General features: G+C 44.9%; 2 protein-coding genes across 2 annotated transcripts; one reads left to right on the forward strand and one right to left on the reverse strand.

The window, feature by feature from the left end:
* The first annotated feature begins 676 nt into the window (after positions 1-676).
* Positions 677-3,783, forward strand: LOC311508044 (proteinase-activated receptor 3). The gene is made up of 2 exons (XM_084572661.1): positions 677-845; positions 1,820-3,783. Exons 1-2 carry the CDS (start codon positions 779-781, stop codon positions 2,875-2,877), a joined length of 1,125 nt encoding a protein of 374 aa, XP_084428787.1. The 5' UTR covers positions 677-778; the 3' UTR covers positions 2,878-3,783.
* A 5,988-nt stretch (positions 3,784-9,771) lies between these two features.
* Positions 9,772-38,463, reverse strand: LOC311507707 (synaptic vesicle glycoprotein 2C-like). Its single transcript, XM_084572157.1, has 12 exons — positions 37,791-38,463; positions 27,926-28,106; positions 24,821-24,972; positions 19,019-19,152; positions 16,485-16,574; positions 16,281-16,391; positions 16,099-16,187; positions 14,913-15,077; positions 12,825-12,958; positions 10,731-10,934; positions 10,406-10,565; positions 9,772-10,225 (listed from the first exon to the last, which is right to left on the reverse strand). The coding sequence occupies exons 1-12, from the start codon at positions 38,395-38,397 to the stop codon at positions 10,042-10,044; spliced, it is 2,211 nt and encodes a 736-aa protein (XP_084428283.1). The 5' UTR covers positions 38,398-38,463; the 3' UTR covers positions 9,772-10,041.
* Positions 38,464-71,850: the final 33,387 nt, after the last annotated feature.

Here is a 71,850-nt window from a genome sequence, read left to right on the forward strand (position 1 = left end):
AAGATGTAAACAAGGTCAGGCAGGTCACGGTCTTATAACTTAAAGTGAAGGCAGCTAAAAAAATATGGAAAGAGCACTTTAACATTTGTGACACAACTGAAGATTAAAGTTTCCTGTGGGCGCCAAACTTTAAAACTTTCTGAGTTGGACACTGGACCACTGAACCTAGAGGGTTTATGGGCTTTGATAAAACACCACAGTGTTAAAAATGAGATGAAAAAGAAGGGGAAGTAAAGACTAAACAAAACTTCCCCATGCTCCGACACGCTTATCATCCTCAGACAGGCATTTCCTACATTAACCACGGGTCCTTTTTCCATGCATTACATCACACCATACATCATATTCCACTGGGGGTTAAAGATAAAAACTCAGAAGGAGGGTGCGGGGGTTTTTCGGGACGGTTCTGTCAAGACCAATCACAGAGCCAGAAACAGATTAAAAAGAGTTATTTTAATAAAACGCCATCTTTTCAGAGCGGTTTGGTAGGTTGTTAAAATAAACAAGTGTGAGACGTGGTCTTGACGCTGCATGTTAAAACAGAAACCGCCACCACACCGCATTCCTGTTCTGCTGTGAGCAGATGTCATGGTTTTTCAACTCTCTCTTCTCGGGGAGGTGTTTCCAGTTTTGAAGACACCCACAGAAGTGAAGTGACACCCCCAGCAGCAGCAGCAGGCAGTCAGACAGTGGTGACACCAGGCAGCAGTGACATGTGAAGCTGGACGGGACCACGGAGACTAGAAGGTTCGATAAGAGATCTGACATTTAAGAAGAAATGGGGAAGGCTCTCCTCCTTTCTCTCGCCCTGGTTCTCCTCGCCAGCGCGACGCTTCAAGATGACAGTAAGAGTTTAAAGTCGTTTAAAGTCGTTTAAAGTGTGGGTTTCGTGTTACTTTAAAGGTCTTGTGAAACATCTGTGGTGATTTACAGCCATGATAAACTGTGGGAAAATGTAAGAAGAGAGGATTTTAAAACTATGTGACACTGAATATACTTGGTGGAAATAGTTTTTTAACAGATGTGAATATATTCTTCTTTTATGGCTATTTGCCTTTAACTCCAAGTGCCTATAGACGCCAGTGAAAATGAGTTAACAAAGGTTTTAATTGCTTAAAATTATTATGAAGTCATTAAGAACTTTAAAAATACTAAATTATACAAAAGTTGCCTTTTTAGCTAAAAAAAACTATAAACTATTAATATATTTCTATTTTTTTTTTTATGTTGTTATATCATATTTGGGATATCTATCTATCTATAGACTCCACGAGGGAAATACAGTTCAGATTCAGAAAACTATATTTGTCCCCGGGGGGCAATTTTGACTTGCAGTAAACAACATTGACCATCTTGAGACGATTCAGTGTTCTGCTGGGAAACTTTTGGACCTGGCATTCATTATGTGGATGTTACTTAGACATGTAGCACCCACCTAGACCAGACCAGGCACCCCCACCCCATAGCAATGACACTTCTCGATCCCCAGCAGGATGCAGCCTGACACAGACACACACACAAAAACACTTTAGGAACAACTAAAAAACACATGAAGAACAGCACAAGGTGTTGACCTGGCCTCCAAATTCACTCGATCCCAAACTGATCAAGTATCTGTGGGATGATCCACAGAGGCCCCTCCCCTCAAAGGCCCCCCCACTAACAACATTCTTGTTGCCAGACACCCCAGGACACCCTCAGAAGGCCCATGTCCATTCTCTGATGAGTCACCAATATTAGAAAGGTGGTCATAATGTTATGCCTGATCGGTGTATTTTGTATTTTGGCTAACTTTTGAATTTTCTTGTTTTTGTTTTAGAGAAAAACAACAACACCGCAAATGACGCTTTCAATCGTCCACATCTCAGAACATTTGTTGGGAGCATATACTCTCTGGATGAGCCTTTGCCAAATGGGACCCAGGCTCCCTTTAATACTTCTCCCTCTCCAGCCCTGAAGTCACTGAGCAACAGCACTGTGGCGTACCTCCAGGGAACCCTGAGCACCCGGGTTATCCCCATTACTTACATGGTGATTGTTACTTTCGGGATTCCCGCCAACGTTGCCATCCTGTGCCTCCTGGCCACCAAAATACGAAAGGTGTCCTCGGCCATCCTCTACTGCAGCCTGGCCGTCTCCGACCTCCTCCTCCTCCTCTCCCTCTTCTTCAAGGCTCACTACCATCTCCATGGAAACAACTGGGTCCTCGGCGAGGCCGCCTGCAGAGTGGTCACGGCCTGTTTCTACGGCAACCTCTACTGCTCGGCCCTGACGCTGGCCTGCATCAGCATGAAGCGCTGCTTCGCCGTCACGTACCCGTTCGCGTACAAGGCCTTCCCCAAGAGGGCGTGCACCGCCTGGGTCAGCCTGGCCGTGTGGGGGCTGTTCGGGGCCGCCATAGTCCCCGAGCTCCTCGTCCAGCAGAGCTACTGGCTCCCTCAGCTGAACCGCACCACCTGCCACGACGTGCTGCCCCTGCTCGGCGACTCCCACAGCTTCCTGCTCTACTACAACGTGATGATCACTATCCTCGGGCTCCTGGTGCCACTGGTGGTCACGGTCGTGTGCTTCGCCCGGATCATCTGCGAGCTCAACCAATCCCACCAAGACTGGACGATGTACATCAGGACCAGCTCTCTGGTGTTTGGCATGTTCGTGGTGTGTTTCACCCCCGCCGGGGTCCTGCACTTGATCCACTACATGCAGCTGTTCGTAGACGGGACAGAAAGCCTGTACATATACTTCAACGTGGCCGTGTGCTTGTGCTGCCTCCACGCCTGTCTGGACCCCTTCCTCTTCTTCCTCATGTCCAGGTCTGCAGGCTCCAAGCTCTACCTCACGATCTCCAAGGGGAAGAGCCTGAGCATTTCCATCTGAAAGGGACCGACCTGTTACCAAAACCTGGTTCTGGATCTAATTTTTGTAGCTGACGAGGAAGGAAAGGGTTAGGGTTTTTGTTTGTTTTTTTTGGGGCTGGAATCCAAAAATTTTACTTTGTGTGTACTTAAAGAAGAACTACTGTTTTTTAGAACCGGGACCTTATTTCTGGCTTAACATACGACCGTTTACTCACCCATATAACTTTGGTGTCATTTTTTGTCATTCGTCAGATATTTAAATCCGCGTATCCATATAGTGGGAGTGATTGGGGCACCGAAAATGCAGCCTCTTAATAATGCACAGCTAACTCCGGACTTAACGGGGATAGCACTAGCGTACGATAACAAAATATTGGTGAAATGAACGAGTTTCACGGCAGATAACACGTTATTTAGAGAGGATGGGTTTCGGTGCCCCATTCACTCCCACTATATGGATATAAATAAATCTAAATATCGTCCGAATGACTCCAAATGACACCAAAGTTATATGGGTGAGTAACTGATCGTATTTTACGCCAGAAATAAGATCCAGGTCTTTAATGTTTTTAACGTAGCATTTATTTTGTATTTTTGAAAGCATATGTTTTAATATTTAGATTTTGAGTTTTTTTAGAAACAGTTATACAACAAATAATAATATAAATCTAACTCCATATACTTGATAATATATATAATGTGAAGTAGACTCGTGTATATAGAGCTGTACGCTGCCTGCTGATTAAACTTAAATCCGTCTTGCCTATTTTATTCTTCACGTCTGCGTCTGTACTCACAACATACAATAACTGAAATCTATTCTGCTCATTTCCGAATTCAGAGCTTCCTGTCTTCACTTCCCATAGAAACAAAGCCTTTCCCCTATTAAGAGGCTTTTTTTTTGGTGCCCCATTCACTCGCACTATATGGATATAAATAAATCTAAATATCGTCCGAACGACTCCAAATGACACCAAAGTTATAAGGGTGAGTAAATGTCGTATTTTATGCCAGAAATAAGGTCCAGGATGTAAAAAACAGTAGCTCCCCTTTAATGTTTTTAATTACTTCTGCGTCTACACTCACAACATACAGTAATTTAAATCTATTCTGCTCATTTCCGAATTCAGAGCTTCCTGTCTTCACTTCACAAAACAAAGCCTTTCCCCTCCTCTCACCCTCTGCATACACCCCGTCAGGGAGTTGGCATTTCCTGCCACCCGTCCTGTGAGAGGATGTACAGTGATGCGCACCACACCCCAGCATGACACCAGATTATTTAGATTACACATGGGGACAAAAAAGAAAAAGCACCCAATAAGTTCTTCATTCTTCAAGCTTAAAATCTAAAGGGGAAGTTTGTTATAGGAAATGAGCATTTTCTATAATGTTTAAAAAATAAACCTGGTTTTATCTTTGCCAAGAATCATCTGACCTTAAAGGGGAACTCCGGCGCAAAATGAACCTGGGGTTAATAACACATGTACCGAGCTCCACCGTTCTCTGGTATTTGTTTTCATGCATTTGTTTTGTTAGTCAAATGTGACCAGTTTTCTTGCAAACCGCTATTTAGCGTATAACGCTAGCCTTCGGGGCACACCGACACATAAAAAGAAATCGCTATTTCTATACCACTAACAAGGCTCACAATATCACCACACTTACACGGTAGCATAACTAGGGTCTCTACATGTAAACCGAAGCACTGAGAACTTTGCAAGTATACAGGCAGTTTATTAAAAAAGGAATACAGTACCGTTCGCGTCCGGCTCGCATATCCAGGCGGGCGCCATCTTGGGGAAACTGAACTGTCTGTTGCCGGAAGAAAGCACTGAGAGCACTGAACGAAGAGAGTTCAGTTTCCCCAAGATGGCGCCCGCCTGGATATGCGAGCCGGACGCGAACGGTACTGTATTCCTTTTTTAATAAACTGCCTGTATATATATATAAATAGCGGTTTGTAAGAAAACTGGTCATTTGACTAACAAAACAAATGCATGAAAACAAATACCAGAGAACGGTCGAACTCGGTACACATGTGTTATTAACCCCAGGTTCATTTTGCGCCGGAGTTCCCCTTTAAAGTGACTTCTGTTCTATTTATAGGTGCGCTTGCGTACAGCAGGTGTCACTTCCTTTCGAATGTTTAGAGCCAAGTGTGAGAACAATACAACACATGTATGCCCTGCGCGCTGAACTTTCCTCCGTTTTTTATACACCCACTCAAGTTTGTGTTTGCTGCGGCTCGGCCGGCTCTGGCTTCTCCTGGAGCTGACGCTAACGCTAGCAGACGCATTGTTTCATCCTGCAGGTGTGACGCGCTGCAGCCGCAGGTCGGTGAAGGCTGCGGAAAACTTCCCCAGTGACCAGTTTAGCATTAGTGTAAAAGTAGAAAGAAAGTGAAATGCTCGACTCGACGCCACTTTTGAAGCGTTTGCGTTTTACATTGTCACTGAACCCAGGTGGTTCAATCTTTAATCATCCAGGAATTTCGTCCCCACGTTCAGTTTCATCACTTTTGAGCAAGTTGGTGCAATTCTCTTTTTCCAGTTAAGTTGAGTAACATCAGTGCTTGTGCCTGCAGGCGTGTTCTGGTTCACACGACATGCATCACAGTTGCCCGGCAGGATCTGAATCAGAAACTTAAGAAAAACATTTCATCAATAATCTGGTGTCCTCTCTGACAGCTCCAGTTGTGACTCATTGGAGAATGGACGTGAGGCTTCTGAGGGTGTCCTGTGGTGTCTGGGAACACAATGTTAGTGTTGGGGGCCAGGTCAACACCTTGTGCTGTTCTTCATGTTTTTTTTTAGTTTTTCCTAAAGCGTTTTTGTGGCTGCATCCTGCTGGGGATGGCTGCTGCCATCAAGGAGTGTCATTGCTATGGGGTGGGGGTGCCTGGTCTGGTCTAGGTGGGTGCTACATGTCTCAGTAACATCCACACCAATGAATGCCAGGTCCAGAAGTTTCCCATCAGAAAGTTGAATTGTCACAAGATGGTCGATGTTATTCACTTCTCCTGTCGGTGGTCATAATGTTGCGGCTGCTGTTCTTCTGTAATTTCTTTCCCTACACCAGCACATATGTATAATTGGCGCCCTCTGCTGGTAGAAGTGAACACAGACACATTTAAACCAAACCATCACAGCTGTTCAAATGAAACTCTTTATTCATCAGTATGTAGACACCAGCATTCACTTGAGCCTTTTCTTATCAAAATAAATCATATCAAGGGCAGGTAATTGTTTTTTTGTTAGTTTTTTTCTTTAAACACACGTATAATCTGACAGCAGAGGTTTTCAAATCTGCGATGATTAATCGAGCTGGAGCCTCCTCCCACCGGCGGCGGCAGAGTTGACCACCTCTGCTGCTGGGTAACACCTTACAGTACATACAGTCATCTCAACCACTAGCATGCCCTTTCACAATGACCCGGGAGTCAACGCGGTATAACGAACACCTGTCCACAACAAATCTGACGACATGTGAGAATGGTACATTCACCTTTTTGACCCGGGGATCACATCCGTTAGCCCTCCCCACCACCCGCGGGGCCAACAGCGAAGACATGGGAAGAAGCACACACACGAAACAGAGAGAGGGACTTCACCGACAAACATGCAGGATTTCATTTTGGAAACAGTGATGTTTGCAGAGGAGCCGACGGACAGAGACAGAGCACCAAACACAGGAAAGCGGATCAGTCGTAAAAAAAATTCTTTGAAAGGAGAACGCCCCACGCAGGAGGTCATATCACATCAAAATAAGAGATGCACGAGAAGCGGAAACGTCACAGGGTCATCAAAGCTGACCAGAAGAATGATTAAAAGGACTTTTCCTATCATATCAGACTGCAGTTTGTTAACAACTTGATGCATTTTTGCAGCAGCAGCAATACAATTTGTTAAGAGGTTTAGAGGAGTCTGTTTACCCAAGTCACACACAAAAAAAAAAAAAAAACGGTTTATTTTTTTTGGCTTATCTAATAATGTAGACGGTTTTGGTTTTATATCTGCGTAAATATCTGCGTATGAATGTGCATTGTTTCTGGGTAATGCACAGGATCTTAGTACAGCGGTAGAAGCCTTTAGGCGTCAGTAGCACTGATAACTCACTCAGCGGGCCCCTAAACGTGCCTACTCGTCGACTTGTGGTCAGGACGTGGGAAATAGCTCGCTAATCTCTTAGATGCAGACAGTTGCATAACAGGGGTCCTCTCACGACTAAACTGCAGCGAGCTAACGATCAGATGACTAATTTCCTTTTTCCTCTGACATCTGTGAAGGTTCTCAGTCGTCCAGATCATGGTAGACCCTAAAGAGAGGCAACTGGACTTCTTTCATCCGAGACTTGCTTGACGTTGTTAAACGACCAGAACTCAAAGGTTTCTGGTCGTTAACAGACACAAGTCGAGAGACGTTCCTGTTTAAACCTCAACTCCTCATCAGCCCTTTAGAACTGAAGAAGATAATTGAATAAATTGATAAAAGAAACTTAGTCCTGCTGTAGAAAAACTCATCTTTCAGTGACAGATAACTCCATCGTATTCATTCTTATATTTATATTTATTTCTGTCTGTATTTCTTGTACATTTGTACGTATGCAAATCTTGTCAATTTTAATTTAATTTAATTTATTTTTATTTTTTATTTTATTTTTTAAATTTATTTTATTTTATTTTTTATTTTATTTATTTGATTGTATTTTATTTTTGTTTTAATTTAATTTAATTTAATTTATTTTATTTTTATTTTTTTATTTTATTTTTCATTTTATTTTTTAAATTTATTTTATTTTTTATTTAATTTAATTGATTTTATTGTATTTTATTTTTTTGTTTTAATTTAATTTGATTTAATTTAATTTAATTTTGTGCAATTGAGCTACTGGGACCAAGCAATTTCCCTTGTGGATCAATAAGATCTATCCAAGTCTACTCTAAGTCCAGTTGCCTTTATTTATAACGTTCTTTTATTTTCCTCTGACATTTTATAAAACTGAAAACTGAGTTCCAATAGATTTAGCTAGAATACGCTAACATGCTGTATTCGTTAAGCTAATGTAGTGGTTTAAAGTGTCCGGTCGTAGATGTTGCCTCTCAGCTTCAACTCCACCTTCCACCTAGGATGTAAAGTTACTAACTGGACTGAAAGCAATGACTTGGGGAGAGATATTATTCTTTGCCTGGATATTTGTTGTAATTATTTGGACGGTATAATTGCTGGCTACACTAAAAGGCATTAAAAATTGGACGTTGCCCCCAGTAACAATGACCAACATCATGAAATGACAGCAGATGGGTTCCCAGATTGGAGATGTTTTAGCTGGTGACTGAAACCAGTCTCTGCTTTACTTTCATGTGTTTTGCTAAATTAGCACGTTTTCATGCTAAACTAAAATAGCATTAGGCTAATGCTATCATAGCTGGGCTAGGCTCCAGCCCTACCCCCTGCTCCGCGACCCTTCACAGGATAAGCAGATACAGAAGATGAATGAATGAATGAATAATGCTGTCATTGCGTCATGTTAGCATATTAGCATATTAGCTGTTAGCAACATGTCTGCATTGAGGCCTGAAATCGTTTTAAACCAAAACTCTCCATATGGCTAGGAGAAACGTTTCCTGGGACTTGGGTGAACAGACCCTTTACACATGGCTTTTAATTTCAATTTATTACATGAATCCAAACCTATTTTAACGTTATTTCCTTGGTATCGCACTAAAACATGAAACAAAAATGGTTTCCTGTAAGAGAAACACACACGCACACACTCATACATACATACGCTGCAGTATCAAGAGATAAGGGACCAACAAAATAAATAAACAGCAATACAGAGCAGCAAAGCTTCCAGCAAGGTTTGGAAGAAGAGATGGAGAGAGAAAGAGAGAGAGAGAGAGAGAGAGAGAGAGAGAGGCACGACATTTCAGAAAGGCCTTTGAGTTTTTGGAGGGAACAGCAGCAGCAGCAAGGCAGGAGGAGATAAACGGGACAAGACAAGCAGGACAATGAGACGGATAAAAGGGGAGAAAACAAAAAAGGAGGGGAAAAAGCATATTCGGATACCATCAGAAGTTTCCTGCAGTATAAATTCTTCTCGACAGATCAAGTTGCAACGGAGAGCAAAGCCCTTCACTAGACGAATACAGACACGAGAGAAGAAGAGGAAGAGGAGGAGGAGGGAGGGACGGAGGAAGCATTCAGACAAAAAAAGGATTCCAATCCCAAAAGTCTCTTACTGTAAAAAGCAGAAAATGTAAACTTCTTTTCACGTTAGAAATGTAGCTGCTGAAGTTTTGACTAAACTACTGTATCGTTATCGATTCTTTATTTTATTTTTTTCCCCTATGGCCTCGTCATTTTTGCAAATTGCGGCAAAAGGCTTAAATATCGTCAACCTTTAGTGGAATAGTGACGGAAGGGTTTAGACCGGTGCAGCTGCAAATGAATTAATAAATAATAAAAATACACATATTAGCTTTTTCTTTCTGAGCAAGGCGTCTTAACCATAGCCTAAATACGAAGCAGCGGTAAAGCTAGCTGTTTAGCTTAGCTTAGCTTAGCATAGCATAGATGGTCACATTCTTGCACAAACCTAAGTATAAAAACAACATGATGTGGGTTTAAGGACATTACTTACTGCTTGATCCCTTTCAGGAGCTAGCAAAGCTGGCTACATCCGCATTTATGCTAAGCTAACTGGTGGTAGCTTCAAATAAGCGTAGCTCCTAAAACATTAAAAACTATTTCCTTTTAATCTGAGCTTAGACAGAGGACGGGATTCGAAAAAAAAAGGTTGTTGGAAGTCCAAGCCTTTTGCAGCTTTGCTCGTGCATTAGTGAGTTGCATGTGTGAAACAGCCCATGGTATTAAACGAGCTGTTGATTTACAGAGAGTTTCGGTCGCCGCTCGTAATCCCCTGGCACGTTTGTAGCGTCTGATATTCCAAATTAGCCTCCTCTGTACATCCACAGCTCAGTAAAACTGCATTTCGCTGTAATTTACAAGGTATTTGACTCAGAAGTATCAGAATAGTCGTTGTCTGCCGTGTGTTTGTTTGCTCGTTTGGTCAATAATTCATCAAATAATAAATTTCCAGCGACATCCTAATAAATCCTACTCCATAAACGAGTCGTTTGTCAGTGCACTGAGTAAATACCTGGTAAACAACACACTGAGGTTTACATGAGGACATTGGCTCGCGTGTCTGGCAGTCGGAGCCCCACCAGCCCGCCGCCAACCAACACGGCCGACGCCAGCAGGATGGGAATGGCCTTGGTGATGCCAACCAGCGAGCCAAAGATCAGGTTGCCCAGCACGGCCGCCAGCTTACACATGGCGTTACAGAAGCCAAATCCTGTGCCCCTGAGGAAAAAGGAAGACGCGGAGGTGTCAGAAATGTACAGAGGATAATTTGCATTCACTATATGACACTTTCACTAACGAAGAGCGTGATTTTATGTTTCAGTTTTGGTCCTCAGGCTATTGCCAGACTAGTTGCACCCCTATTTGATGCATCCGTCTCCAGCTGAGTGCAGCCCTCACCTCCTGTCCGTCGGGTACAGCTCAGCGGTGACCACGTCCAGTGAGTTCCAGGCAGAGATGCTGAGGCCGTTGTAGAGACAGAGCATGAAGATCATCATCGATTCGCTGGTGCCAAACCACAGGAAGAAGCAGCTGATGCCCGACAGCACCATGGAGCCTCCTGCAGGACACAAAATTTACGTCTCAGGTACGTCAGCGGAGGTTGCCAAAGACGCAAAGGCCAACCTCACAAGACACCGAGACATTTTGCAAAAGGAGGAAGGGCTGCTATTAATATCCCAAAACAAAAGAAAAAGAAAAAGTCAGAGGGGACGCGACGTCATACCTAACATGCTGAGGCGCCCTATTTTGTCCATGAGGAGGGCAGACACGATGTTGCCGGGCAGCACGGCCAGCGTTCCCAGGAAGTTGACAAAGTAGACCCAGTAGGCGCTGTAGTCGTCGTCGAACGTCATCTGACAGCCCGTCTTGTTGTGGTGGAAGGAGCTGTTGATGATCCTGGAGTTTGTTAGCTTGGTGTCGTCAATATCTGGAGACAAGGACAAGAGACCAGAGACAAGAGGGAAGGTTTCAATTAGGATTACAATCAAAACGTCGTACTGCGTCTACCGGCTGCTGACTGTCTGGGACACATTACAACTGTACCTTCAACACCTTGAACCTTAGAGGTATTTATTTATTTATATGATTTTTATTGGTAGTTGTTTTTTATGTGAGGATACAGAAAACACATGCACATCTTTATTAAAGTCAAACAGTGTATGGTTGTTTTAATTTATACTTCCAATCCAGTAGAATATGACATTTGAGTCAAATAAAACCCAACGGAAAGACGATTTGGGCTCAAAATCGTAACATTATGACCATCTTCCTAATATTGTGTAGGTCTCCCTTGTGGTGACTAATCAGAGAATGGACATGGGCCTTCTGAGGGTGTCCTGTGGTGTTGTTGTTAGTGAGGGGGGGCTTTGAGGGGAGGGGCCTCTGTGGATCATCCCACAGATACTTGATCAGTTTGGGATCTAGTGAATTTGGCCAGGTCAACTGTATTTCATGTTTTTTGAGTTGTTCCTAAACCTTTTTTGTGGTTGCATCCTGCTGGGATGGCTGCTGCCATCAAGGTGTGTCATTGCTATGGGGTGGAGGTGCCTGGTCTGGTCTAGGTGGGTGCTACATGTCTAAGTAACATCCACACTGAATGAATGAATGCCAGGTCCAAAAGTTTCCCAGCAGAACATTGAACCGTCACAAGATGGTCAATGTTACTTACTTCTCCTGTCGGTGGTCATAATCTTGTGGCTGATCAGTGTGTATATATACATATATAGCCACTGGACCTAAACATGTAATTTTAACGCTTTAGTCTTTGTATAAACTGAACAATCAAGAAATTAGCTGATTCCACTTGTGTCCCGTCTTTATGCTAAGCTAAGCTAACTAGCTCCTAGCTCTGATCACTCTCTACATCCAGCTACCTGCAAGAAAACAAGTGCATTTCCTTAAACGTTTAATTTCCATGACACTTTCTAACCCTACTCGACTCTAGGATACTGACATACTTGCATGTCCAACTACCCTGTAACGTTCTCTAAATGCCGTATTAATAAACTGAGCTGTCTTCCCCTCCCTCCCTGTCTCTCCTAGTTTCTCTTCCTCCCCCGCTCTCTAGAGACACATTGCCGGGGGCAAAGAGACTTCATTTCCCACGGGGCGTCGCCAGCAAACCTGACGTGCCCTTACAGTCTCTGTGTTCAGCGTTTTCCCGCGTGCAGGAAGGGAACCGTTCTTTCCAGAACCCCGCGCTCCCGCATTCCCACAAGGTCTGATTCAGCTCCTGTTCGCCTGAAAACGCCTCTGCTGCTTTTTTCTTCCTTTCTCTTTCTGCTCGCGCCTTTGTCTGACGCAAAACGACTGGATTGCAGTTTTTGTAACACAGGCAGGATACAATTTGATACGGATGCAGGTTTAAATTTCTTTATTGCAACTAAATATTCTGCAATTGAAAAAGACAACTCTTACTTTGAGACGTTAAAATAAAACTCAGAGAATCATGCACACAGAAAAGCATCACTCCAGGAGCCTTTGTGTGTTTGGTAAACTGCTCTGCAGCTGATCATGCATCACATTTTTTTGTTAAATCCAACCACTGATAGTTGAGAAAAGCAATCTGTGCTGGGGCGGAGGGGCTAAGCAGTAATTCAGTGACACAAAGCAAAGCCATAAATGCTCAGAGTCATTGTTCCTCCTCAGAGCCAGAGGCCTGGGCCAAAATGAAACTGTCAGGCAGAGAGACAGAGCCAAGACGTATGTTTGAGGCACCTACAGTGTAATAGGATTTTTCTCCTGGGCTGGAAGGAAGGAAGGAAACCCCTCAGATCAGTTCCTGAATGTGAATGTGAGCGAACGTCCTCAGACTCACCCGTGTTGAAGAAGAAGGAGTCTACAAAGGTGCAGTTTTTGAAGGAGGATCCCACCGAGGAGACGTCCTCGAAGTAGCAGTTGAGGAAGGATGAGTCGATGAACGTGACGGCCTTGATCTTCATGCTGATGAACCTGGGGAGAGATGGAGGGAGGGAGGGAAGGTTACTGGAAGAAGGATTAACTGATTTCTGAATGCTTAAGGTTCTTTTAGGATACTGCGGGACATAGACACCGCAACCTACGTACGTAGCCTACGTTGGTGCGCTCGTCAGTCTGTGTTTTTGTTTCTACTTCCTGCTTCACTTTCAACAATGGCCACTAAAACTTTTGCAGAAATTTCGCCAAAGACGAATCGTAGCCTTTCCTCCGTGTGTTCCATCTTTTTTGATCCAAAACAATCGATTTGAACATTTTTTGGAGATGGAGAAGCAGCCGGAAATACTAAAGCGGAAACAAGCTACTACCAAGCGGACCAATCACAGCTCTAGCGGTCTGCATTGCTGCAGCGCGTAGCTACATTTCTGGGGAGGCGGACGTCGGGCTACGTCGTCGGGGTCTGAGATGTCGCCGTAGCTTTGCCGTCAGATTGATGCAGAAGCCTAAACCGCCTAGAAGTCGCCATTTTATCAGGATGCACAGCAAAGGAAAGGAAAGTTCTGCACGAAACCTCACGGTGCAAAATAAATTTAGATCTCCAGAGCTGAGCTGGTTAAATTTAATCTTACTGTAAGCGTCGTGGGTATAGAGTGTACTCTTTAGGAAAAACAGACACAGGAGCTCTTTCTCATAACTTTTTAGTGCCGACCGTTTTCATCCCAAACCAACCACACCAACAAAAAAAACCCTTCTCCTTCCGGTTTCCGCCCCAAAACAAAAAAAAAACGGAAGTCACTCTTCTTCTCTGATCTTTAGCCACATACGTGTACATAACGCATGAGCACGAAATAAAACAAAATATATTAACCAATTATCTCCAAATTACACAACTGAACTGTCGTTAAATAATGTCTTACATTACTCCAGCGTTTCCGCCGAAAAACCTTGAGCCTGAAACCCCCAGAGAAAGAACTGAGGCGACAGTTTCAAGAGAAAATCTGGAAGAAATGCAGCATGTCTACCGGGACAAGGCTCGTCAGTTGGGTGATCTGTTGCACGTCGCCGTGCACAGCGTCTTGATTTCATCTGTTAAAAAACGCCGCCTGGTCTGCAGCGAGAACAAGGAGAAGAAGGAAAGCAGCGTATCAGTGCGTCCTTTGTGAAAGTGAGAGAAAACCAGACGAGTGTATGGGTGAAAGAGAGAGAGAGAGAGAGAGAGAGAGAGAGAGAGAGAGAGAGAGAGAGAGAGAGAGAGAGAGAGAGACAGAAAGAGAGATAAAGGTTCTAATTTCCTGGTGGTGGTTGGAGATAAAGGTGGCAGGATTAATATCACCTGCAGTGGTGTGTTGTTTACGGGGATGACGAATAGCAGCGCTGTCCCACAACGGGACAAGCGGCTTTAACCACGGAACTCAGATCACAGTGAGTCACACCACGGCTGGTTTGAATCATCATCTTCAGCTTTAATTCACGTGACTGTGATGGCCATAGAGTAACTGAGAAATAGTTACAGTTTGGGGTTTTGAGTGTTTCCTGTTTCTAATTTGTAACCTCCTTCCTTGGTGTTCCTTGTCCTGCTTTACTTCTTGCGTTGCCCCCCCCCTTGTGTGCTCCACCCTTACTAGTACCCCTCCGCCCAGGGGTATACACACTGATCAGCCATAATATTATGACCACTGACTGGAGAAGTAAATAACATCGACCATCCTGGGACGATTCAGTGTTCTTCTGGACCTGGCATTCATTTGTGTGGATTTTACTTAGACTGGATTTTACCCCCCCCACACACACACACACCCCCCGCCTTTCCTGTCCGTTATATTTCCCCCTGTGCTGTTACCCCTGTTGTTGTTTCCCATCATTTCAAGTCAGCGTTTTTTGTTCACCAGTTTTTGTTTTGTCTCCGTGTTTTTGTCCCTGCAGCGCCTTTTGTTCTTGTGTTTTTTAATAAGTTGTCTCTGAATTCTCTCTCCGTCGCTTCACAACGTACCTGTCATTGAGAAACATCCCGTTCCTGTGGATCTGGTTCTCCAGGGTGAAGTTGAAGGTGAAGTCCTCGATGCGCTCGTTGTTGTGGATCTTCACTCTGGAGGCGTACTCGTCGGCCTGGAGGTGCTTGATGACGTCCGGGAACCACACCGAGAGCCCGTAGTACCTGCACACGACAGCGGCGTCAGTGGTGGATAGCGTTACACGTGTTGCACCGATGGAGGGGGCCCGTTGCAGGTAACACGACGAGGGCACAGTATCCTGAACCAGGACGGACGATGGAGGACGCAGCGTTTCCAAAAGGGATCTTGAGCTGTGTTGTATTTGTTGGTGTTTTTCTCTCTTACCTTGTTGCAAACTCCTAGATTATAGTCCTGCACAAATATATAAATAATCTGAAGTTTTTTAATGGTATTCATGTGATTTACAAACGGATTTTCAAAGTTTCAAACTGCTGGAGAATAAACTGCTGCACAAAACAGTTTAGACGTTACACAGACGGCCGATTGTACAAATAACTCTAAAGAAATGTGTGAACTAAGATATATCAGCCCCAAGACTGGGTTTTACACCAATTCACAAATCTAAAAGGAATCATATTTGTAGCTACTGCAGGAATAAAGATCATATTTCTTCAAAGGCCAGAGCCAGGACGCTTTCATGATGCTTTCTCCACATTTAAACGATCTGTAATTGGGCTCCCAACTGTGCAGATGCTCGTCGGATCATTACAGCGCAAAGTCTGAAGTGAGAGTGTCTGCAGAGTCTCTGTAAATGTCCGTATATATAAAATCAAACTCAGGAGTGCACGGGTCAGAGAAATGACACATCTGCTCACGGTGTAATTGGCTGTGAAAAGACTTAGGATGGCGTCAGAGGAGAGTCGGCTTAAAAAGAAAAGACTCTTGGGTGCCTTTCTGCGGGCACAAGCAATAAGAGATAAGATAAAGAAATTAGTGCTGAAAATTAAGATGCGGTGATAAAAGATAAACGGAGGCATTAAAGACACGACTTGGCACGAAACTCGATCTAATCTGACCTCATCAGGAGATCACCCACCTCACCGCTAAGAACTTTACAGCAAAGTGGTGACTCAGGTATCCCAGATATCACCCGGGGCAACACGCAGCATCATTTAACGTGACTGAGTCGTGCAAGAATAACACAGGGAAGAGTGGACGTCTCACCCGAAAGACAGAGTGAACCAGACTGCAGCCAGTTTTATGGTGTTGTCTCTCACTGGGTAGTTGAAGCATCTCATAAACGTCAACCAGATCTATTAGAAAAGATTAAAGAGATGAATTTAGATCATAGCAAGTTTGAAACGAACTGCGGCGAGACTAACAAAAAAATAAAAGCTGCGTCTCACTCCTCTGAGCTCATTCTTGATCTTGAAGAGGACCTTGAGCACCGGGTTGGCCGACTCGTTCTGCATCTCCACCAGCTCGTCCAGCTGTTTGGGGATTTTGATGCGGTTCACCTGCAGTGGGGGGGGAGACACCGGGCCGTCACAGACCTGCAGCAGAGAACTAAAAGGGACCGGGGCGAGGCGCGGAGGCCCGAGCGTACTCACCGTGAAGACTCTCTCGGGCTCCCCGCGGGCGCGCATGTTGGTGTCGTGGATGTGTTTGAGCACCATCCAGGCCTCGTCGTGTTTGCCCATCTAGGAGACAGTTCAGTTCGACAGGTCATCGTCACGGCTACAGTCATCCTGGTCCTATTTAAGGGCCCTCTATCTATGCTTCCCATTTGACCCCAGTTTGAGAATTACAACACTGTGAGTTAGCTGTGTGCCGTTTTAGCCTCGATGTATTTGCATTGGAGATAATTAGCACAATTAAATATATGCAGAATTAGCTACAAGCTGTTTGCAGTGCACTCATGGATGCACAGATAATAGTCATCTGAACAGAACTTAAAAACAGGATTATTAGAAAGTTCTGCTTTTCACAAGCTTTTTATTTATTTTTTTTAATTATTAGCAGATTTATATTGTTCATTTATTGGTAATGGATGCCAAAGACAATTATACCTTAAAAGTGAAAGTTTCATTAGAATTTACGAACAGTTAATGGCGACTAGAGCGTTTGTTGAGAAGCATATGTCGTATAAACTGTTATAAACTGTCTGATTGGTTGGAGGACTATGATAGGTGTCCTGTTAACTGTATATTCTTTACACGAGTTCCTGGTACAACTGGAACCAGACTGGCATTAAAAAAACAACAACAAAGGTAGTGAATAAAGGAGATTGGTGATTTTCTTTGTTATAAAACTGTTGTCTCTGATCTGTGTCCCTGTTTCTCCCTAATTAAGCAGAGTTTATGCCTCTGCAGGACATACGTAACCTACGTACGTAGCCTACGTTGGTGCGAGTAGTTTATACTTGTGCCCTCGTCAGTCTGGCTCACTCTGCAACAACTCCACCCAAACACTAGTTGGCGCTGTGTCTTTTTTGCCATCTGGGTTAATTTTTGTTTCTACTTCCTGCTTCACTTTCAACAATGGCGAATGAAACTTCCGCTGAAATTTTGCCGAAGATTAGTCGTACAAATGTTTGTGTCTCCGAACCTCCTCAGTTAACCTTTTCCTCAATATGTTCCATCTTTATTGAATCAAAACACTAAATTAGAAAATTGCGGAGATGGAGAAGCAGCTGGAAATACTAAAGTGGAAGCACGTTGCTACCAAGCGGACCAATCACCGTGGCACGTAGTTACATTTCTGGGGAGGTGTGTGTCAGGCTACGGCGCTAGGGTATGTGTAGGCTCTGCGTAGGTGTCTGCGTTGTCACCGTAGCCTCTGCATCAACTTAACGCAGAAGTATAAACCGCCTGGTGGCTGTCCGACTGCAGACGCACCTGATCCCCACGCCCTCATCTGAATCACTTCAAATACTGGAGTTACTTGGCAACTATCAAGCTGTCGCACTGCTTCCCCGCCTCATGGACTTTCTCCTTTGGAGCATTTCTAGATACCTGCTTTTTGGGTTTATCCAGTTTTCTGTTGTTTGGATCTGAGGGTTAAGGCTCATTTAGAGTACTGCAGGACATAGACGGTGTAACCTACGTACGTAGCCTACGTTGGTGCGAGTCATTTCTACTCGTCAGTCTGGCTCTCTCTGTAACAACTCCACCCAAACACTAGTCGGCGCTGTGTCTTTTTTGCCAGTCTGGTTAATTTTTGTTTCTACTTCCTGCTTCACTTTCAACAATGGCGACTGAAACTTTTGCCGAAATTTCGCCAAAAATGAGTCGTACAAATGTTTGTATCTCCGAACCTCCTCAGTTAACCTTTCCTCGATGTGTTCCATCTTTATTCTTCCAAAGCTATCAGTTAGAAAATGTGTTTTTAATTGTTTTTTATTGTTAGCATTGTATATAAGAGACAACAGTATTGTCAGAAAGTTTGTTAAATTATTTTCTTACTTAAAACAAGAAAACAAATGTTCAGTGATGCATTTATCACCGTCATACAGCACTACCAAAAACGCACTTGCATCAGAAATATATTTCACAAATTAAAAGGATAAGGTTGGTGATTTTCTATAAGAGGTTTCTTTCTTTCTAATGAAGAAACGTGTTGTAGGCGTCAATGTTGCCGCTCACTGATGTGTTTTTAATAGTTTGATTAGTAGATATTCATTAGTGGTGTACATAAGAGATGATAGCATGGTCAGAAAGTGTAAATAACATGTTCCTGAAATTATTTTCTCACCTAAAACAAGAAAATATATGTTTGGTGATGCATCTGTCGTCTTTAAATAGCAATACTACAAATGCACTTGCATCAGAAAATATATTTCCCAAAGGGTCTGACTTTCTCTTGTCATTAAAGGACAAGTTTTGTGATTATCTATAAGAGGCTTCCTTCTTCTTAATGAATAAACATGTTATCCATATGAATGTTGCGGCTCACTGATGTGTTTTTAATAGCGTGTGAACAGCAGATTTATGGCTCAGACATGGATGCACAGACTATTCATTAGCATGAATCACTGTTTCCCTCTTTTCGTGAGATTAGTTTAGAATTAGAAACGTCCAACTGCCTCTGTCCTCCGAGACATGAGACGGTATCACAGCTCACTCGGTCTCTCTCTCTTTTTTACCTCCAGGAAGAATCGGGGGCTCTCGGGCATAAAAGTGAGAGCCACCACCGCGGAGACGCACGGCAGCGCGCACACCACCACGAACACCCGCCAGCTGTGGAACTGGTAGGCCGATCCCATGCTGAAACTCCAGCCTGCGCAGAGAAGCAGTCGCACAGAACCGTCACAAATCACAGAAAGACATTAAAAAAAAAAGTCATTTCCATCTGTTTCATTTACTTTTCTTTCACTCAAGTCTGTAGGTTTTATCCGTCAGTTTCTTGTACTCATGCATGTTGAGTTTCTCTGCAACAATCTGAAGAAAATAATTAACCTACAGGTCGACTGCACGCTCTTTGCATGTGTAGAAACACAGTGTTAAAAGCCTTTCTCACATTTTCCTCCTATACATTTCTCACCTTTTATTAATAGCAGCCAGAATTAGATCATTTTTCTTTAAGCGAGAGGTGTTGTTGAGTAAACATGAACTTTTTTACAGGAGGCGTTGTTGTTGATGGTTATTTATAAAGGCGTTGCTGCAGGTGACTCCTGAAGTGTCGTTAGATTTATTTATCCACATTCACGTAGCTGTCTGGGTGTCACTAGGCTGCTTCGTGCACAGTTTGAAAGATTATTATAGAACTGTAAATCTAAATCTAAATGTTAGAGAAACTCCAAGATGGGATGCATTATGAATGAGAAGATAAAGGACGATGTTGCAGTGAAATGTTTTAGTTGCAGCTTTTGCACAAAAGTCAAGCAAACATCATTTTTAGATTTATATAGACTGTATATAAATATGGACTACGCGTCACCACTTCCTTGCATTGGTCCAAACTGATGCCATTTTCCCAGGGGTACAGGCGGTGCCATCTTCGATTTTGGAGCCAGAGTCTGATCAGTATAGTTCAAGAGTTGAGCCGTTCGGAGCCGTGATATCGATGCTCCGCCCACACTTCCTCCAGATACACTCGTGTTTTTGTTTAATTAATACTACGCTCTGCTGTACCTCCACCAGCTACAAGGAAATGTTGGCTGTTATTTATTTATTTTAATTTTTTAAAGCTTTCACGGTGCACGGGATATCTTTACGGAGCAGTTGGCATGGCAACTTGTAGTCAACATTATGTCACATCCTGTTTCCATAGCGTCAAATAACTCACTAAAACGAAACTTATACAAAAAAATGTACATTTGAACATGCATCAACATTATATTAACTACCTAAAATGACACAAACCATCCTTGAAAAAAAATATATATTTGACATGTATCTTAGTGTTTTAGTTTGGCCCAAGACCCATCCACTAACAAGGAGGGGGCGGAGCTTATGACCCATACTGCATCCAGCCACCAGGGGGAGCTCTACTTGCTTTGGCTTCACTTTTGAGAAGCAGTTCCGCTGTCCATCTTTATACAGTCTATGCTCTGAACTCTACTTGAGTCACACCAAATAAAAAGCTCAACAGGAATAATGAAATCTCACAGAAACTTCTGTGTTTAATTCATTTCCAGAGCTGGATGCATTTAAAACCACTGATCATAACAGATTATTTATACGTCAGCAGAAATATATGCAGAAATGTGCACGGATATATTAAAAATAAGCATTCCACACTGCATACCAGTTTTCCAACATCTCTCACAAAAGTTGTTTACACCAATTTATCACTCGGATTTAAGCATTAAAGGAAATTTAAGGTGACGTCTTTGGTATAGAATTGAATTCTTTGCTTTACAAGCTGGCGGGATGAGCCTCAACGCCTCATTAGTTTTGTTCCCGTGAGGCATGTTTGTTAGATTTGGGGAGGAGGTGGAGTCTCTGGCCTCCAGGTCTGCTGGAGGACGTGACCCACATTTAAATTTTTCATTAAATTTAGCGATGCACTTGAACCAAAAAGCACATGAAGAACAGTAGAACAGCCTGACGCAGGCACAAGAACGCTTTAGGAACAACTCAAAAAAACATGAAGAACAGCACAAGGTGTTGACCTGGCCTCCAAATTCACTAGATCCTAAACTGATCAAGTATCTGTGGGATGATCCACAGAGGCCCCTCCCCTCAAAGACCCCCCCACTAATAACATTCTGTTGCCAGACACCACAGGACACCCTCAGAAGGCCCATGTCCATTCTCTGATGAGACACCACAAGGGAGACCTGCACAATATTAGGAAGGTGGTCATAATGTTACGTCCGATTGGTGTATGTTGCCTGATTTTTGTCCAAGTTTGTATCAATGAATCAGTATCAGGGAAGTGTGTGAGCATCGGTGTGTGTGTGTGTGTGTGTGCGGCCTGTGGGGCTCCTCCAGCCTGCACCAGTACAAACCTCATTAGGGGGGATTATAGCTATAATGGACTGGAGGGAATGGCTGACTGATTCAGATACTCAGCAAGATTTATGTCCCTACTCTACAGTAAGTGAGCACTGCTAACACACACACATACACAAACACACACACACACACACTGTCCTTGGCCATTGTTCAGTGCTATGACACATATTTCAAAGCAGGGGTATGTGCATGTACACACATACAGAAAAGATACTAAAAAAAAAAACCTGCACGAACTATAACGTACTGTACACACGTATATATCTGGTCATTGCTGGCTGCAGGGATCGGTTGTTTTATAAATGTACTGTATCACATACTTAACACCTTAAAAAAGGACAAAAATAAGACACACACACACACACACACACACACCAGGCTTTCTGGCCTTTGTCCACCAGTCGATGCAAAGAGCACTGCGGCGGAACCAATTACCCACACACCACTGCATCTTGGAGAAAAAAAACGTGTTAAAACACTGGCATCTAATCAATTGACCTCGATTATGAGCCTCTGCCGGGACTCACGCGTTCACTCACGCAAATAAAGTTTGCGACGACCGCTGCAGAGCTTGGAGATGGACGGAAGGGCGCAGTTAACACTTATCTACCTGGGAGCTTCTGCACACATTTGAATTTTAATGTTGATGCTTATGCAGTAGTCAAGACAGGTATAAGAAGTTAAATAAAATTAAATTATTAAGTTTTTTAAATTAAAAAAATATTTTTAATTAAATTAATAAAAAAAATAAAAAAAAACTGAATATTCTAATATCAATCAAAGAAGACATTTATGCCGTCATATTTAGCAGTAAACCCCTCGGCCTTTGTTTTAAAGCATGGCGACCCTTTAAAGGGTCTAGAACCACAGCTTGGGAACCACGTTAAAGTAGTTTAAAGTAGCTTGAACCTTGACGATTCATAATTAACCTAACAATATTATAATATTGATTACATACGATTTTTTTCTGGTTGTATTTAGCAGTAAACCCCCCGGCCTTTGTTTTAAAACCTGGCGACCATTTAAAAGGGGCTGGAACCACAGTTCAAGTAGTTTAAACTATCTTGAACCTTAATGAATCACAGTTAATCTAATAATATTATAATATCAATCAAAGAAGACATTTATCTGGTCATTATTAGCAGTAAACCACTCGGCCTTTGTTTTAAAACCTGGTGACCCTTTAAAGGGTCTAGAACCACAGTTTGGGAACCACATGAAAGTAGTTTAAAGTAGCTTGAACCTTGATAATTAATAATTAATGAACTAATAGTATATTATTAAATTAAATAAAATATTATAAGCATGTAGTTTCCTTTTAATGTTGTAGACAAGTTGTTGTTGTGACTTCCTTCTAGAAATGAACTCCTCTTGGTATCGCTGCTTAATCGACACATTATAGAGTCACACTCCGTCCTGGAGAACACGGTGTAAGAGCAAACTTCATTAGCTGGTGGTGAGAATGGAAAACAAAGCCCATCTTCATGAATCTTTGCTCCTTTAAAGCCTTTTCTTTGTTTCCTCTCTCTCTCTTACTGTATCCCTTCACCTTTCCATTATCCCCGACACAGGCCACATAAATCAAGTGCACTCTCCACCTCTTCCACCCTCCCTTGTCCTCCTAATCTCCGTCTCTGCTCCTCTTTTCTTGTCCCCAGACCCTCTGCACCAGATTGATTTCATTTCGCTCGTTTCGTCCTTATCCTCCGACACACACCTCCTCCTCTTCCTCCTCCTCTTCCGTTATCCCCCTTCTCTCTCCCTCGCTGAGATTTGTTATATATGAGCCAACCTTTTATGGCTTTACTGAGGTCATGTGAGGTTATAGCTTAAAATAAATTTAAAAAAAAACAATGCTTTTAGATAAACATTCACCTCTTTGTGTCTGATTCTGCAGTGAGTTTAAAATCGTAGGCTGACATATGCTTCGTCTGCTGCCGCTGCTGCTGTCGGAGCCTCCACCTACACCGCCACCTGCCATGTGTTTGTGTGCGCCCCTGCAGGGACTTCATCTCTAAATTAAGCCCCACGTATGGGGAATTATTTGCAACGCTCCCAGCGTGTTATGCATCATGTTGCGATGCTTTCTCGATGGCGCGGGAGGTGAGGGGGGGCAGGACTGAGAGCAGAACGCTGCAGCCGAGTCAAACTTCGGTGCCGTTTCCTATTTACAGTAGCGTTCAAACATTCGTGATGAGAGTGACAGCTGGAAACTTCCTTCACTTTGGAGCCTGTATGCACCGTCGGAGCTGAAAGCAGACGCGGCTCTTTTACTTTACACAATGCAATTTAGCTTTCTGTCTGTATTTATACAACCATGACAAAAAACAAACAAAAAAAAGCATCTGTCATTTCTTGCATTTGGATCATCTGCTGAGCTGCTCTTTCTGGACTGTGGGATCCACGGTGCAATTTCTGATGAATACTTGACTCTGGTATTGTGCAATATATGCCAAAAAAATAAAACATCCCACACTCTAATATTTCGTTGGACCGCCTTTAAGCTTCTGCAATGTCACCAGATTTATTTCCATCCAGTGTTGCATTAATTTTTCACCCAGATCTTGTATTGATGATGGGAGAGTCTGACCACTGCACAAAGCCTCCTCCGGCACATCCCAAAGATTCTCAGTGGGGTTAAGGTCACCCCACCTGACGTTTCACATGAGACATTTTTATTCTGATCGTTAGCTACAGCTGCTGGTGCAGCGTTGCTTCATTCAGCCGAGGCTTGTAACCGGGCCGCTCCTCTCGTTGGCTGATCCGGAGGTCATCCGTGCTTTTATCTCCTCCACACCTGATTGTCGTAACGCACTTTATTTTGGTGTCAGCAGGGGAGCAAAACGTGCTTTTACAGGGGTACTCCAGTGATTTAGGATTACATAATGCATGCAGCAGAGTGGCTTAGCTGCTGGTATCTGGCTCGTAAATAAACTGGGATTAGTCAGGACGATAAAACTCGTCTTTGATGCTTTTCCCCCTTCGTGTGTCGATCTAGTGCTTTTAACATTGTCGGAGTTGTTTTCTTAGACTTTCTATAACTCCACCAGATCTGCAGATGACGTTAGTCTCTGATCTGATGCTGCTTTGAATATGCTGTGAGAGGCGATATAGTCTGAGCCACTTTAGGACGGTGCAACCTCTGCTTCTATGCATGACTGAGATCCTCTGGGTCTTATTTCTCTTCTCAACAGTTGTAAAAATGATTAGGCATCTGCTGTTCTGGCCTCTGTGGATGTCCTCTTTTAAATCTGTCCCTAAAAGTAATTGTTATTCAATGAGCTTTTACACTATAGACTTTTAGTCGTCGGTCTTAATAAAGCACTTTCTAAATTTGCTCTATATACGTTTAAGGTACCTTAATTCAAGGACTGAGTCTCCAGAATTCAAAACCAGATCACTGTCACACTCTAAACACTGATAACTCAAATGACTGTTTGGCTGTGGCATTGGAAGTGTTGCTGTTGCTCTGGGCTCTCACTCACCATAGTGTGGGATGATGGCCCAGGCCATGGCCGAGGCGTAAATTCCTCCGATCATCCAGAACATGCACAGCCAGCTCAGATGCTCTCCCCTCTTCTCTCGAGCCAGCACCTCCGCAAAGTACGAGAACACTATCGGCACCGCTCCGCCGATCCTGCAAATACAGTTTTGCCGTAATTAGCCGCGTGCGCCTCCTCGGCGTTTGTCTGACATTAACGCGTGTGGTGATAAAGTGATAAACACCTGTGAATGTGCAAAAGCAGATTTGAAAGGTTACAGAAACTCATTTGTGAGGAAATAAAGCAGTTCCAGAGAAACCATACCACTGTCCAAAGAAAATGAAATGATGCCACGTTGAAGCTCACAGGATGAGAGTTTTTGATTCGTCTTCTGTCTTTTCCCTCTTCTTACATTCTTACACAGAATCAGAAGCCGAGTTTAAGGCTTTTAAATAAGTTGTTTCATTACACTGATAATGCCTCACATTACTCAGGCCCAGTGTTTATGTGATGGTTAGTTGCTGCGCTGGGTTGAGCCATCAGTGAGGTGTCAACAGAGTCAGCAGGAGCCCATCTGTGACGGTTTGTTTTTCAAGACGTATTATAAGAAATAAACAAAAAGCAAATTACAGTTTTTGTATGTTTCCTGCTCATGCTCCATGGCTTATTTTCAAGAACTAAGAAACACATTTGACATTTTCAAAATACATTCACTTGCATCTCAAAGTTTAGACTCCTCTCTGACAAATGTCAGCCAGCACCTGGTTATCTTTCCAGAAAGCTTGGTAGCAGACGGGATTTAGTCAGAGTCATTCTGCAAAATTACTTCGGACTCAAAAGGATGGACGTGCAACCAATCAGAGCGACAAAGACCATGTTGGTAGCCATCTTGGTTGTTTGTAAGAAACACTCATCACTGTTGTCACTGTTGGGATTGTCCTTGCAGGGTCAAGACCAGGCGGGATTGCATTTGAAGGGAAGGGGCCAGACATTATCTTGCCATTGACCGTATACTGCATAAATATGGACAAACCATCCATGACGTCACCCATAGACTTCCCCTGAAGAACGGTGAAGCCTGGCTCCTCCCCGCCAAAGAGGTGGAGCGTGAGCGGGGTTGGATGGGCCCGTTTCATGGCTGTAAACATGTTTATTTCTTCTGTAAAGTTGGACATTTTAACAGGACATGAACTCGCAGTTGGAGCCAGCCCCTAGTGGTCATTTGAGGAACTGCAATGTATGGCTTGAACCTACATTACTGCTTGATTCTGCCTCTGCAAATGAAATGAGATGCCAGATTTGACTGTTTCTCCTGCTAGAAGGCTGCTACCTCGACCAAACTGGAAAAATAGAATAATAATTCAGCCAGCGGACCCTCTTGAGCTCACTAGCTAATCGCAAATGTTCCACCTGATCAGATCTGTGCCGTATAACAAATTATTAAACCTCAGCTCACTGTGACATTTTGGTTTCTACCTCCATCCATGCACTGAGAGCTAATTCAGGTAAGCATGGCGGACAGGGAAGGAGTCGGCACAAGCTCACTCTTCCTGTTTCTTAACAAAGATGCCAATATTACACAGTCCAACACACCTCAGTGAGGAACGCCTGAAGAAACCATTGATAGACCTGGTTATAGAACTGGTTTTAGATGGCCTGTTGTTTCTGATGTATCAGACTAGAAGTATTTTTCTTTGCTTCACGATGAAATCTCTTTAATTTCTTCTCTTATTTTAGCATAAGTTGCGAAGAGGTTCACTGAAGCACAGTCTGTGTGATTTAATAAAAAAAGCAAATTTCCCTTTTACTCCTATTCCTGTTCGTTGTGGCAGCTTATGGTTGCAAAGTTAATGAGGTAAGAAAAAGCTTAATGACACAAGCAGCATCTAGAGAAACCGGCGAGACGCCTGGTCGTATTTCTCTTCTTAAAACTCAGCGTTCACTTAAAAATCAGATCTGCTGCTTCAGGCCACATTTCCACTGAAGTGTTACTTATTCCCAGCTGCACACAGTACCAATGCATACAGACTGACGACTGAACAATGGAATAAAAGCTTAAAAGACTAATTAGAAATTTAGAGCATTAAGGTAGAAGCTATTTTTCAAACTGAGCTACAATCACAGGCTTCTGGTTTGTAATGGATTATACTATACGGGGATATTACAAATAATAATAATAAAAAAAATCTCCGCTTTAAAACCACAATGGCCTGTTTGAGGATATAAAATTTAAGTTCATTCTGGTAGGCATTTTGTTTTCTGAGGTTACAGGGAGGACCTTTTAACCCCAAAATCCTGAAATTTGAAGAAATTCCCTAAACGGGTTCCTGAGACATTTCACTCGCAAGAACTGATTGGACGAACACACAGCCCTAAAACGTAGCACGGAGATGCTGCTGCTTCTGGATTACTTTTTCCTACAGCCTCAAATCAGTGCAAGAAATCAGTGGCGGACTTTGAAAACCTCTGGTGCTAGAATGAGCAAACGCTGCTTGAATTATAGAGGCACTAGAAGTGAACCCTGTGGAACTCCGCATGTAATTGTGTCACCAGTGTTTACCAGTATGCATTTTCTTCTTTTTCTTAATTCAAGGATGCATGAGGAGGTAGATTTTGTGGACGGGGAACATTTTAAGGGCATCATTAAGTACGATGCTGTTCCTATTCCAGAATAACCGTCCTCTGTCCCCCTGTCCTCCAGAGTCCGTACTTCAGAATTGAACTCGTCATATCTGAACTACCAAGTATGCAAGTCCGAAGTACGACTTTATGATGCACAATCAGTAACTGTTTGCAGTTTACTTGGACTTGATCCACAGTTGAGGCTAGGAAAAGAAGTAAATATCTTCCCATACAATAGTTTGAACTACGAACTCATGTACTTTATGAGCGGGATGTCAGATCACCGAGAAGCAAGGACCTGTAATTAATCAAGGATCTGTGTAGCCAAGCAGACTATGTTAGTGTTAAAGTGCACAGATGTTCATTCACTGCAATCGTTTTTCTTTTTCCCCAACACTCAGGGGACGAGGATGGGCTGATGCCAGGCAGTAACAATCACCTCTTGTCATGTGCACGAGAAGAGAAGAGGAGGTTAAGAGAACTCACCCGAAGCCAGACACCATGCGGCACAAAAGGAACATACTGTAGCCTTGGACGAAGGAGGAAAGGAAGGCGAAGAAGCCGTTGACAGACATGGATATCAGGAGGCACTGCTTACGGCCCAGCTTATCCGACAGACCGCCCCAAAAAAAGGCTCCGAACATCATCCCCAGGTACACGATGCTACCTAGAGAGAGAGAGAGAGAGATGGAAATGATCACGACCATCTGGAGTCAAGTGTTTGTTGGTGAAACTGCTGAGTGAATGAAACACTTTTCACATGAGAGGAAATCAGTTTGTACTCATTCATGCATTCCTTCGTCACGCAGTGTAACATTAAAATCCAGTTCCACTCATCTCATCTCATAATAAATCATCCAAAATACACTTTTAAGTTTGATACGAGCAATTCAGACACACACGGATGAACACAATGTGAATCAAGCTTGAGGACTGGGCTAGAATTCCTCCAAGCTGCTGTAGACGACTGTTCAGCAGTTACCGGAAATGTTTAATTGCTGTTTTTGCTGCACAAGGAGGTCACAGCCGATACTGGAAACAATGGTCCACTTACTTTTGCAACTCACAGATATGAACTAAAGAAGTATGGTATTTTCTTTTAAATGGGTTCTCTTTGTCTACTTTTAGGACTTGAAATGTAGAAAACTTTGATCCAAGCAAAAACTTTTAAGCAGCACTGCAAGTATACATCAATACCTTCATAAAGAATGTGCCACAATCACCAGTATACAATCAAACAACGCTAACACTCTTCAGTCTGTGTGATTCAGAGAATATTCCCCCATTTTAACAAGCAATAATATATCATAACCAAATTCTATCTAAACACGTTTGCACTGGCGGCTCTTTGAAATAACACCTGGTCCAGTCAAACAATCAACAAAGAAAAAGACAAGATTGCAAGTTGATTTTTGCAATTCTGATTATACAGATGCATGCTTATACATACTCATGGTTACTTAATGTGCAAAAAGTTGCTGCAGTTGCTGAAATAGTTGCAGAAATAAACATTTGAGAATCTTTATCCAACTCATGCATGCATAATTAAGGGTGTGGGCCCTTTGGCTGACATGCAGGTAAAAAGTCAGCCTTCTAGGTATCATCCATTGACACTCGAGATCTTTTCCCACTTTTTCCAATTAGAATCCATCACTGCCGAGGTGGAAACACTTAAAGATACCACAAAACACTTATGGAAACTATGGGTAATCTCCCAGAGAGTTCATTAATTTTCTTATACAGTCCATGGATGACTTCTGAGCAGGGTGGGTTTTTTTTTTTTTAGCCACAGAATAATATCTGGTTGATGGTCCGCTTTCTTCAGCAGCAGAGTTTATGATATTTATTGCTGGGCTTATTTGGAAAGAGCTGGTGAAGCTAGCGTAGGAGAGCCGTGAGGTACAACCAGGATCGTGTAGAGTTAAAAAGATCTGCGAAAAGATGACGGAGAAACCAAAGTGCCTGGCATCAATTCGCTGATCAATTCGTTGTTCTATTTAGAAATCAGCTCACGCCTTAAGTGGTGCGTCCGGTGGAGTGGCTGGTTCTGTTATTTCCAGTTTATCGACGGAGCACTGAGAGGCCACATAAAATCTACATCCGTATAAATAGAACGACAGGGATCGATCGGTTGGACTTGGCGCGGGAGCGCTTGCAACACTACGGGCCGAGGGTCCAGTCCACTTCACTGTAGATCAACGCTATGTTTTGGCTGCGTCGAAGGTTTAGGATTCAGTTCCCTCTAATTATAATCAATACGTCTGGGCTTAGATAGACTCCACGGCCCACGGCAGGCAGGATCAGCATCAGATAACAAACACTGCGTTGCCACATTACATGATAAAGCGGATTAAGTTGCAGCAGCTGCTGTCAGACTGCTCACTGTGCACATGCAACAATGAGGCTTCAGTTTGCATTGCTGATTGCATTTAATTCATCTGTTGTCACCGCTCTGAAGCACATACTTGTAATTTTCTGAGTATAGACTAGATAGTCTGGTAAGGGATGTTTCTTGAAGTGACATTGAGGAAAACGGAACAGTAGTTGACCTCGCAGCCCCGCTTTTAAATCCGGCCATTCGTCTTTTACTGCTGCTTATCCGCAGAAAGTCGGGATCATTTCTCTTCCTATTTCAAGGAACGTGCAGCATAAAAGGAAGGGGTAGCGGCGAGGAGGGGTGAGGGGGAAGGGGGTTGTCAGGCCAGTAAATAATCCACTTCGCTTTCTATGTGCTAATAAAAATGCTAATGCACGTGGAAAGGCGAGACGCGTCCGCTTGAGCAACAGAAAAGAACGCTGGCAGAGGAAAGGGAGCCTTGTTTGTGGCGATGGGACAGATACGCCGAAAGTGGAGGGGTCTTATCGAGCTGCGCAGACATGACGCTGAGAGCTGGTGATTCATTACAGGTGACAGCCACGGGATCCAGGCGCGGCTGCCGTAAGAGAAAGCTCTCCCACAGGCGTCAGGATATGAAGCCGAGCCACGGCGCGCTCACGAGTATCAAACCGAATATCAGAAACTGCTGCGTCCTGCACAAAGTGGCGACATCTCCTGATTTGTGTAGCCGAATCTGAACGCGTGTAGCGAAGAAGGAGATGCTATCTGGAAACAGCAGCTCATTTGTTTTATGGCTCCCCTCACACTGGGTTTGTATCTGTAATAAAGGGGGAGGGCGCCGGTGGTGTTGATGGGGCAGCTGAGACGCTGAATGAATATTTCCCCGAGATTGGATTTGCGATTTCCTGCTGGGTTCAAACTCAGGTCAGACCTTAAGGGCTTTTATGGAAATTAGCAAGTGGTCAGACGAAAGCAGTGTCTCCCTCATGCAGGAAACCGGACAAACAACTAATGTCCAACCAAAGAATTTAAAAATAATATGTCCAAAGATGTGGAATACAGGTGCAGGAAACACGTATCCAGATTCTTTTTCACATGCACATGTAGTGTGAACCGTCACAAATTTCTGCTGCATGCTCATCCTGGACGACCACGCAGATCTTTGCAGATTACAGAATTTACAGCATCAACAACTGCATCTTAAAACCTCGGACTAGAGGGCATCCCTAACAACAGTGTCTACGTAGGCTTTGCTGCACAGCAGTAACTTCAATCCTCCATCAGTGTCTGCAGGGCAGACATCCAGACTGCTGTCTCGGCATCGCTCAGAACATCACGCACCATCACCACCGTATTATTGCGCTAAGAAAAAAATAATGCACGAAGAGCAAAACTGAAAAATGCAACATCAAGACGCCGCACAGGTAGACAGCTTGAGGACCGCCTGAGGAACGAGACGTCTCCACAGAAGCAGAGAGGACTGGTGAGGGACTGCAAGACTGCGGCAACTCATGAAGAAAGCCTCATCTGCGCTCGAGGAGCCCCATCTCAAGGCTCGGGACGAGGTCGGCCGGACAGAAGAAGCTCGGATAATCGACCGAGAAGACGTGTGACGAAAGGTCAGAGGTCGCCCGCCATTAACAGTAATGGAGGTTACGACCCGACTTCTGTGCGGCGACTGGAACTGAGCGGATCACGCTGAAGGTTGGAGATAATGCTTTTAATGAAATCACTGCAACAAGGAAGATAGAGAAGATGTCTTGAGGGGAGGAGGAGGAGGAGGAGGAGGAGGATGGAGACATGCATTTTGGACCAAATCACAACCTCAACGTGAAGCTACACTTCTGGGGAGGTGGACGTCCGGCTGTGGTAAGGGGTTATATGTTTGCAAGAAAGGGTAAGGACTCAAATGAAGGACATGTGCAAGCAGAGGAAAACACAAGGGGCAAGGATCTTTTCAAGATCGACGACCCAAACTGAATAAAAGTCCAAAACTGAAACTCCAAGACAGAACAATCGTGACTGTAGGGTTTGAGTAAATCTTGATTAAACTCTACTGTAGTCCAACTAAACAGAAGTGTGTTAATCTATTTCTTAAGCAAAGAGCAGACAGTGTGTATGCTCTTTTTTATTTTTATTTTTAACGGTCCACAGTGCAGCTCTTCTCTGCACCCACAGGGATCGTTTCAGCCAACTCTTCAGTTGTCTTCAGCCGTCTCCGCGCGCGCCGCTCATCCTCTGTAGTAATTAGCTCTTATGTGTAAGTGTAATTCTCTCTTGACACCTTTCTGCTCCGTTTTCTCTCCTCGCCTCCGAGCTGCCTCCTGGCATGGATGAGAGCGCAGGCAGCCAGGCAGCCAGGCTGGTTGGCTGGCTGCAGCAGAATCCAGCGTTAATTTCCTCAGTGACAACATTCAGGACGTTAAGTAAGAGCTTCAACGGATAGATAGATCCCGGAGGACCGAGCGTGATTGACAGGTAGGCTGCAGCAGGGAGGGAGGCAGACAATGGTTGGAGGAGAGGAAGGTGGGCGGAGAAGACCCCCGGGAGAGAAGCACGTTGCTCGTGCATTAATTACATCAACACCTGCTGAGTCGCTTTGCAAAGGTGGAGTTTGCTCCAAATGCTCAGCTTGTCTCACCTCATCTGCTTTACATATCCTCAACGTTTATTAGAAATAACGGTTACTTAAAATACTAATGCAAATAGACAGTTTGACTCTGATTAGATCAGGATCCGTTTTCAAGAGGTTTTCACGGTCAGTCAGGAATTTTGTGTTCTACTTCGGAGTAACGGCTGAGAGCAATTTAAACTTTGGAAACTTTTGGATCTAGTGAATTTGGAGGCCAGGTCAACACCTTGTGCTGTTGGTTAGTGGATGGGACTTGGGCCGAACTAAAACACTAAGATACACATCAAGGATAGTTTCTGTCATTTTAGGTAGTTAATATAATGTTGATGCATGTTCAAGTGTCAATATTTTTGGATAAGTTTCACTTTAGTTATTTATTTGACGCTATAGAAACAGGATGTGACATAATGGCGACTACCAGTTGCCATGCAAACTGCTCCGTAAAGCGGTCCCTGTAGGACCATGAGAGTTTTAAGTACAGTGTATAATCCAACATTCCTTGTCACTGGTGGAAGTAGAGCAGAGCGCAGTATTAATTAAACGAAAACACGAGCGAGTCTGGAGGAAGTAAAGTGTGGGCGGGGCATCGATATCGCGGGTTCCGCTTGGCTCCACTCTCGGATCATACTGCACAGACTCTGGCTCCAAAGTCACAAGATGGCGTCGCCCATATCCTCTGGAAAATAGTGTTAGTTTGGCTAATGCGAGGAAGTGGGGATGTGTTGTCCATATTTATATACAGTCTATGCAGTAGATAACTGGTCAACTTATTTAATTTCCTACTCGCTGCGCCACCTGGAACTATTTACACATGACACTGATTGTCTACGCTCCTCTGATCATATAATCTGTCTCCTGTGAGCCATCGTTTTATGTATGCATCATCATCAGCAAACAGACAGGAAGTCTGTAGCAGAGGATTTCTGCTCCCTTTGTAACCGTGTCCAATCGATACTCCACGCTACGGCTCAATCTTTCATGTCTTAGAGTAAATCTGCATCTGTGACCTTTTTACCTGCACGGTAAACGGGTGAATAGATGGTCCAGAGGAGCTCGGTCGTGGAGCAGAGCTGGTATCAAATGTTGTTGTCCCCGGATTTTTTAATTAGCCAAACCTCAAGCTGCAGCAGAGAGCGTTCATCACTGCTCTGTTGATTAACTTCAGCTGTCGGAGGCGTTCGTGACGGTGCAAAACTGCGTGAAAATACTAGCATCACTTCAACGCAGCTCCTCCAGGCTGATTCAGATGCAACCCAGACACCTGCAGCATGGCTTCTTCAGATCAGAGCAAGCTTGCTTTAAAATGCTCGCTGTGGTGCAGGAAAACACCACACGGACAAATTAAAGCCATATGGGGGGGGAAGGAGGAGGAGGCGTTGATAGGAAGTATATAAAAGCAGCGCTCCCCGTCTCCCTCCCTTTCTCTGGGGAGGTACGTGAGCCAGTCTACCATGGCTAAACTGCAGTGAAGCACAATGCTGCAGAGATTAACTCGAGCCCATATCTCCAGATCGCCGCCGCCGTTGCCGCCGCCGCCGCCGCCGCCACGGTTATGAGACACAGAGAGGCTGAGAGCGAGTGTAAGAGAGGGATTACAGCAGGAGGGTAACAGAGAGGACAGGCGAGAGCAGGGAGGGAAAAAAAAAAAAAACTGGAGCATCCCGTATCTGGATAGCATTTCACCTTTTATATTATAGTGAAGAGAATAGACAGGAAAACAGAGAGACTGGAGTAGAAATACTAGTAATGCATGGGAATGAATGAATGGATTTTAATTATAGCAATGCTTATTTAACCCATTATTCAACCTTTACTTATCTTCAGTTCAGTTAGAAAGTCAAAGCCCAATTTCAAACATCACTACCACCATGTTTCATGCTTTGACAGCGTTTAAAGACGACCCCCCACGGTGATAGTCGACCGTACGTTTCCTGAAGGTTTTGAAGCTCAAAGCAGCGGCAGTGGCGGTCGCCATCTTTGCAGCACCTGACTAAACTAATTCACAGATGGCCAAGTAGGTGGAGCATGCAGACGATCCCGAACCAGGCACCTGTGAGGACGCCCACCCTTAATGCTGCATACCTTTGAGCTTTGATATCATTTAAACTTGTGAGTTGTACAAAATAGTCGTCATGGATGTAGAAGACAGCTACAAAAGGCCAGATCTTTGTTGTTGTACCAGGCTGTAAATACATTTATTTCTGCTGTAAAGTTGAATATTTGAACGTGGATGGTCTATGGGGGTTGACTCACACTTGAAGCCAGCCTCTAGTGGACATTAGAGGAACTGCTTTGTTGCATGTTGGTGCAATTCGTTTACAAAAGTGGGCGTGCTCGCCGAACTAATTTCGTCTTTGGCACCGACAAGCAACTGAATAGTTTACTAGCCTGTTAGCTACTTATTTGTTTCCTTTCAAACTATTACCGCAAATTTTAGTCACAAATACACACAGATCTATGTGGCAATGAGACACAGGAGGATGTGCTGGAACAAAGCGTCAAGGATAAGACTTCTACCTGAGAGACACACTTTACAACAATGCTAGAAAAGAAAAAGGTCAAGGATTGCACCTGTATCCTATACCAAAGGTTTGCAGTGGGAAAAAAACGGCACATACGCATTACAAGGACGTTAATAAATCCCTTAATGCTCAACACAAGCAACCAGATTTAACTATGCATGATTATCTTCATCATATTCTCTCCGCTACTGATTCCTTTCAGCAAAACGTCCACAGAAGACACCCTCACTGACCCCTCGGAGGTCACGGACCTTTGCAGACAACCTGCGCTAAAAAAACCACCACTCAGCTCCGCTGTGCAACGTTTATTCTTTTAAGTGAATCCAGAAGCGAGCGTCCTTTTTTTGCACGGCGTGCAAGCACGTTGGTAAAATGACTCATTCTTTCTATTCTTTCCCTGCCTCCCTTCCCACAGAGGGATGAGTCAGAATACGGGAGAAACCTGGGTGAATAATAAACCGAACTGCTCGCCCAGACAAACGAGGACAGCGTTCACACAGTCGCAATAAGACAACTGAAAAAAAGACTTCTTGCATCTGAGGGTTTGTGATCAAAACCTTCGTTTGACACTATTTTTGATATCAGTGGAGGAGATATAAAGGTATATCGCACATTTAAATAAACAGAGACACAACTTTTCTGTGGTGTGGGAAGAGACCCATCCAGCTTAACACACCTCCTACTCGTGTATCCAAATACCTGGTGCCATGACAACCCGCTGGCAGCTCCTGAAGGGATGAGATTATGGCTGATTATGCTCACCCACCACTACTCTCCGTGCACAACACTGCATGTCATCGACAACACAAATCACCAGCAGGCTCACGGCAGTAAACTGACTCCATCAGCAGATAGATTTCTGCCAATCTGCATATGGGTCATTCTTTTACTTCTATCCCGAGTTGCTCTCTGCGACTTTCAGATGAATTCTGGAAGAAGTGGAGGATGAATTTCAAACGTCTCGCTGTATTTTTGCTTCTCTCAAGACTCTCAGTGTCACTTCCCCCATTAGATATTCACTGTGTAGCAGTCAAACTATTCTTAGCAGGGAATCCACACGTCAGACTCAGAACAGATCAGACGAGCCGAAGCGCTTCAAGCTTCAGTATAGAAACACAAAAGATGCTGTGTTTGGTCGTCGTTCTCCCTCCTCTGCTGCTGTAATCCTATTAATCTTTGTGTTATCATGTTAATTTGAGGCTTTCAGAACAGACGCGCTTGTTAAAGCCCCTAAAAGTGGACATGGTAAACTTTACGCTTGCACTGGCTTATTAATATTGTCATTTGTGCATATCAGGATGCTGATGTTAGCATTAGCAAAGGCATCACCGCGCAAAAAACTTCACGTAGCCATCACGCAGCATGGCCGGAGACTTTTACTGGAGGAGAAAATACAACAATAAAGAAGTGCAAGCTAACCCTCATCTTGCTACTCATAGTTCAGGGCCAATGTAAGCAGCATGATGTGCAAGAACAAGATACTTTTACGGAACAAAAAAATAAAACTGAACACAGTATATACAAAAGCCTATGCCTGAAATGTTATGCATAGACAAAAAATATACTTTAAATGCATTTAACAATTCGTTTGCATTTGCCTCACGTACTGTATCCTGTATCTGGAATGTCTGTCGTGTTGTTTGTACAAATCATCGGAAATTAATGTAGCGTTAATTTCTGCAGTTTCTGTGTGCAGGTTGCAATATGAGCATGAACAGTAGGGGCGGTGTAGAGGCACTATCGTGACGAGAACATCGAGAAAGTAGGGGATGTCCCGATCGGTATTGGGAGATCGGTAACAAGGCCAATTCATGCATTTTTTTAAAAAAAATATTGGATTGGAAAGGTGGCACAGTGGTGTGGTGGTTAGCACTGATGCCTCACAGGAAGAAGGTTCTGGGTTTGAATCCATCAACCGACTGGTTCCTTTCTGTGTGGAGTTTGCATGTTCTCCCTGTGTCTGTGTGGGTTCTCTCCAGGTACTCCAGCTTCCTCCCACCGTCCAAAGACATGCTGGTTGGGTTCATTGGTGATTCTAAATTGGCTGTAGGTGTGAGTGGGAATGGTTGTCTGTCTCTCTGTGTTAGCCCTGAGATAGACTGGAGACCTGTCCAGGGTGGACCCCGCCTCTCGCCCAATGACAGCTGGGATAGGCTCCAGCCTGGATGATGGGACTGGATTGATATCGTGCTTCAGCCAAGTCTGATCTTTTGTAGTCATTTGTTTTAGGTCTGCCATAAACCAAAAGAACTTGGTCAAAACTTCTTCTTCCACTTCTGTTTTAACGGTGGTTGACGAGCACCAAAAACTAAAGGAAGAAGACAGAAGACAGCTTTCTTTTTCTGTTTTAGTGATGCATCAAAGCTGGCAAACATCGAAGAAGATGATGATGACCAGAAAATCTTGTGCCTAAACAAGTCTGCTGTGTGGAAGAACTTTACTCTGGAAATTTAAGTCAGTCAGACATAAATGTGTAAATTATGCGACGTAGGACGTTTGGTGAGGTGGTAGTAACATTCATTCAATAATTTTCTGGACCCTATCCCAGCCGTCATAGAGGCGAGAGGCGGGGTACACCCTGGACAGGCCTCCAGTCTATGGCAACCATTCACAATCACACCTACGGCCAATTTAGAATCACCAATGAACCTAGCGAGCGGTGGAAGGTGGAAGGTGGACAGTGGACGGCGGGAGGAAGGCGGAGACACAGGGGGAACATGCAAACTCCACACACTCCCAGTCGGCCAATGGATTCGAACCCAGAACCTTCTTGCTGTGAGGCATCAGCGCTATCGACAAAACAAATGAAAAGATTTTGGTGTACTACGCGATATCATTTAGGAAGAGGGGTTTCCTTACCGAGCCATCCAGCGCCAGAGTTGGGGACACACATGTCTGTCTCTGCGCTGGGCAGGACGAAGCCCACCACGAACACCTCCACGCCATCCGACATGAGCGCCAGCCCGAGCACAAAGAACAGCTGCCACTGGAATCTCCCGTGGCCGCACTCCTGCATGATCAGCTCGTACTGCTGCGCCAGCTCCTCCTCGTCGGCCTGTCTCTCATTTTCCAGCTCCTTGTGGCTCTTCAGGCTGTCGGAGACCGGCTGGCCCAGGGCCACCTGACCGTCCCGCGGCTTCCCATCGTTGCTGGCGGGCACGCCTTGGTACTCCCCCTCGTAGATCTCGTCTTCGTCGTCGTGGCCCTCCGTGGCGTCGCTGGAGGCCCCGTCCTCGTCGTTGGCCGCGTTGTCGCCATAGTGGCCGTCCTGCTGGGTGTAACTGTTGAAGTTGTTCTCGTCCTCATCCTCGTTCTGGAAGCGGTTGTAGCTGCGATGGGTCGAGTATTCATCCGAGGCACGATCGGCAGCTTTGCTGAAGTTTTTGGCAGCGTGCCTCTTGGCTTCTTTAGCGATGTCCTTGGCTCCTTTGACCAAGGAAGTCCTGTTGTTGTGCGTTTCATCCATCTTGGCACAGGAATAACTGGCACTAAATGTCTTTTAATTCACCTTCTAGAGTGCTTTTATGCCACTTAGTGCAACAAATGTCAGCTACCTATTTATTTATGTTTCTTCTATTCCTCGACAGAGCAAGATATAAGGTGGTTTAATAGCGCTGGAGAAAAGAGCTGCCAAGAAACTGATGCTTACGTAATAATGTCTAATTCCATCTGATGGAAGCGCTGAAAAGGAGACAGTTGATCTCAAAACGTAAAGATCCTCAGTCCTTTCAGAGCTCAGCGCAGGAAACCATCAGCCTGTGGAGACAAGAAGAGAAAAGCAAGTTTAGTTTGATTAAAAGTTGTCTGTCGCACGTACCTGCCTGCAGTATTTTCTTCCATCACTGAAAAGAAAGGACATTTTAATGCTGCGACAGCCCAACTTCGCCGTGAAGCAGAGAGAGCCTGCAGTCTGCAAGAGAAGTCTGGATGTCTGTTGAGTTATCATTTCAGGCTTTTTTAACAATACTCTAAGAAGCACGGTCTCGTCACGCCTGGTGAAAAAAATACATGTCTTGTTTTTTTATTGCAAATGAAGTTGCAAATACCAAACAATTCAGCACAAGCTATGTATCGAGTCTGCACATTTTTGACTCATTTTGGCAAAAAAGTATAGCGAGTGTGATCAACTCCACAGAGTAAAGTTTGATTGCAGGACTCTTACTGTTTACATCAATCAGCCACAACATTATGACCACTGACAAGTGAAGTGAATAACATTGACCATTTTGTGACAATCCAATGTTCTGCTGGGAAACTTCTGGACCTGACATTCATTGGTGTGGATGTTACTTAGACATGTAGCACCCACCTAGACCAGACCGGGCACCCCCACCCCATAGCAATGACACTCTTGATGGCAGCAGCCATCCCCAGCAGGATGCAGCCACAAAAACACTTTAGGAACAACTAAAAAAAAACATGAAGAACAGCACAAGGTGTTGACCTGGCCTCCAAATTCACTAGATCCAAAACTGATCAAGTATCTGTGGGATGATCCACAGAGGCCCCTCCCCTCAAAGGCCCCCCACTAACAACATTCTGTTGCCAGACACCACAGGACACCCTCAGAAGGCCCATGTCCATTCTCTGATGAGTCACCACAAGGGAGACCTACACAATATTAGAAGGTGGTCATAATGTTATGGCTCATTGGTGTATGATCACATGCTATTAGTTCGGTTACGGCATGAGAGCAACAGGTGTTGGATTTGGCTAAGACTGATTTTCAGGACCAGTGCTGAGTCAGCAGCTTCACACCTCAATGTCTTTGTATTGAGTTGGAAAAACGTCAGCGCTCAGAATAAAGTCACGGTGACCTCTTTAAATTTTTTTGGACCTCACCGTCTCCGACTGCAGTGGCTTGTTAAAAAGTGCTGCATCACAAGCTCCTCTTCACTCTCACCCATAAAGGAACAGCTAACAAATTATTGAAGCAGGAAGCTTGTGTCATCGTCAGGAACAGCTCTGGGCAAGGACTACTAAACAGAATGCCAGGTCCAAACGTTTCCCAGCAGAACACTGGATTGTCACGAGATGGTCAATGTCATTCACTTCTGTCAGTGGTCATAATGTTATGCCTGATCGGTATATCTTTGGCACTAGAAATAATCATTGGACATATTTGTACGCGTGATGCTGCGATTTGATTTGTTGAACTCATACTACAGATCTAACTACAGTATATATTTAGTAATATTTATTATTGCAGCTTTTTATGCCTCATTGCACTGTTTTTTATTGTGTCAGCCTCACATTGTGTCTTTTACATACAGTCCACATACGTCAAGTCACATGAAACTGGATTAAGTTGAGTCACAGCCAATTATGCATTTAGAAAATATTGCAATCTTGGAAAACTAGCTTGTGGGGCTATGTCTTCTGTTTGGGCTGAGCGGCTTTCGCTTCATGTTTCCAGTCTGGGAATACATGTCAGTCTGCATGACAGACCCCCGCTTAGGGGCTCTCTCTGTCATGACAGTGGCATGGCCTCTCAGAAGACCTGTCAGCACACCCAGAACTGAGCTGTCTGAGCCACCAGCAGACACCGTGTCCAAACTCTGCTGCAGGAGAAACACTGGCCAAGCTCTGGGCCTTCACATTCTCCTTTAAAGCCCTGCAGCAACGCTAGAATGTTGACAGGACAATTACCAAGTTCAGACTGAACAAATGTATTGTACTCAGAGGCTGCATTTCATGTTTTTGAGCTAATGTTAAAAAAATAATGACAATTTAAAGTACTGTTTAGCTTCAGTGTAGAACACAAAAAACACCAGGCAACCTTAAGGAATAATATAGTATCATCTGCATAATGATTTATATACAGAAAGCTAACATGGTCAGCTTAGTTCTAAGCAGATTAATTACAAATATCCCAATAACAGGCATTGAAATATTATGTTGTCATGTTTATGTAGCAAGGGAAGGAGGACTCAAGGGCAAGAAACATAGTCCAGAGAGGCAGGCTGACTGAAGGACACTTACGAATACAGGAACAAAAATCGCTGCAGTTGTGAAGCAGTTAAAATCCAAAAGTAAGACAAGAACCCAGGAACTTGAAGAACTGAACAGGAACTTGAGTGAATATACACAGGGGTGACCTCTCAGCACCGAAGACAATCAATGGACGACTACTGTATATAAGCAAACATTGGCAGAGGGTTTGACGAGACAAGGGTGAAACTAATGATGGCGTAGCACACAAGGAGAAACAATCAAACTATCAAAGGGGCAAAGGGAAACACAGGAAGTGAAGCAGGACAGGAAACACCAAGGAAGACGATTACAAAATAAAAACAGGAAACACAAAGAAACCAAACAGGATTACAACCAAGGTACCGGAAATACAAAATCATGACCCATTTAACCACTTCGCTCAGAGCAAACAGACCATGAATACAGAATGATTTCCGTCGGGTTGGAGAAATAATTTCACATAGTCATTCAACACGACTATCAGCGTGTCTATCAGCAAATAAAAAGAAACAGAATAGAAAATCCATCTTTTCTGCATTGGCCATTACATGCTTTTCTATTCGTATCTCCTGTCCCGGGGGCACAAAGCACACACTGCGGAGTCGAGTCTGGGTTAAGTGCGCAAATAGACCGTGGCAGGTTGATGTATGGCGTTTCTGCTCACCTTTGGTCCGCGGGATTAGATAAAAGATCAGCTGGGATCTGTCATTTGAGAGTAAGCGCCGGGGGGCTCCGCGGCGACGTAAAGCAGCCCAAGAGATTTTGGTGCAATGCAGCATTTAAATGAAGTAGAAAAAGGTGTCCTAACTAACTTTGTGCGCAGCCAGATGATGAGACAATAACTGCCCCCGCAAGGAAAGCATCTGCGCACCAGGCTGAAGACAGAATGTGGACTCAGGAGTCTGCATCCTCACGTCCTACAGTAAAACTAGCCAGCTGAGTTAAAACTTTAAGTCAAAGAGTGACACCACACTCCTGTTGTGCTAAGCTAAGCTATTTGCTTCCTGGCTCTGGCTTTATACACACTAAAACGTCACCATAAAGGAGTCAGATCATATAGGTCATTTTGTAGAGTTAGTTTAGATTGGACCACCAGAAATTAAGTTATTATAACTTCCATATCGTTCTATTTCCCACGTTAACCTATAAACCTGTGTCCTAACCCCTGTCTCTCTCTCTCTGTTCGTCTCAGTTCACAACCTCTACCTCCCCTCCATCCCTCGCTTTTCTTTTATTCCTCTTCCACCTTTCATTACAGGAACCAGGGGACAAGGATCCTGAGATGTGCCCCCACCCTGACTCTCACTCCCTGGGTTCCTCTACCATCACCCTTCATCCCATTCACTCCGACCCCTTACATTTCATCCCCCTCGACCCTTCTCATCACACCCCCCTTCACACTTTTCATCCCATCCCCCTTGAGCCTTCTCATCCCATCCCCTCAACCCTTTTCATCCCATCTCCTCAACCCTTTTCATCCCATCCTCTCGACCCTTTTTATCCAATCCCCTCAACTGTTTTCACCCCATCCCTTTCGATCTTGTTCCTCCCATGCCCTTCAGATCTTTTCCTCACATCACCACTGACCCTTTTCATCCCATCTTCCAGACCCTTCTCATCCCATCCCCCTTGATCCTTCTCATCCCATCGTCCTCGACTCTTCTCAACCCATCCCCCGTGACTCTTCTCATCCATCCCCCTTGACTCTTCTCATCCTATCCCCCTTCACCCTTTTCATTCCATCCCCCTTGAGCCTTTTCATCCCATCCCCCTTGAGCCTTTTCATCCCATCCCCTCAAACCTTTTTATCCCATCTCCTCGACCCTTTTCATCCTATCCCCTCAACCCTTTTTATGCAATACCCTCAACTCTTTTCATCCCATCCCCTTCAGATCTTTTTCTCCCATCACCACTGACCCTTTTCATCCCACCCCCTAGACCCTTCTCATCCCATCCCCCTTGACCCTTCTCATCCCATCCTGCTTGACTCCTCTCAGCCCATCCCCCTTGACTCTTCTCATCCCCCTTGACTCTTCTCATCCCATCCCCCTTCACCCTATTCATCCCACCCCCCTTGAGCCTTCTCATCCCATCCCCTCCAACCCTTTTCATCCCATCCACTCGACCCTTATGATCCAATCCCCTCAACTCTTTTCATCCCATCCCTTTCAATATTTTTCCTCCCATCACCACTGACCTTTTTCATCCCATCTTCTCGACCCTTCTCATCCCTCCATCCATTTCTTTAACATCCTGTCTATCAATAAATGTCTTTGCATCAATAAAGACGTGGTCTGTGGTTTTTTTGTTTTTTAAATTGCGCTAGTTATCAGTTTAACACCTTTGATTGTGTACTTTTATGCTGCTGAAAAGAGTCTGCAAGAACAATACTACTGCATCGACCTGTTTCCTGAGTATATAAGTACACCTCTCACCGCTCCTTGAACTGAAGTGCTTGAGACTAAAGGTCGAAGTCTGTGATAAACCTCATGACATGCTCTAATAGTTTCTGTACCCAGTGGTCAAGAAGAAAATAGCCATTCAACTTGCTGCCTTGCCACGCAGAGAGAACTTTTAATAATAGAATGAAAATGAATAATGGTGCATAACAGGCAGCCGGGTCTGAGTATGATCCCTGGTCTCCGTGCAGAGTCGAGATTTCTACTCTGTCAAATCTTTCCTCCTCCTCCTTTCTTTCTTTCTTTCTTTATTTCCTCTGTCTCTCCCATCCAGGTTTGCCAAAAAAAATCTTGAAGTCGTCTTCTTGATGTCGGCGCAGAGTGTGAAAGATATGCCTCGTCTGTTGACATTTCATTATTCATAATAGGCTAACCGCTCTCCTCCTTATGCAAATGGCCATTAATGCTGACATTTAGAAGTCTTTCAGTGCAGTTTGGGCCGCAGAGATAATTCATAAAAGCCCAATCCAAATCTCCAGTCCTTTTTCAAAGCGACCTATACTCCTTTTTTTTTTTTTTTTTTTGCTGATGTTAGGAATTGCACCTAGAAGTCACCACACTTCCAATTCTTATATAGCGGGTCTTTTCCCGCCATAAACAGGCAAGCTAATATCGCTTACGGCCGCTTTTATTTCCTTTCTGATGGCGACCCCCACCATCCCCTCGTGCCTTCTGCTGTGATGCTGTGATTGGGGTTATTATGACAGCGCCCTCGTGATGTGATTTTAGCAATCAGCAAAATTCCTGCGAGCTCTGAATCAGCAGTCCACAGAGAGGGGGAGAAATGATTTCCATTGCGCCCGTGCTGTCATGGCCCGCTGACGCCATCCAGCTACATTCATTAATCACTCGCACACACGAAAAAACACGCATGCGGTAGACGCAGGCCTGCACACACACACACACACACACGCGGTACACTCTGCAGGTGCATACTCCGGGAAACTAGGAGGCACGCTCACACTGCGTAAGGTGAAATGAAGAAATCGTGTTTTCTGCGGCTCCGAAAAGCAACACGGAACGTGCAGACGGATAAGATTGTGCATGCGACATACTGGTTGACAATATGCAAATGCAAGTGGTGTGTGCAGAGCCCTACAGGCTTTCTGCGGTGCCCACAGATGGCTGCGGTGAGCATTTGCTCATGCACATCACATGAATGAAACTACACGGAAAGCTCTGCAGATGCTAGTGAAGTTCAGGAACTTAGGCAGATATGTATGTGCAGCATGAGTTTTATCTGAATGGAAAATTTTCCCGATTTTGGTCTTCTTGTGGTGATCAGAGCCAGCCATTAATTCGACTTCACAAGGATCGTGGTCCTGAATTTTTTAAGCACTGAGCAGAGCTGGTGATTTTTGCAAATATGCTCAAGATGCTGCAAAGAGAATCAAGATGGCTAGAGCTGCAGCAGGTTATCTTCTCCCTTTCCTTCGTTCAGTTTTGCTTCTTTACCCTGATTCACTCAGTAAGAGTCAGACAGGTACGTTCTGTCGTCGTAAAACTCAGAGAATTATAAACCATTGTGCAGAGTTTCTGTGCAAGCCTGCATAAAGCATGTATCTATAATTTAAACTAGTCTTTCTGGATCATTTAAATCTTTTTCTTTTCCCCTCTGGTACCTGAAGAAACTCCCCTCCAACCGTGCAGCTCCTTGGTTTTATGTAAAGAGCTGCTAACCACCCTCTGGTATGAGCAGCTGCATTCACTTTAAAATGGAAAACTGCAAAATGTAAAATCTGTTTTTCACAACTGTTGTGTCACATGAATATTGCCTTTCATCCGTCAGCTAAGCGCTCGATTCTGCGGGTTTTATCAACCAAGAATAATCTCCAAATAGTCCATATGTTACCTCCGCTGCCGCAGCTGTAGAAAAAGCAGAGTTCAGCCTTGTTTGTAGTCATATTGGTGAAAAAAACGCTTTTAAAATTGGGTGCTTTGAAGATGCACGGCTGCAAAACAGGTGGGAAAGTGTTCCTAAGACTGCCACAGGAGATGCAATGTGACCAAATCAGCAAAGTCCAGAGCTCCCAGGTGGGGGGATTTGTGCAGCAGAACACATAAATCATAAATCTGTTCAGAAAACTCAAGTTGCTTACATCTAAAAGTGAATGTTTTAAAGCATTTAAAAACACGTGCCGTTGTTTTTCCAGCGGGGAGAAGAACAGGCCCCATGAACAGGCGCTTCAAACAAGCTGCCTCAAGAGGCCGTTGAAGTGGAGTGACTGCCGGGGGAGCGGGAGAGAGGAGGTTCAGATTAAAAGAAATGAACACACTCCGCGTTATACATCAGCGTTGCGCCTCCACTGAGCTCTAATGAAGAGGCACGGACGCATAAATTCATATATTCACCAATGCACTCGCGCAGAGGGAACTACCGGCAGCACTTAACGTGGGACCTCCTCACACAGACGCGGTCACAGCTGCCTGATTGCTTCTATATAATGACGGCTGTGAGCGACCGGTGGAGCTTGGCCAGCTGCTGTGGGGGTCCCCGCGTGGATTCTCACATCGTGACTTGAAATAAACTGTGTGTGTGCGTCTTTCTGCATGATTGGTGAAACGTCAAACGCAGAAGTTCTGCAAGAGTTTTCTGCATTTTTATATTTTGTCGAGTCAGAGGGTTATGCTTGTCTTCGAGGATAGACTAAATAAATTACGGAATTTAAGGAATAGGTTGACACGTTTTCAGAGAATTCACTTGGATGCATATGTTCAAATCTGGACTGAAGGTGCACCACGGCCTACGTGGCAAGAAATGCAACTGCATAACACGCCGACTGCAGCTGTGATCAGTTCGAAAACGCGAATCCTAGTCCAAATTTTCAGTACACACCATCTACTCAGACCTCTATTTTCTGTCACAGTGATTTCGGTAAAATTAACTTTGGTTCAACTCCTACATGAGAACCGTTCTGTTCCAGAAGAAACTCAACACAGTGGCACAGACGTCTCAGCACAGAACGATGCAGACACACCAGCATGTGCAAGAACAAATGCTCACCACGGTGTAGGCCATTTAAATGGTCTATAGGTATCTTAGCTTATCTTAGCTCAGCTTAGCTTAGCATAGCATAGCATGAAGGTGTGGGAGATGGGACATGAGCATGCTTGTCTCTCTACAATAACATAAAACCTGCCTACCAACATCTCTGAAGATGATTTTTGACTTAAGTTTTCTTGAAGACATTTCGTCGCTCATTCAAGTGAACTTCACATACACCGATCAGGCACAACATTATGACCACCTTCCTAATATTGTGCAGGTCTCCCTTGTGGTGACTCATCAGAGAATGGACATGGGCCTTCTGAGGGTGTCCTGTGGTGTCTGGCGAAAGAATGTTGTTAGTGGGGGGGTCTTTGAGGGGAGGGGCCTCTGTGGATCATTCCACAGATACTTGATCAGTTTGGGATCTAGTGAATTTGGAGGCCAGGTCAACACCTTGTGCTGTTCTTCATGTGTTTTTTAGTTGTTCCTAAAGCGTTTTTGTGTCTGTGTCAGGCTGCATCCTGCTGGGGATGGCTGCTGCCATCAAGGAGTGTCATTGCTATGGGGTGGGGGTGCCTGGTCTGGTCTAGGTGGGTGCTACATGTCTAAGTAACATCCACACCAATGAATGCCAGGTCCAGAAGTTTCCCAGCAGAACATTGGATTGTCACAAGATGGTCAATTTTATTTACTTCTCCTGCCAGTGGTCATAATGTTGTGGCTGATTGGTGTACAAGAAAGATTTGACCCATCCGTTTTTGTAGTGAGCCATACAAGGTGCCCATGGGTGACTTTGCAACTGAACCCCTTCACTTCTCCAACAACTAGTCAACAGCTTCCACTTCTATATGACTGGTTCAGGTTTGGGTTTCCAAGGCAACAAGTCCAGCTGCCCTGGTCTTCTGGTTACACCATGACCTGGATGATGGAGAATCTTCATTTTGGTTAAATATGATTCATTTTTCTGCCAAGCACCTCTGCTGACACACAGGGAGCTGTATCTTTTTCATCCTGAGGAGTCACTGAGTCTAACCGATGATCTGCACAGTCGACTTGTGAGGAAACTCTTGACAGTGACGTGTTTGATGCTGCTCTCTGGTCTCTGGTCTCTCCAGGCCGGTGACCCGCTGACAGATCTCAGACTGGCTTTCAGGCCGGACTCTCATCGTGACATGTGCTGCATACACTGCAAACCCTCAGCTGCATTTTTAAAATAGACCATGGATGAAAGCGAGATAACGCACAATGGAGAAAAAACAGACTGGACAGATGAGCAGGGCTGTCATCTGCCGGGCTAAACCAAACACTGAGGTGTATAGAGGCCCTGGGCAAACATCTATTCACTGACATGTTTGACAAACATCACGCAACATCTATCCCGTCTGAGAACCGCCCACGGGGGGAACACCTGGACGGAATTTCCAGTGGTTGCGTGAAGTTTTTACGCAAAACTCATCCGTCACTTTTCCTCCTCTTTGTTCCACTTGGCACCGTTTACTGTACCGCAGCCTCGCGGCGGCTCCACGGGCTGAGCGCGGAGCCACGCACGGGGGAAAGAGGAGGGAGAGGAAAGCGGCATCAATCACCGCGGAGTCGTTTGACGCAAGCCGCGTCCCATAATTAGATTTCGGGCTGTCCTGCTGCCTGAATCAATCCTCCCTGCGAGGCGGCGTCACAGTACGCTGTACAGTTAGATGACTGTCCTCACACCGCATCGAGCAGTGACTCCTGAGTAATGGATGGATCTGTTCCCCCCCCCCCCCCCCCCCCTCTCTCTCTCTCTCTCTCTCTGCGCAGCGTACTGCAGATTCACTCTGGCTGCATGTGCGCGCCTGGAAGCAAGGGGGGATGCTCGGGGTTGCCTCTCCGTGCAACTCATCTTTCTACGACCATTGATCGCGTGAGGAAGGCAGACCCCTACCCTCCCCTCCCCTCCCCTCCCTCCCCAACCACCACCACACACACACACCTAACCCCCCAACACCCTCCCAGCCAACTTACGACATGATCCCAACACTCATCACATCTCCAGATCGTGCTGCGTTTAATTAAAACTTCACCAAAACATAAATGCGCATGACTCCTCGTGAGCATGGCTCAGATTGCGCTCTGATCGAGATATTTTACGATCACTCACAGTTCGTGTGTGTCCGATTTCTGATTCCAAACGCAGTGGTGCTGATGCTGCAACTCACAGTGGAAAGTTGCCTAACTTTCCTGTCAATCATGCGATGCGCGCAGGACAATCAGTCATAAAATTATTGCTGCAAATAAAATAAAAAATAAATAAAAAACGCAGCCTTTCACTCTGCAGGTGAATCCGAAACGTTCCTTTTTCCATTTTGCATATTAAACAACTCCTAAATATGGACTGATGCGCGCTCACGCTCACTGCGATGGGAGATGGAAGTTGGGAACAATTCGTGAGAAAAGAGAAATGAATAAATACTTACAGTTATCAGAGGATCCGAGGCATGGCACCGAGCTCGATGACTATCCTCCTCTCCTCTCTCTCTCTCTTTCTCTCTCTCTCTCTCTCTCTCTCTCTCTCTACACGGCTGCAGAGGCAGAAGACATCGCGCCGAGATTTGTCTTCTTTCTTGCCTTCTTCGATGCAGCGGTTTCTCTGCTGCAGTCCGAGAGAGCCGAGAGAGGCTGAGGGGAGGTGGGAAGCGTGAGTGTGATGGGGGAGGGAGGGGGGAGGAAAAGGAGGGAGGGAGGGAGGGAGGGAGGCAGGGAGGGAGCAGGAGTAACAGGCAGACTGAGATCAATAGTAGGTCTGCATCCCGCGGACGAGCGTTTCCGTGTAATAAGGCTATGGATGCAACAAGAGGCTGGAGGCTCAGTGATGCGGGGGAGGGAGGGGGGGTTGCAGAATCCCAGCAGCTGAGTTTGGATGATGGCAACAAAGAGGAGTTTAAAAAAAAAAAGAGGCTTCAGGGAAGAAGTTTGACTTGATAGATCTGCAACTTCGTCTGAAAACCAGTGGAGGACTGATTCATCCAGGACAGCTGAATGAAATGTTGATGGATGCATTTTTCTCTCAGGGAGGGGGGCAGTGCAGGACAATGTGGCTTTGGATGTCTAATGTGACCCACTCAATGCACGTTGCACAGAACTATTGCTTTTCGTTGCTCACCACAAGCAGCAATACCACCAGCGACCACTAGATGGCTGCAATTTAGTTTAGCACAGGGGTGGCAAACGTATACAGCCCCGGGGGCCAAAACCAGCCCGACAAAAGGTCCAAATCTGACCAACGATATAAATTTGGAAGTGCGAAAATTGCACTGAAGACGTTAACTGCAATTTTATATACACATTGCATGGAACTATTGCTTTTCGTTGCTCAACACAAGCAGCAATACCACAAGCGACCACTAGATGGCTGCCATTTAGTTTAGCATAGGGGTTGCAAACGTATACGGCCCCGGGGGCCAAAACCGACCACACGGAGGGTCCAAATCTGACCAACGGGATGAATTCAGAAAGTGCAAAAATTGCACTGAAGACGTTAACTGCAATTTTTCAATAAATGTAACTGCTATTCTTGATTTGTCCACTAGAGGTCACACTGTTTTATTCAGAGTTGCGGACATAACGCAACACAGAGACCCGGCAGACTGCAGCAAAGAGATGTCAGGTTGCTCATAAGATGTTTTTGCAGAAGGATAGTTGATTAAATGCAAACACTGTCATAATGTACTTGCACCAAAAACAAAGAGAAACATTTGGTTTTGTCGTTATTTATATTGATTATTATGCTATCATCTATGCATCTTCATCAGTTTGACAGCACATGCGCTGCAGATACTCCCAACACTTTTAGTTCAAAGGTTTATGACTTTTGGCATTGTGGACGTTTGCTACTCCAGTTTCAGACACTTAAACGTTGGGTTCATTTTTGGGTGCTTGGCAAAACCTGGTCGATTTGTGTTTCCCCAGGATTAAACATTAAAAAATCTGGAGTGGAGTAGCTCCAAGGAACCAGGTTTATGGTTCTGCGTTTAGTCCAGACCCTACTCAGACCCTAACGCCGTAGCCTGCACCTCCTCAGAAATGCAACTATGCGTCATGGAGATGCAGACCACAAGAGCTGCGATTGGTCCGCTCGGTAGTAGCGTGTTTCCTCTTTAGTATTTCCGGTTGCTTCTCCATCTCCACAATTTACCAACTGATTGTTTTGGATCAATAAAAGTGGAACACATGGAGGAAAGGTTAACTGAGGAGGTTTGGAGATACAAACATCTGTAGGACTCATCTTTGGCGAAGTTTTGGCAAACGTTTCAGTTACCATTGTTGAAAGTGAAGCAGGAAGTAGAAACAAAAATTAACCCGACGACAGCGCTGACTAGTGTTTGGGTGGCATTTTTACAGGGCGAGTCATGCTGACGAGAGCACAAGTATAAATGGCTCGCATTGGCGTAGGCTACGTACGTAGGTTACGACATCTTTGCTCCGTAGTGGTATAAACCGAGCTTAAGTTTCCCAGACCTCTGATTTCTACTCCTTATCTGTGCTTGAGGCTAGTGGCTTGAGGCTAGTGGCTTGAGGCTAGTGGCTTGAGGCTAACTCTAGCTTCTAGCGTAACACACAATATTCATTGGTTAAGTTGCTTTTTGGGTAATGTGGGCAAAATTTAAGTAAAATGCGGATGTCAGTTGCTATGATATACATATTGTCTCCTTTGTTTCTCATTATTTTACATTTTAGTCATTAACAGCTGTTTACGAGCCAGTGATGTAACAAATCTGTTTATTCTGAAAGGTGTCAGCGACTCAGGACTCGTTGCCTCTGGGCAGAGAGAATAAGCAATCCCCCCAAAAAACCCATCTCAATCTGCATGGCTGGAGAAGGGCCATTATGGGCTCCGGTGAATGAGCACTCCTCTCCTCTCCGCTCTCAGAAACCATTACAGGACAACTCTCAATGAGCGAGGAAGGAAGCCTGGAAGGATGTCCCCTCTTACGCCGCCGAATAAAAACCCAGATCCATTTGCATTTCTATCCAGCAGCTGTTGTTTAATGTCAGGGTGGAAATGAATGAAACCAAACACACACAGACACACACACAGATGATTAAAACCAGAACGCAGCACAGAAATACTCGACTGTCACCACTTAGCTCAGATCAGATCGTGAGCTCTGTTCTTGACGTCAGAAGTGATGATCTAAACTCATGCATTTTCACATGAGGATCGCATCTTCTTTTCATGAACCTTCACACGGTCTTTGATCGATCAAAAAAATCAAAAATACGCCCCCCCCCCCTGTGCAGGATGCGAGCAGGTGAGTGGGTGGACGCTCAGAGGAACACTAGACCGGAGGAACAGATGAAGAGATCTCTTTGTTCTGTGTCTTTGCAAAACAAAGACTCGTTGTTGTTAAGGTGGAGCATGCAACGCAAAATGATTGCAATCAGACTCACAACTCCTCCTGGGCTCTCTGTCTGTCTGCTTCAGCACAATTATTACAGTGCAATTCGAAGAGTTTTGCAAATATATATATCAGTTGCACCACCGTGGTTCACTATTCAGCCTGCAGGAACACCTATAAAATGTCTCCTTTGGGTCTGGATGACAATTCAACAATTATCCAGAACCTAAACATCCACTTAAATAATGTCACTTTCTATCGTATGGGAGCCTAAAATATGGTAATGGTCTAACCCTAACCCTAACCCATCCACACAGAGCATAGTGAGTACACTTGGTGCAGTTGGAAGACATACATGGTATAATAGGGAGCAGTTTAGGGGTTGTGTGCTTTGCGCAAGTGCACTTCAGCCATGGATCTTGAGGGGATCTGAATCAGCGACCCCTTAGTTTGAAGTCCACAGCTGGTTGTGTGCAGGAGAAGCTTGTAGATGGTTTGGCTAAACTCTCAAAGTCATGATACGTTCCTACTGAAGCTGCGTTTCCACCCAACAACCTTAACTCTCTGTTAGGAAACTAAAATGTACTTACAACAACCTGCTCTGCTTTCGTCCAGCAGACGTTAGTAATGCAGACGACTGTTTAACAACGCAGACGTGAAAGCGACGTGCTAGATTTGCTAGAAAACCGATTTTATGAGATAAAATGCTGCGAGAACTTTAACCGATCAGAACTGTTCAGCCTCAAAGTTTCTGTACTACCCCTGAGCAGAGGCTTTTTTGGAGGATAAAATAATCTCCCCAGAACTTAATTTAGACCCTGGTCCCTGAGGTGGAAACGTCATGAGAACCTCCCAAGGTTCCTCACCCCCCTGGAGGAAGCTTCCTGAGGTGGAAGAAATTATCTCTTGTGCAAATTTTTTTAGTGAAACAGGAATTTTCAGATACGGATGAAGCTAAACATACATATACACCGATCAGGCATAACATTATGACCACCTTCCTAATAACGTGCAGGTCTCCCTTGTGGTGACTCATCAGAGAATGGACATGGACCTTCTGAGGGTGTCCTGTGGTGTCTGTTTGGGATCTAGTGAATTTGGAGTCCAGCACAACACCTTGTGGTGTTCTTCATGATTTTATTTTATTTATTTTTTTAGTTGTTCCTAAAGTGTTTTTGTGGCTGCATTCTGCTGGGGATGGCTGCTGCCATCAAGGAATGTCATTGCTATGGGGTGGGGGGTGCCTGGTCTGGTCTGGTCTAGGTGGGTGGTCCGAGGTCCAAAAGTTTCCCAGCAGAACATTGAATTGTCACAAGATGGTCAATGTTATTTACTTTTATTGTCGGTGGTTTTAATGTTGTGGCTGATTGGTGTATATAGAAACTAACAGAACCGCCCTCACATCCTCGTCATGAATAAACTTTGACATTTTTGCAGTCTTCTCCAAACCTCTCAGTATTACAGCCCTGGGTGGAGGAGGGGTATGGGGAGGGGGGGGTATTTTTTCCTTCAAAAATAGTTTTGAGCAATTTAGTTGGACGTGTGATACGGAGTCTAATTGATTTCTAATTATACGGCCTGGTGGGCGCATAATTTCATGCGTAAAAAACAAAGGGGGTTGTTAGCGAGGTCTGCTTTAGAATGCATCAGGATGCACCGCTTTGTTTTCCCTGTAATTACACCCTCCACTCATCTTCCTCCTCACACACACGCACACACCTTCGAAAAATGTATTTTGATAGCGAGGTAATTACGTGTTTTTGATAAAAACTTCCAAACCACTGAGTAAGTACTTTGGAAAAAAGACGACTGTTTCATACAAATCAAGAGACAAATCATGTCCCAGGTTGGAGTTCATATACATAACTAAACTCTGAGTATATTATAACGTGGAATTAATCCACACATGCTGCAGTGGACTCGTCTCTGGCTTCTGTTTCCACCCTCTGGTTAAAAAAAATAAAAATAAACTGCTCGCGAGGGTCAAGATACGATTGAGTGGTGGTTAAGTAACAAGAGAAATGGAATAGCCTCGCGGGTTAAAGCAAGGTTAATTACATTTCCTAACACACGGGGGGTGAAAGGTTGCAGATGAGGAGGAGGAGGAGACTGCAGGAGGAGGAGGAGGAAGGGGGTGATGTTCTTAGATACGATCAGGATCAGAGGTGATCTGAGGCCTTGTTTCGTTCTTTGTCTGTCTTTGTCTTTGCAGCGTAACGAAGAATAAAATAAACGCCGGTGGAAAAGCTATTTTTGCCAACCTGGACAGTTCCATGACAACGGCCCGATTCGCCTTCGCCCCGCGTTGATCTTTACTGCGTCGCCTCTCCAAACCCCCAAGGAGACCAGGTACTTTTGTCTCTGCAAATGCCAAAGTGTCAAGTCACTTTGCTCCTCAGACGCACAAATGACGCAAAGCACCCGTTCTGAGACTCTGTCCTTTTTCTCTGTGTTTCATTTTATATATTTTTAGATGTGCTTATCACCCGGCGCTTCAGTGCAACGGTTGCCACGCACTATGTATGTTTTATGACGCTTGGCTATTGTGGTGACTCATCACAAAGACACACACACATTTTCTTGGCATTAAAAGGAATTTTTAATGTGATTTAGGCTAAAGATTCTTCATGACTGTACCTGTAAATAGAAGACAGAAAGGTACTCGTCTGTCGAAATAAACACCTGCCTCCGTAGTTCATTGGAACAATACAGATACAAATTGTCTCAAGACGCTTTACAACATCCGGTCTGAAACCCCCAGAGCAAGCCTGAAGGCGAGTCAGTCGTCAGTGTGGTCCAAACGCTTGTCGGAGACCCTGCTACTAACTGCTGGCAGTGAGTCTTTCACGTCGATTGTCGTATTGTTTTAATTCTGTCACATTGGAGGGTTTTTAAGCATGAACCTCCTTTTTAAAGATCATGCCAGTCAGATTCAAGTCTGGACTTTGACTAGGCCCACACCAAAACCTTCATTTAGTGTTCTTTTAAGCAGTTCGGAGGTGGACTTGCTGGTGTGTCTTGGATCATTGTCCTGTTGCAGAACCCGAATGCACTTGAGCTTAAGATGACTAAAGGTTAATTTAGAGTACTAAAGGGGTGATGGCATCAAGCAGTGCTGCCACCAAGAAGAGAGTTTTTGGAATGGTAAAATCTGTTCTTAAATTAGACCGTGGTTGGAAATGTACCTCAAAAAGGTCCCTTGTCCTGGGATTTATTTTGCAGTAACATGAGCATTTAAAGTCCAATTGTTCGAATTATGTCGTGCTTTGATCGCATTTATGCACAAATACAACATCACGAAGAAATACCTCTAAGAAATTCTTTAAGGGCTATAACTTTATGACTTATTTCAAGGGATTATCCAAGAAGAAATAGACCATCTTTGAAGCTTTTTTCTCATCTCAAACTGTTTGTATTATGCTAATTACAAGCACAGTGTTTGACATCTGTTGGTGTGTAGGTGTATAGATGCTGTCAAGTGCATGCGTGAGTAAGTGTCGCGTGAATCGTAATGCAAGGAGGCAAGTGTGGGCGGCAGTGTAGGGAGGACACATACAGTCAGAGCGGCGTGTAACTGGGTCATGTGATCTGACCCTAGGAACGAGAAGATGTCCATGTGAGAACAAAAAAAAGGTGAAGAGAACGGCAGCTTGTGCAACATCCAAACGTCAATCAAGGCCAAAGAGCTGGAGAGAGGGAAAGAGTTCAGGGGAGGAAGAACAAGGAGGGAGGAGTGGGTGGAGGCCTCAAGGTTCACAGCATCCAAGACGAACATTGTGTTCCCAGCAAAGAGCCTGATGTGATGTGCCTTAGGTAAAGCAGAGGTAGAGCTTTCTGTTAGGAGAGAAATCAACACTGACTCCGTTTGTCCCTCCGGTGCCGAACCATCCACTCGTAAGATGTCAGTGAGTGGAAAATAAAGAGCTCACGGAGGTGACCAGGAGTCAGAGACGGCTCTGGGCGTAGGCTATATGTCCGGTCACCTAGGGCGCATCCTGCTCAAGGTTCAGCTTTCAGAAAGTGGAGAAAATACAGAGACGGAAAAGAGGTCCCAGTGTAGACGTAAAAAAAAAAAAAATGCTGTTTTACTTTTTATTGGTGCTAGCTAGAGGCTAACCAAGCTGAAATAAAACAAACAATAAATTCGCCTAGGACACCAAAATGGCTAGAGGCAGCTTCAGTGAGAAGTGAGGGTGAGAGGGTCAATGACTGTGGCATAGACCTTTACAGAGTCATTTTCGGAAATATACTTAATGTAGCGAGACGAATAATTTGATTAGCTTAGCATAAAAAGAAAATCAGCTAGTCTGGTTAAAATCTGCCTACTAGCACCCCTCCAAACAATCTGAGTGGAAATCTGGTGTGAACCTCAAAGGTCAAAGAGGTCTTTATTGTCATTTCAACCATATATAGCAGGTGCAGTATCTGGGTGGGTGCCAAGGAGATGTGAGGGTTTAAAGATCTGCTCGTCAACGTACCACATCTTCCTTCTTCTTCTTCTTCTTCTTCTTCTTCTTCTTCTTCTTCTTCTGCTTCTTCTTATTCTTCTTCTTCTTTAGGTTTATTTGGTTGTAGTCAAAGCATCTTGGAGGTGCACTGGAGTCTGGAGTCATTTTGGTTGTGTTAGTGCACCTGGCACAGGTGGTGGCATTAAGGACAAAAATGTCCACTTCCAAAACAAAGTGCTATAAAAATTGCTGCTTTTTTTCTACAAAAATCACTTAAACAATTTCTGTACTTTATGTAGTGAATCTCAGTCAGGGTACCTCCCTTAGCTCCTCCCCCTCTGCCCAGGTGCAGCATTTAAGGCTCCAAGATGGCTTCATTCAGCCTCTCTTGCTGGTTCCAGGTGGTTGAGTGCTAAGGTGGTTCACCTGCTGTTCTGTTTCTGTTTTGTTTGGTCCAGCTTTAAGTTAGTTTAGTTTAAGTATATTTCTGTTTGATTCTTTGTTTTGGGTTTATGGTTAGGGATCATTTTAATAAGCAATTGGGTTGTGGTTTTTGTTGTTTATTTCTGCCTGTGTTTCAGGAAGTTTCTGTCCTTTTTTGTTTTCCGTGTGGCCTGGGAGTCGTCAGGTGGGAGGCGGACGCAGTGGTGAGCACTCCTGTCCATTGTATGCAAGTAGACACTGGAGCACCCTTTTTATGCATGTGTTTGAGTGATTTGAGTTTTGTTTTATTTCATAGTGCTGTACCAGTAGGACGGGGTGCACACCACATAGTCTATCTCCCCCTGAGGCCCCAGCCCATGTGTGTTAGTTTAGTTTTAGCGTCACTGTAGATTTTTTAGATTGTATTAATAAAATATTTTTGTCTTATACTTACCTTGTTGTTCTCTTCTATCTACTTTCAGCAGCAGCACCAGTTTTAGTTTTTCTTTAGTCCTGCTCCTGACTTTACCTCATTTATAATAAAAGTATTTGTTCCTCAAGAACTACGGTCTCTGACTCCTCAGTGGTCGAACCTGTGTCCTTATCTTATTGTTTTATTTCGGGTTATATCCTGGGGTGCAAGTCCCCAGGTGGCGTTGTCTGCATTAGTTTCCTTCCCTCAAGTTTTCTCCTTCACTTATCCTTTCCCTCATTAAAAATTAGGGTAAAATAGCCACCGCCCGGCCACATTTGGCGTTGTCGGCAGGATCACTGAAGTCAGAGACTTGTAGTTTTTTTTTTTTTTCTTTCCTCTTTCTTTCCCCACAACCCAATTGATTTGTGTTTGATAGGTTTGTTTTGCTAAGGAACAGCAGGTGTTGGGGGGGTTCCTGATACAGCCAGTTGTTGACCTCTTCTTGTTTCCTCATGGAGGAGGAGATCGCCCAGTTAAGAGACTTGATTACTCAGCTTCAAGCTGAGAACCAACAGATGCGTCGGGAGCGGGAAGCTAACCAGCCTGGCCCTAGTACATCATCAGGTCCTGCTCCTGGGCTCCCCTCCACTCCTGTTCCAGTAACTGAGAGACTGATCTATCTCCCCAGGGACAGGAAGTGCCCACTTTTTAGGGGCAGGACAGGATTAAGCATTGGGGAGTGGATCGAAGAGGTCCATGCCTGCACAAGGGCTCGCCACCTGTCTCCAGCTGACCAAGCACTCTTCATTTATGATCACCTGGAAGGAGAAGCGAGGGAAGAAATCAAATATCGGTCTCCAGAGGAAAGAGCAGATCCAGACCAGATCCTGCTCATATTAAAAGAACTTTATGGGTGTACAAAATCATATGTGTCTTTGCAAGAAGACTTCTTCTCTCGGAAACAACAAGATGGTGAAACCTTACAAGAGTTCTCTCATGCCTTAATGTGTTTGATGGAGAGGGTTGTACAAAAATCCCCTCCTGATTCATTTAACAGGGAGGTTTTGTCGAGAGATCAATTTGTTGAACATGTGTCTGATTGTTCCCTTCGCAGAGAGCTTAAGCAGTTTGTTCGGGGTTACCCTACCGCCACCTTGATAGATGTCCGTACTGAGGCCATTAGATGGGAACAAGAAGGGATGCCTGGGGGCGCAAGAGGCAGAAGTTGTTCTGTTCCCAATGCATTTGGCTATCAACACACCATACCAGGCAATCGCTCCAACCACCAGGGGACAGGTAACTCTTCTTTCAGTTCTGAGTTGAATGAACTGAAAGAACTCCTTAGGAACCAGCAAGAGCAGCTGACCCACCTCACTAAGAGCCTTGTAGCCCTTAAGGAGGGCCCTAGAATCCAAACAGGGCATGGTAAGAGGACAGTGATCTGTAGGAGGTGCCAAAAGCCAGGTCACTTTGCTAGGGAGTGTAGGGAGGATTATGCAGCCATTCAGCCACAGCTAGCTCCTGTAGCCACTCAACGCAATCCTGATAAATACAGCCCTCAAACCCAGGGAAACTTGCACCCCCTGAACCACTGAGCCAAAGTTCAGGCGGGGGCTCCTCTGGCTCAAATTTGGTTTCCAGTCATGAAAGATTAGTATCGGGATGTCCAAATATTTCTGTATTAATGGGAGGTGTGCAGGTCCCCTGTTTAGTGGACACCGGATCAATGGTGTCAACAATGACTGAAAGTTTCTTCTTGCAGCATTTTGAACCTTGGGGGCCAGAAAAACTCCAGTTTTGTAATTGGCTACGATTGAGTGCTGCTAATGGGTTAGCAATACCATATGTGGGCTATTTGGAATTGGATGTGCAGCTTTGTGGCAAAACTGTTACACGGCGGGGAGTGTTGGTTGTCAGAGACACGCCGCATAGTGCGCCTGGAGTCCCTGGTGTCCTGGGAATGAATATCATTAAAGAATGTTACTGGGAGTTGTTTGTGCAACATGGGCCGGCTCTCTTTAATTTACCTTCTGTGTTGCAGGCTCCCACGCCCATTCAGCAGGCCCTTCAGCAGTGTCATCAGGCTCAAACTAAAGCCCCTCCTGAATGTTCAGGTCATGTAAAGGTAAAAGGGGGGAGGGTTTGCAGAGTCCCAGGGGGTACTATGAAAATGGTGGCAGCCACAGGCCCCCAACATTTGGCAGACCAGATTTTGTTCGAACCCCTTAGCAGTGGCTTGCCTGCTGGGCTGTTAGCATCCCCAGCTCTGGTTCACATGGTTAAAGGTACTGTGTATATTCCCATTGTCAATGTGGGGGCCCAGGATGTTGTACTGTACCCTCGTACCGTTTTAGGTACCGTTAGTGAGGCCTACCTTGTCAACCCACCTGATAACCTTGTGGAGGAGGGGGTAGCAGCTAATGTCTCTTCACAGACTACAGGGTTGGTGCAGGATAAGATTGCTGCAGTTGATCTAACAGCACTCACTCAGGAAGAGCAGGGTCAAGTTAGGATGCTACTGCAGAAATATAGTGATATCTTTTCAGCCTTTGAGGGAGATTTAGGTTGTACTAACCTCATTTCTCATGATATTCCATTGCTAGATGATGTGCCAGTGCGTCAGCGATATCGGCGCATTCCACCTTCAGAGTATGAGGCTGTAAAGGCCCATATTCGTCAGCTTCTGGATGCACAGGTCATCAGAGAAAGCAGCAGCCCCTTTGCTTCTCCCATCGTGTTGGTGAAAAAGAAAGATGGCAGTCTCAGGTTGTGTGTGGACTACCGACTTCTGAACAGCAAGACCCGGAAGGATGCATTCCCCTTGCCACGTATCGAAGAATCCCTTGATGCGTTATCAGGGGCTCATTGGTTTTCCACTTTGGACCTGGCTGCTGGATATAACCAAGTACCAGTCACTGAGAAAGACAGGCCAAAGACTGCTTTCTGCACCCCTTTTGGGTTGTTTGAGTGGAATCGGATGCCTTTTGGTTTGTGCAATGCCCCCAGCACTTTCCAAAGATTGATGGAAAGGATTTTTGGGGACAAGCATGGTCAATCATTGTTGCTATATTTGGATGATGTTGTTGTTTTTTCTGCCACTGTGACAGAGCATGTTCAACGCCTGGATGCTGTGCTGGGTCGCCTGCAACGAGAAGGACTCAAAGCCAAGTTGGAGAAGTGTTCTTTTTTTTAGGCCAGAGGTGAGCTACCTAGGTCACATTATTTCAAGAGAAGGTGTAGCCACTGATCCTAGCAAAATTGAGGCAGTTGCAAAGTGGCCAAGGCCTAACCATGTGTCGGAGCTGCGCTCTTTCCTAGGATTCTCCAGCTATTACAGGCGTTTTGTTGAGGGGTTTGCCAAGCTGGCAGCCCCTTTACATCGCCTGGTTGCTCAACTCACTGCCACTAAATCCCGGAAGCTATCAGGAGAAAGCCTGCCCACTGCATGGATGGAGGAGTGTGAACAGGGCTTTGAGGGCCTGAAAAGGAAGCTGGTGTCGGCTCCAGTCCTGGCCTATGCCAACTTCTCCTTACCGTTCATCTTGGAGGTTGATGCCAGCTACAGCGGACTGGGTGCTGTACTCTCCCAAGAGCAAGAGGGTAAGATTAGACCCATTGCATATGCTAGCCGTGGCCTAAAGCCAACAGAACGCAACATGACAAATTATAGCTCCATGAAATTGGAATTTCTTGCCCTTAAATGGGCCATGACAGAAAAATTCAGGGACTATTTATTGGGACACAAGTGTGTGGTGTACACGGACAACAATCCTCTCAGTCATCTGTCCACCGCAAAGCTGGGTGCTACAGAGCATCGTTGGGCTGCACAGTTGGCTTCTTTTGATTTTTCTATCAAGTACAGACCTGGTCGAAGCAACAAGAACGCAGATGCGCTTTCCAGGCAGCATCCACCATGCAGCTGCACCTCAGAGCACATAGCCCCAGGCACGTCGGTCCCAGGATTGTTGCAACAGGTTGCAGGGGAGAACCAGGTGACCCAAGCCACTGTTTCAGCTTTGCCCTGCCTTTCTACACCTGACTTGTATGCTTTACAGGAAGCTGATCCCACCATCAAAGAGTTCATGACATTTTGGACTAGAAAGAGGGCCCCTGACGCAGCCGAGCAACGCCAGGCCTCCAAAGAGGTTCTTGTGCTGGTCAGACAGTGGGACCGGTTGGTGGAACAAGGAGGGGTGCTCCATCGCCGTGTCATCCTCCCTAGAGGAGACGAAGTGCTCCAGTTGGTACTTCCTGTATCACTCAAGACACAGGTACTGCAGCAGTTACACAATGAACATGGACATCAAGGTGCTGAGCGAACAATAGAGCTGGTCCGTCAACGGTGCTATTGGCCTGGGATGCACCAGGATATCAAGCAGTGGTGTCGGGAATGTGAGCGCTGCCAGGTAGCCAAAGACACTCAGCCTACTGCCTGTGCATATATGGGTCACTTGCTTGCTTCTCGTCCAAACCAGATCCTGGCTATTGATTTCACCATCCTGGAACCTGCAAAGAATGGGGCAGAGAACATCCTGGTCATGACTGATGTTTTCTCAAAGTACACTCAAGCCATCCCAACCCATGATCAGCGGGCATCAACAGTGGCCAGAGTATTGGTTAATGAGTGGTTCTGCAGGTTTGGTGTGCCCAGTCGTCTCCATTCAGACCAGGGTAGGAACTTCGAGAGTAACCTCATCCAGCAGCTCTGCCATATGTATGGTGTTGAGAAGAGTCATACCACCCCTTACCATCCAGCTGGAAATGGCCAGTGTGAGAGGTTTAATCGCACTTTGCACAACCTCCTCCGCACTCTTCCTATGACCAAGAAGAGGGATTGGTCCAGCTACCTGCCTCAAGTGACTTTTGCTTATAACACCACTGCCCATCAGTCCACTGGTGAGTCCCCCTTCTTCCTGATGTTTGGTCAAGACCCACAGCTGCCTGTTGACTTTCTTTTGGGCAGAATACAGGAACCTGTAGCTGGCCACCCCAATGATTGGATCGTGGAACATCAGACTCGGCTACGTCATGCCTTTGAGAGTGCAACCAGACACCTGGATGTTGCAGCTGCCCGGCGGAAGGAACATTATGATAAGCATGTTAAAGATATCCCCCTGCAAGAAGGGCAGCTGGTCCTCCTTAGAGACACTGGAGTAAGGGGCCGTCACAAAATTCAAGACCTCTGGAGCTCGACAGCATATAAAGTACTGAAAGCTCCTGGGGTGGGAGGATCAGTGTATACTGTAGCTCCTGTCCAGGACCTCCAGCAGGTAAAGCATGTTCATCGTTCATTGTTAAAAGGCAAAGTGGACTGTGTTGTGGATTGTCCCCCCAGTGAGCCCCTGGAAAGGAGGAGATCTACCCCTGCTGCCGAGGAGTCTTTTGGTGGTGATTGGGCTGTGGTGATCTCTGAACCCATGGCTGTCCCAGGAAATCATCCACCAGCTCAGCCAGTTCCCACCACTCTTCCATCACACCGACCTGAGGCTGCTGCAATGCCCCAACCACGTGGGGGTCTAGTGACTCCACCATCCAATGCTGCAACCTCAAGCACCAGTGGCGCCCCCCTGAGAAGAACCATCCGTGCAAATGCAGGCAGACACCTAAACCTTCACCACCTCCCTCAGGCTGCTGGGAGTAGCGCTATTGGGGCTGCTGATTCTCTGAGGCCTGTGCTTAGTGGTTCTGCTGTGTTTAGGCCATGGCAGTGAGTGTTAATCGTCGGGCCGACTATTGAAAATCTGGGGGTAGATTGTAGTGAATCTCAGTCAGGGTACCTCCCTTAGCTCCTCCCCCTCTGCCCAGGTGCAGCATTTAAGGCTCCAAGATGGCTTCATTCAGCCTCTCTTGCTGGTTCCAGGTGGTTGAGTGCTAAGGTGGTTCACCTGCTGTTCTGTTTCTGTTTTGTTTGGTCCAGCTTTAAGTTAGTTTAGTTTAAGTATATTTCTGTTTGATTCTTTGTTTTGGGTTTATGGTTAGGGATCATTTTAATAAGCAATTGGGTTGTGGTTTTTGTTGTTTATTTCTGCCTGTGTTTCAGGAAGTTTCTGTCCTTTTTTGTTTTCCGTGTGGCCTGGGAGTCGTCAGGTGGGAGGCGGACGCAGTGGTGAGCACTCCTGTCCATTGTATGCAAGTAGACACTGGAGCACCCTTTTTATGCATGTGTTTGAGTGATTTGAGTTTTGTTTTATTTCATAGTGCTGTACCAGTAGGACGGGGTGCACACCACATAGTCTATCTCCCCCTGAGGCCCCAGCCCATGTGTGTTAGTTTAGTTTTAGCGTCACTGTAGATTTTTTAGATTGTATTAATAAAATATTTTTGTCTTATACTTACCTTGTTGTTCTCTTCTATCTACTTTCAGCAGCAGCACCAGTTTTAGTTTTTCTTTAGTCCTGCTCCTGACTTTACCTCATTTATAATAAAAGTATTTGTTCCTCAAGAACTACGGTCTCTGACTCCTCAGTGGTCGAACCTGTGTCCTTATCTTATTGTTTTATTTCGGGTTATATCCTGGGGTGCAAGTCCCCAGGTGGCGTTGTCTGCATTAGTTTCCTTCCCTCAAGTTTTCTCCTTCACTTATCCTTTCCCTCATTAAAAATTAGGGTAAAATAGCCACCGCCCGGCCACATTTACAAAACAACCAAAAATTCAATCATTTTGAGGATTTTAACCCTATAAATGCCAGTTTCATTACTTAAAGTCACTGTTGTTTTTTTGCAAAAAAAAAAAAAATATTTTCCATAAAACTAACGTTGATGGGCTGATTTATTTATTTATTTTTTTCCGAATCAGTCTTAGATATCCAAGATTATCTAAAATATTGACTTGGATGCATTATCAGTTTTTGTGTAGGATCAGATTTAAAATGAACCACCATCTTGAGTCATTAGCAGACAAAAATGTCCCATTGACTTCCACTACAACCACATTTTTTTAATTTCTCAGCCATGACACAATATAATCATTTATTCTGCAATATTATAATTTCTGAAAAAAACTGTAAAATTTGTCATTTTTAGTGTTCAACACTAAAATGAGCCATTTCCCTATGCATTAAAAGGGTTTTTATTGCATTAGTTTTTGTGCTTGTGTTATTAAGCTTAGCAGGGTATTTTAAGGAGTGTGTACCCGATAGTTTATTAAACTGACGCCTGAGGGTTAAAGCAGAAAACTTAAATTGAAATATAATTATAAATAAGAATGTTAAAATGGCAAAATGAGACAGGATTTTTCATCTCATGGAGGGAAGCCAGGCTCGCTGCATCCTCCTGCTTATACTTCTTAGAAGTGTGTAGCTGGTGTTGGGATGAATGATCTCTGGAGGACTGGACATTACCACTTCTCTTAGGTTCAGAGGGATCAAGGGGATCAAGGTAAAATGAAAGCCGACAGGTCTGTGTGGAGTGGTCGGCCAATCTGTCCGTGCCTCGACTTCCCCCGTGATGATCCAGTCTGAAAGAGCCACTGGTTGGGATGCAGCTATCAGGTCAGAAGCTCCTGTTTAGTGCGACAGCAAGCTATGTACTGTACCCCCTCCCTTAAGACCTCCCTCCACCATCACTCCAGCTGTCATTCCTGACATTTATGACCCGTCAAGCCCATGTCAAGGTAACTGGAAGCTGCTGATGACATTGCATCCCAGATGAGGTCATTCTCCATCCCCTTGTAAACTCCCTCTGATGCCTCAAACACAGTCACACAGAATATAAAGGCCTAGTTTCTAGACTTAGTTTCCGAGTTAGGTCCACTTCCAGGGTGAATGGAAGACTACTTCAGTCTATTCTTTCTCACACTCACACAAAGAGGAGGTGGGCCAAGGCGTCCCGTACCGCGCACTATAATTTGTCATCTTCCATTAAGATGGAGGATAATAGATGGATAGTGACAGTGATGTTAATTGGTTTTCCCCTCCTTGTCAGCTAGAGGTTGGGGGGGGGGGAGAGAGAGACAGCAGGAGAGGAAAGAAAGAAAGAAAGAAAGAAAGAAAGAAAGAAAGAAGAGAAAGGTGTGACCATACAGGAGATTTTACACTAATATGAACCACCTTTCTTTGTCTTTTTTGCCTGCACATCATGTTTAAATTATTTCTTGGACATGTGCATTGAGTGTTAACCAAATACACCGATCAGCCACAACATTATGACCGGAGACAGGACAGGAGAAGTGAATCACATCGACCATCCTGGGACGATTCAGCGTTCTGCTGGGAAACTTCTGGACCTGGCATTCATTGGTGTGGATGTTACTTAGACATGTAGCACCCACCTAGACCAGACCAGGCACCCCCACCAGGCACCCCCACCAGGCACCCCCACCAGGCACCCCCACCCCATAGCAATGACACTCCTTGATGTTCAGCAGCCATCCCCAGCAGGATTCGCACCTCAGGCTCAGCTCTATGAAGTATTGACCGCTCCTCACAGGGGGTTGGATTCACGTTTGATTTATTGTCTGAGGCAATTCCAAGAGGAAGAGACAGGCATTGATCGAGACAGCGTGGGCAGAAAACGGTGATATTCAACATCAGGCGTGGAGGCCGGCCATTCATTTACATCCCCCTGTCAGCCGGCGCCTCACAAAAGAGATCACGGTGGCGGATTGGACTCACGTTTACTCACAAGCTGGAGTGTGTTTGCCCCTGTGTGAGTTTTCATGCGTGTGCTTAATTCAATCAGCGCACACAGGCCAGTATTACAGAGCAGAGCCCTTCCAGGAATAACTCTGTGTGACAAGGGTAATCCTATTACGCTGCCATTCACAGCCCTCCTCTGACAACCTCGCAATCTACAGATGTCATGAGGCACCGGCTTAGAGGAGCCAGACACCAGAAGCGGGTTTTTGTGTCGCCGAGCAATTTGACTTCATCTGCCGTCGCTGGCGACTCCGACGAGAGATTTAAAACGGCGTTGTCGTCTTTGAAGGAGGTACACAGTCGGTGTGAGAGTCATTACCGTACGGGAGCGCTTTGAGGAAGTACTCACGGCAGGATGGATGAATGAATGAATAAAACTGCTTCTGTAAGCGCTCTCACACGGCTCATAATGCACCGTATAACTAGACTATTTGTTATGAGCCGGCTCATAGAGGAGGCAGCGCAACGCAGAAACCAGACAACAGTTTATTATAAATTAAATTAAACAGCAAAACTAAGCAAGGATGCCTTTTGCCTTCCATCAACAGAAATGTGACACTTCATAGCTCATCTGAGGATTAAATATATCAATCTAGAGGAAAAGCGTTTATGCAATAACTGCTTTCAGTTACTGCATACCGTACGGCAGCGGCGGCACTGAGAGAATATTTGCTGAAACATTCTCAGCCAGCGTGCACGCATTGTTCTTTTCCTTGTATGTTAACCTGCTCCCACAGTTTTTAATGCAAATGAACCCAAGGTGGTCTCAGAGGCGGTTAGAGGGATTGGAAAAGTTCGAGCCAAAGGCAATGAGCCATGTGTGTCCTTAAAAGCCCGAGGGCCAGATCAGGCATAACATTATGACCACCTTCTTAATATTATGCAGGTCTGCCCTTGTGGTGATTCATCAGAGAATGGACATGGGCCTTCTGAGGGTGTCCTGTTGTGTCTGGCAACACAATGTTGTTAGTGGGGGGGCCTTTGAGGGGAGGGGCCTCTGGATCATCCCACAGACACTTGATCAGTTTTGGATCTAGTGAATTTGGAGGCCAGGTCAACACCTTGTCCTGTGCTTCATGTTTTTTTTTAAAGCGTTTTTGTGGTTGCATCCTTCTGGGGATGGCTGCTGCCATCAAGGAGTGTCATTGCTATGGGGTGGGGGTGCCTGGTCTGGTCTAGGTGAGTGCTACATGTCTAAGTAACATCCACACCAATGAATGCCAGGTCCAGAAGTTTCCCAGCAGAATACTGAATCGTCACAAGATGGTCCAAAGTTCATCCATTCTCCTGTAAGTGGTCATAATGTTATGGCTGATCGGTGTATGTGAGCTATGTGCAGAAGCAGCAGCCGGGGCTGTTAAGACCAAACGTGCATGTCATTGTGGTCCACCACGTCCTCCAACAGCTGAGGCAGCATCTGTGATTCATCTTTTCATAACACCAGTGTTTGAAAGCACGATTAAGAAGGGGTAAGGGTTTCTAAATGGAGTTTCTGTTTAATGACTGTATTTTAGAGAAACATAACACACCATAAAGATTCTTTTCTACAGCTAGATTGGTTCAAACCACATGTTTAAAGGGCACGGTGGAGCTGGATGGAAGGACGGGTTCTAAATCTAAATTATATTGCACTAATGTCCGGTAAAGTAACGCAACAGCGTGTTTGGAAATGTCAACTGTTCACTTATTTATGACCAATGTCAGCGTGAACCTTTTAAAGATTTCAGAGTGCTGTGGAGATGTCGCAGCCGGAGGTTTGTGTTTACCTGCAGACAGGAATGAAAGAAACTAAATGGAGAGAGAGACTGAACAAGATGCTGCATCCAGACACCAGGACAAAAGATGCATGAGATGAAAGAACAGCGGGCCGGTTTGGGTTTCTGTCATCATCTCTCGGAGCCCATTTGCATCACACTCGGGAGTTCTCTTTCAAAAATAAATGAGGCGGATGAGCGGCGAAGGGAATCAAATATTCCTGCAAGACGGCTTTCCCTCCCACTCCCGCGCTCCTCGCACATCAATGAACGGCCGTGTGACTCACCGCCGGGGGAGTCCTCGGGTGGTGAATCAGCCCGAGACGGTATATCCTCGGCTCAGCACTTTCGTGTTCCCGGAGCTGGCGGGTTAAAAGCCGTACGTGTTTCCCTCTTCTAACGACTCCCTGAACAAGCAGCTAAGGGTCGTGGGAGGCAGGAGGAGGTCACTGCTCCGTCCTCTTAGTTTACACACACACACTGGAAGTCATATTCATCAGCATTTGGCTGCGGTTAGTGCGAAGAGGATGTGCTTCAGAAAGAAAATGCAAATGCACCAGACCTTCAGGTCCATATACAGCTAAATGAGCACGCTCTCAGACTGCGTCCCGTCCATAACTATTAGATGGTTGAGCACATTTGTTCCAAGTGGAGCTTAAAACGTTGACCTGGCCTCCAAATTCACTAGATCCCAAACTGATCAAGTATCTGTGGGATGATCCACAGAGGCCCCTCCCCTCAAAGTCCCCCCCCCCCCACTAACAACATTCTGTCACCAGACACCACAGGACACCCTCAGAAGGCCCATGTCCATTCTCTGATGAGTCACCACAAGGGAGACCTGCACAATATTAGGAAGGTGGTCATAATGTTACGCCTGATCGGTGAAATTGTAGAAATGGATTTATGGATCCACGTCGAAATGCACATTTGGTCTGAACAGTCCCAACTGCCGCTTGTGCACATGGCTCGCATACACCGATCAGCCACAACATTATGACTACTGACAGGAGAAGTAAATCACATTGATCACCTTGTGACAATTCAATGTTCAGCTGGGAAAGATCTGTGGGAGGGTCTACAGAGGCCCCTCCCCTCAACCCATAGGACCCAAAGCGCCCCCCCCCCCCCCCCCCCCCCACACACACAAACACACAAACACACAATAACAACATTCTGTTTACAGACTCCACAGGACACCCTCAGAAGGCCCATGTCTCCTGCACAATATTAGTTAGGTGGTCATAATGTTATGCCGGATCGGTGAAATTGCAGAAATGGATTTATGGATCCGTCCTTGTAACACTGCAACACAGTGTTCTGAACCCGTTCACTCGTGTCCTCCAGCAATGTGTCTTTTTCGTTATTTAATTGATCTGCCTGCAGACTGAACAAACGCCTGTCCGTCATATTTTTAGGCTGAACACAGAAACACTCTTAATGCATAAGGATGCAACATAAGAAATGGAAGATCTCTAAAAGATCTTTATTTATTTGCAGATGTTCTATCTCAGAAGTCTCTCTGAGGGTCAGTGGTCCTCTGACCATTAGGAGACATCTCCAGCAGCCACTCCTGCAAATGATTCTGTGAACGGTCAGAGTGAATCACGATGAATGGGCTTAGAAGAAGCATTTGATCATTTTTATCTGTTAATCAGCATTTTTCCACAAGTTTCCTGGAGACTGATGTGCCTACACGCAGCCATAAGGGAAGTCCTCAATATGTGAAGTCCTTCATATTCACATCGTGCGTCCTCACGCCTGCTCAGAATACAGTTTTCTTTTAATTTTCTGAGAAGATCTTGTGGTTTAGTCTTCAGCTGGTGTTCTGGTGAGGGGCACCTAGCTTGTGTTTACAGCAGTGCTCCATCTGCTGTGGTACATTACACCAGACTCATAAATAATTCCAGGCTCGCTCACTCGCTCGCTCACTCGCTGCTTTACCCTTTTGAATTATTTAAAGGCGCTCTCTGTGTCTTTAAACTGAAAACGCTTAAGTCAATAAATGAATTAGTTACCGGTCCTGGTGATATCTGGAGTAAATGATAGCATCAGAAGATTCCTCAAGGTTTTAATTAAAGCTGTTGTTTTGGAACGTTCAGAAAATGTAAATCTCTCCAGAAGACAGAGTCAGTTCTACAACATGTAAGATACACCGATCAGGCATAACATTATGACCACCTTCCTAATATTGTGTAGGTCTCACTTGTGGTGACCCATCAGAGAATGGACATGGGCCTTCTGAGGGTGTCCTGTGGTGTCTGGTAACACAATGTTGTTAGTGGGGGGGCTTTGAGGGGAGGGGCCTCTGTGGATCATCCCACAGATACTTGATCAGTTTGGGATCTAGTGAATTTGGAGGCCAGGTCAACACCTTGTGCTGTTCTTCATGTTTTTTTTTGGGTATAAGCTGAGGCTGCTTCCATCAAGGAGTGTCATTGCTATGGGGTGGGGGTGCCTGGTCTGGTCTAGGTGGGTGCTACATGTCTAAGTAACATCCACATGAATGAATGAAAGGTCCAAAAGTTTCCCAGCAGAACATTGAATTGTCACAAGATGGTTTAAATGTTATTCACTTCTCCTGTCAGCGGTCATTATGTTGTGGCTGATCAGTGTATAAAGAGTAGTCAGTATTAACATTTTAGGACAGAGACAGACTATTTACATCCAGTTTTCACAGCACACTAAATCGACTGCATGCATACCGACTGTCTTTTTAAAACCTACGTACCATTGAAGAATGATAAATATTGTCCCTCTGTTCTTCCAGCAAGCCGTGCTATTATTATTATTAATACTAGTCGAGCTTTTTCACATTTCACATTTTGACACGTTGCAGTAGAAAAAGCTCCCATTGTGCTGAATGTACTTCTGCAGAGACCTGGCGTGATATCTTACGTGCACGCTTCTCAAGATGTCGAAATAGAACAGAGACCTGTTTAAAGACAGATGTTTGATCAAGCACTGCTGCAGGTTTGTCATTTCAACCACTTCCACTGCGTCTGCGTGCTGCCTCGCTGCAGTATTTAAACAGTTCGCTGCACTTCTTAGCTCGAGCTGACCGAAAAACCCGCTTCGTGCGTGGCTGTAAACGGATTAGAAAAGCAGCAGTGCTCACGCCGAGAGTCGTCAGCGAGCCTGGTGACACGTCTTAGCGGCCTACATAATGCACAGGCTCCTGAAATTATTAGAAGGAACTTAACATTTGAGAAGAGAGCAGTAGCGTAGCCTGCTGGATCTTTATTCATAGATCAGAGTACACGTTATTTATGCAACCCTGGCTCTCGGGGAACGTAGCTATGCTTTACAGCTTTGCATAAAACGCTGCAGGCCGGCTATGCACGACACATAAGAGAAAATGAAGACACAGCAAATATATTAAAAAAAAAGATTAACAACAAAAGTGATAGTATATGCGTTTTATTTGATGTGTTTTTCTCAGACAGATCAAAGAATTAACTGTGGAGGGAAAACCAAGAAGCCTCAGAGGAGGAATCCCTCTTCTAGGAAGCAGATACGTGCTGTAGGTTTGGTCCTAGCAGGCAGATTACACTATTAATGTAGAATATCAATGAATAATATTACGTAAATGTTAAACATAATTAGGGGCGACGCAGTGGCGTGGTGGTTAGCACTGATGCCTCACAGCAAGAAGGTTCTGGGTTTGAATCCATCGGCCGACTGGGGCCTTTCTGTGTGGAGCTTGCATGTTCTAAACTGCTTGTGGAATCTCTCCATTCCTGCACAGATTCATCTTGCATCTGATGAGAGAGAGAGAGTGAAACAGTTACTCTAACCGCAAACCAGCAGGCTGCTGCAAGCCCTGCAAGAGACAGTCTCAAACAAACCGAAACCAAGCAGAGCAAATCATTTTAATAAGCTGTAAAGATGTGGTCTGTCCAGCAGGTGTCAGAGAATCCCTTTGATTTCAGCTCTAACAACTGATTCTGTTAAATCTGTGGAGAATCTACGACGATGAACAGTGGACAAACCAGCCCTCTGCGTTACAGCTGCTCAGGCATAGTGGGAGGGGGGTCTTTGAGGGGAGGGGCCTCTGTGGATCATCCCACAGATACTTGATCAGTTTGGGATCTAGTGAATTTGGAGGCCAGGTCAACTGTATTTCATGTTTTTTGAGTTGTTCCTAAACCGTTTTTGTGGCTGCATCCTGCTGGGGATGGCTGCTGCCATCAAGGAGTGTCATTGCTATGGGGTGGGGGTGCCTGGTCTGGTCTAGGTTCGTGCTACGTGTCTAAGTTACATCGACACCAACGAATACCAGGTCCAAAAGTTTCCCAGCAGAACATTGGATTGCCACAATGTGATGTTTTGTCACAACAAAGCGATCGAACACAAGCAGAAGTTGCTTTAAACTGTTAAACAACTTAAATAATCAACAAAGAAACAAGTTGGGTCGGTCAAACAAACTAAACAAAGAAGAAGCCACT

This window comes from Chelon labrosus, assembly GCF_963514085.1.
Source record: "Chelon labrosus genome assembly, chromosome: 22".
Lineage (NCBI taxonomy): Eukaryota > Metazoa > Chordata > Actinopteri > Mugiliformes > Mugilidae > Chelon > Chelon labrosus.

Excerpts from the sequence above, each read along its gene's own strand:
- LOC311508044 (XM_084572661.1), top strand. The coding sequence starts at position 779 with ATGGGGAAGGCTCTCCTCCTTTCTCTCGCCCTGGTTCTCCTCGCCAGC. Across the intron at positions 846-1,819 it reads CGCGACGCTTCAAGATGACA|AGAAAAACAACAACACCGCA; the intron begins GTAAGAGTTTAA and ends TTTTTGTTTTAG.
- LOC311507707 (XM_084572157.1), bottom strand. The coding sequence starts at position 38,397 with ATGGATGAAACGCACAACAACAGGACTTCCTTGGTCAAAGGAGCCAAG. Across the intron at positions 19,153-24,820 it reads GGCCATCATCCCACACTATG|GCTGGAGTTTCAGCATGGGA; the intron begins GTGAGTGAGAGC and ends TTCTCTGCGCAG. Across the intron at positions 16,392-16,484 it reads AGCCCGAGAGAGTCTTCACG|GTGAACCGCATCAAAATCCC; the intron begins GTGAGTACGCTC and ends CCCCCACTGCAG.